Source organism: Panthera pardus, unplaced genomic scaffold (genome assembly GCF_024362965.1).
Source record: "Panthera pardus isolate Hobbes unplaced genomic scaffold, ASM2436296v1 HiC_scaffold_25, whole genome shotgun sequence".
Lineage (NCBI taxonomy): Eukaryota > Metazoa > Chordata > Mammalia > Carnivora > Felidae > Panthera > Panthera pardus.
The window spans coordinates 81939029-82010937 of record NW_026526821.1 but is presented as its reverse complement, the minus strand read 5'-3'; the positions used below and the strand labels follow the sequence as shown (position 1 = coordinate 82010937).

The window sequence follows — 71909 nt, the reverse complement described above, 5'->3', positions numbered from 1 at the left end:
CCACACTGTCAGCGTCGAGCCCGTTGCGGGGCTTGAACCCATGAACCTCAAGATCACGACCTTAGCCAACCAAGAGTTGGATGCTTAACCAACTGAGCCCCCCAGGCCCTGAAATGAACTAATTTAGACAGTTTGTTCCCTAATGGAGTTTTAAAAAAGTTGTAGAGGATGAATATACCACAACAATAATACTGCCCCTGAAGTGAGAAACAAAGGCAAAAGGAAATGGCAGATAGAACTAAATTTCCCTACAACCTGCAGCTCATTGACAAATACTTGAGTAAAACATTTCTCTAGGAACTCCCTACTGTCTTTTTTTTTTTTTTTTTTTTTTTGAGACAGAAAGAGACAGAGCATGAACGGGGGAGGGTCAGAGAGAGGGAGACACAGAATCTGAAACAGGTTCCAGGCTCCGAGCTGTCAGCACAGAGCCCGACGCGGGGCTCAAACTCATGGAGCGTGAGATCATGACCTGAGCCGAAGTCGGCCGCTTAACCGACTGAGCCACTCAGGCGCCCCATCTACTGTCTTGATGTTAATGCTTTGCTAGAGAGAAAAACAATCTTAGCGTGACAGTAGCTAGCCCTCCTGTATCCTGTGAGTCTTCTTTAGCATATGAAAAGCTCACTGGAAACTTTCCCTGGACTTTATCTCCCCCAACTCCATAGTGTAAAACCAGTCTCTCCTCCTGATCCTGGGGCAGCTCTTCCTGCCCACGGGTCCTGTCCCCGTGCTTCAATAAAATCACCTTTTTGCACCAAAGACGTCTTCAAGAATTCTTTCTTGGCCATTGGCTCAGGACCCCATGAACCGAACTATCACCCAAAAACCTCATCACCCTCACCGTCTTTGTGATGAGGGAGCATAAGGCAAGCTGACACCCCACCCCCAGGTGGAACATATGTGATATTCCTCAGGCACAAAGGAAAGGAAGAAAAACAAACAGCTGATAGAGATCACAGTCGTGCAGGACAGGAGTCTCCATCAGTTTACAACTATCTTAGTAAATTACAAGAAAAAGGCAATCTTATCCATAGCCTAATCTCCAAAAACCTGTAGACTCAGTTTCCTGGAGTCCCAATATCACCCTCCCCCCAAAGTGATGTGGGGAACAAAGGCAATAAGGAAACGGCTGGTAAAATTAATTTTCCTTATAACCTGTAGCCCATTGACAAATACTTGAGACAAACACAGAGTATATATTTTCTCCAGGAACCCCCTATTGTTGTAATGGTAATGCCTTACTAGAGGGAAAACAGCCTTAGTTTGACAATGGCAAGGTCCCTGGCATCTTCTGAGTCCTTTTTAGCATATGAAAGTCCTTCTGGGGGTCTCCCTTTTGCCTTTACGGCCCCCAACTCCATAGTATATAACCAGTCGCTCTTCACCACCCCAATGCAGCTCTTTCTGCCCACAGGTTCTGCCCCCGTGCTTTAATAAAATCACCTTTTTTGCACCAAAGACATCTCAAGAATTCTTTCTTGGCCGTCAGCTCCTAACCCCCACCATTCCAAAACCCCATCATTTATTTGTGCATTTAGCTTTTTCTATATACGCGGGATTCTTTTTTGTAGGTAGAGTCACAGAAATAGAATTACTGATTGAAAGGGTATAGATGTTGTTAAGGCTCTTGATACATGTGCCCAAATGTCCTCTGGGGAGGGTTGTACCTCTGCAGATCTAGATTTTAAAACCAGGACCTCTCTTCAGTGGGGTAGTGTGCAGGAAAGACAGGGACCCTGTTAGGAGGCTCTTGCAGTATTTCATATGAGAGATGGGGAAGGGCCAAAGTAAGATGATGGCGGTGGGAAAGAAGAAAGGACAAGTGCCAGTGTCATTTAGGAGGTGGTGTCAGTAAACCATCTTCACATGTGGGTGAAGGAGAGAGAGGAATCAAGAACACCTTACTAATTTCCAGTTTCTAAACCTGAGTAGATGAAAATCCTATCAACCAAGAGGCAGCGTGGCTTGGTGGAAAGAGTCTGTTTGTCAATCCAGGTGCCCTAGTTCAAATCCTACTCCCCCACTCATTAATTGCGTGGCCTTGGGCAAGTTATTGAAAGCCTCTGAGCCCATCTGCCTAGATTTCTTCATTGGTGAAATGGTCATGGTAACATCTGTCAGTCTCTCAGGTTATTGTAGGATTAAATGTGAAAATGTTTTTAAAGAACCTAGCCTATTGTGGCTTTGAAAAAATCAAAGAAAATGCATAATACTGATAGAAGAGGATATAGAGACTTGGAGAATAAAGAATATAGATGGTTTTGATGAGGGACAGAAGCAGAAAAATGTTTACTTTTGACCTAGAAGGCCAGTCTAGAACCTGCGTAGTTCTGACAAGGATCAAATACCTACTGGTTGCTACATTTTTTTTTTTTTTAAGTAGGTTCCACACCCAGTATGAGCCCAACATGGGGCCTGAACTCACAACTCTGAGATCAAGAACTGAGCTGAGATCAAGAGTCAGATGCTTAACCGACAGAGCCACCCAAGTGCCCCCGGTTGCTATGTTCTTAAAGGGTCTCATGACTGCCTGTACATCTCACCGATAGTTAGTATCAGGCTGAATGATAAGCACCAGAGAACTCTTTCGAAAGTAGTTTTACGAGTAGAAGTTTGAAGAAAACATTTATGATCTAATACTCCCTGCACACCCCCTCCTTCTAGAGCACTAAGCATATAACCACCAGCTTCATACAGTAAAAGTGCAGATCTTTTGGCCCACAGGTCCTGTCCCCATGCTACTTAAATGTACTAAGTTGCACCATACAACATCTCAATAAGTCTTTCTTGACTGTTGTGCTCAGTGATTCCACAACAGTTTGAGGCAAATTGTGTTTAAGATGCCTGTATGATATTTACTTTGATATACTTGGGGCTTTTTTTTTTTTTAAGTTTATTTATTTATTCTGAGAGAGAGAGAGAGATTGTGTGTGTGCAGGCAAGTGGGGGAAGGGCAGAGAAAGAAGGAGAGAGAGAATCCCAAGCAGGCTCCATGCTGTCAGCGCAGAGCCTGATGTGGGGCTTGAACTCATAACTATGAGATTATGACTTGAGCCAAAATTAAAAGCTGGATGCTCAACCAACTGAGCCCCAGTATACTTTTCCTGTTTTTAAAAAAATTTTTGACATCACACACTTTGTTCTTTTTAATTTTTTTTTAATGTTTGTTTATTTTTGAGAGACAGGCAGAGCATGAGCAGGGGAGGGGCAGAGACAGAAGAAGACACAGAATCCGAAGCAGGCTCCAGGCTCTGAGCTGACAGCGTAGATGTGGGGCTCAAACCCACAGACCGCGAGATCATGACCTGAGCCAAAGTCAGACACTAAACTGACTGAGCCACCCCGGCGCCCCTGCTTTTCCTTTTTTAAGAGACCTGGAGGTATGAAGTGACTAGGAAAAAGGGGATGGTGATCCTGGTTGCCCTTGGGGGAAACCAGAGGTTAGTGGTGCAGTTCTCAAGTATCACCACAAGGTGGAGTCCATTTTGTCACAAAGAGTTTCACAGACTGTCGACAGAGGAGGCGAGTGCGGTGTTTGTTCAGCAAAACATCAGCAGAGCATCTTCTCTATGCTGGAGTCTGCCTTCTGGAAGCTCCCTGACATGTATGGTGGGAGGGCAGTCGGTTTCTACTTACACCCTTGGCCTGATCAGGAAAATGTTCCTTCCCGGATGGCCACTGCTATGTCTGACCAGGTTCAGAGTCAACTGCAAAACTTAGTTCCCTAAGAGCTAAAAGTACTTTTTATTTCTGAAAATGTACTTAGAAAAAAAGGGAACATTAAACAGAACTCAAGAGATTTCCTGGGGCTTTTTACTAAAGCTCTTCCCTACTCTCCATTAAAAACAAAGAGAACATGGACACATTTGAACAGGGCAAATCTGACTGAAGGCTCACAGCTTTCCTGCAGAGAGTGGTAGAGGACAAACATCTCTGATATCTAGAGAACATAAGATGCCTTACTAACAGGAGTTACACTGTTATCAGCATTACTAATCTGACTGTAAGTTGAAAAAGCTGAATGTATGATGTATAATCCTAACAGCAACTTTATTTTTTTAATGTTTGTGTTTTAAAACATTTTTAATGTTTATTTTTGAGAGAGAGAGACAGAGCATGAGTGGGGGAGAGACAGAGAGAGAGAGAGAGAGAGAGAGAGAGAGAGACAGAATCTGAAGCAGGCTCCAGGCTCTGAGCTGTCAGCACAGAGCCCAATGCGGGGCTCGACCCACGGCCCGTGAGATCATGACCTGAGCTGAAGTTGGACGCTCAACCGACTGAACCACCCAGGTGCCCCTAAATGTTTATTTTTGAGAGAGAGAGACAATGCTGGGGTGGGGCAGAAAGAGAGGGTGACAGAGGATCCAAAGCAGGCTCTGCACAGACAGCAGAGAGCCCGATGTGGGGCTCAGACTCATAAACTGGGAGATCACGACCTGAGCCAAAGTCAGATGCTCTCAACCGACTGAGCTACCCAGGCAACCCCCCCACCAAACAGCAACATTAGAATTAAATCCCATCATCTCTTTGGGGGGCTGGTTAGTAATTCTTCTCCCTCACCTGCATCAAATCCTGCAAGCCTCATTATTTTTCTAGTCACTTTAAGTAAAAAGAGGTTATTGCTTTAAGTCATAAACAGTCTTGGGATACCTGTGTGGCTCAGTCGGTTGAGCATCCAACTCTTGATTTTGGCTCAGGTCGTGATCCCAGGGTCGTGGGATCGAGCCCCACACCAAGTTCTGTGCTAAGCACAGAGCTTGCTTGGGATTCTCTCTCTTTCCTTCTGCCCCCTCCCCTCCTCATGCTCTCACTGTCTCTCACTAAAAGAAAAAAGAAAAATCACAAAGTCCCAGTGTAGCCATTATGATATCAGCCCTAAGTAGTCAGAACTCTCAATCTGATGTGACATCTTCTCCCCTCTCCCTACAAGGGCATGCTATGAGGTGTGGTGGGGGAGGGAGGGGAAGAAGTAATCAGTCTTCACCTGCTCCCAGCTCCAGTCCTCCTTCCTCCACCCCAGCGTTCTAACTCTGTTTTTAGATCCCTCGGATTACAGGAGGTAGGAGCTGGAGGGGGCCAAGTATGTTTGCACCTGGTACTATAGTGGGATGGCTCCCTGTTCTCCCGGCCCGGAGGCATATAAACAGATTTTCTCGTGGGGTCTGCTTTCAGGAACCCTACCACTGCTGGCTTCACCTGAGTCCTCTCAACGTGGGGATGCAGCAGATTCTTTGCTCCCTCCACACGGTCTCTAAGAATCACCTAGACCTTCTCCTTTCAGCTGTGGTCCCATTAGTCCTTCAGGTAGGCCTTTCAGTGGCTGGCTGAGACCACCCCGCTGGTCCATCTCTCTCTCATTCGGCTACGGTCGCGTCCATGAGACACATTCTCATGCTCCATGCCCTGAGAAACTGGGCATGCGGGCCCATCCATTCTCTTTCCAAAGCAGCTCATCAGCCTGTCTCCTGCCTCTAGATTTCGTGAGTGAGGGCGAGACACTCATCCACTTGCCTCCATAGCTGCAGAGGACACACATCCAGCTCTCTAAGGGCTCTGGTTGACGCCCCTCTCACTTAGTCTGGGTGAAGGCAGGCACCCCCCACCTCTTAGGATCCAGTCAAGACACGGAAACCACATAGTTGATTTTAACTGAGAAAAGTTAACATGGAAGTTGTTAACTAAGTAGAACTGAAAGGCAAAAGGACAGTAAGATTTCATGGAGACGGCATCTGCATGAAGCCACTACCACACCGAGGGCTGGGGGCGCAAAGAGAAGCATTTGGAATTATTTAATGTGGAAGCTTGTTGAGGGGCCTGCGGGGCTGAAACTCAGACCTCTGAGGAGGGGGTGCCTGCCGGCTCACGCAGGATGCCCAAGGGGGTGTGATGAGCTACCATCAGAGGGAGGTGGCAAACTAAATTTCAATCAACTGACCCCAGTGGCGTGAACTGTTGCTGCCAAGGTGAAGAAACATTGCTAGGGTGGTGGCGACAGGAACAGTATGCAGGCAGGAAGGAAAAAGCCCTTCTTCCTCCAGTCTTGTGATCTCCTCTGCCGCCCCCTACTGGCAGCGCCTAAAATGAGCGGCTGGCAAGGGAGAGCCCCCACCCAGAATCCCGAAGCCTAGTGCAGAGGGTGGGTTTCAAGCTGAGGAGTCATACTTAGCTCAATGCCTACCAATCCCCTTCTTTATCACTCTAAAGCAATGCTCCAGGAATTCTTCTCTCCTCATGTCCAACCACCAGGACTCTTTGATAGCCTCGATCTGGGTAATTTCTCTAATAGATCTCAGCTCTCTACTTGGAAAATCCTGCAAATTAGGCTAACTCACAAGTCACATTAGTATCCAAAATCTATTGTATGTTGGTGCCTCCATTGAAACTTCTAATTTAATAGCCATTACAATAATTATAGTTAACATTTCATGGGCACTTACTGTGTACCTGGTGCATTTACTAATGTACCAGGCGGTGCTAAGAAATTCACATATTAATACTTCTCATTTAATCTCAGCAAGAGTTTTACTATCAAATACTATTATTGGTATTCATGTGCCTCTTTTATCCTCATTTTATTTTATTTTATTTTATTTTTTCATGAAATTTATTGTCAAATTGGTTTCCATACAACACCCAGTGCTCATCCCAAAAGGTGCCCTCCTCAATACCCATTACCCACCCTCCCCTCCCTCCCACCCCCCATCAACCCTCAGTTTGTTCTCAGTTTTTAACAGTCTCTTATGCTTTGGCTCTCTCCCACTCTAACCTCTTTTTTTTTTTTTTCCTTCCCTTCCCCCATGGGTTTCTGTTACGTTTCTCAGGATCCACATAAGAGTGAAACCATATGGTATCTGTCTTTCTCTGTATGGCTTATTTCACTTAGCATCACACTCTCCAGTTCCATCCACGTTGCTACAAAAGGCCATATTTCATTCTTTCTCATTGCCACGTAGTATTCCATTGTGTATATAAGCCACAATTTCTTTATCCATTCATCAGTTGATGGACATTTAGGCTCTTTCCATAATTTGGCTATTGTTGAGAGTGCTGCTATAAACATTGGGGTACAAGTGCCCCTATGCATCAGTACTCCTGTATCCCTTGGGTAAATTCCCAGCAGTGCTATTGCTGGGTCATAGGGTAGGTCTATTTTTAATTTTCTGAGGAACCTCCACACTGCTTTCCAGAGCGGCTGCACCAATTTGCATTCCCACCAACAGTGCAAGAGGGTTCCCGTTTCTCCACATCCTCTCCAGCATCTATAGTCTCCTGATTTGTTCATTTTGGCCACTCTGACTGGCGTGAGGTGATATCTGAGTGTGGTTTTGATTTGTATTTCCCTGATAAGGAGCGACATTGAACATCTTTTCATGTGCCTGTTGGCCATCCGGATGTCTTCTTTAGAGAAGTGTCTATTCATGTTTTCTGCCCATTTCTTCACTGGGTTATTTGTTTTTCGGGTGTGGAGTTTGGTGAGCTCTTTATAGATTTTGGATACTAGCCCTTTGTCCGATATGTCATTTGCAAATATCTTTTCCCATTCCGTTGGTTGCCTTTTAGTTTTGTTGGTTGTTTCCTTTGCTGTGCAGAAGCTTTTTATCTTCATAAGGTCCCAGTAATTCACTTTTGCTTTTAATTCCCTTGCCTTTGGGGATGTGTCGAGTAAGAGATTGCTACGGCTAAGGTCAGAGAGGTCTTTTCCTGCTTTCTCCTCTAAGGTTTTGATGGTTTCCTGTCTCACATTCAGGTCCTTTATCCATTTTGAGTTTATTTTTGTGAATGGTGTGAGAAAGTGGTCTAGTTTCAACCTTCTGCATGTTGCTGTCCAGTTCTCCCAGCACCATTTGTTAAAGAGACTGTCTTTTTTCCATTGGATGTTCTTTCCTGCTTTGTCAAAGATGAGTTGGCCATACGTTTGTGGGTCTAGTTCTGGGGTTTCTATTCTATTCCATTGGTCTATGTGTCTGTTTTTGTGCCATATCCTCATTTTATACATGAGGAAGCTGAAGTGCATAGAGATTAACTTCCTAAGGCCATACAACTAGTAGGTGATGGAGCTAAAAGTTCAACCAAATAGTCTGGTTCTACAACTAGCATTTTTTTTTCTTGTGATGAGAATATCTTTTAAAATTAAAATTTAAAAAATTTAAAGTAATCTCTATGCCCAAAATGGGGCTAGAGCTCACAACGCTGAGATCAAGAGTTGCATGCTCTACCAACTAAGCCAGCCAGGCACCTCTACAACCTGTATTCTTTTTTTAAATTTTTTTAACGTTTATTTATTTATTTATTTATTTTTAATTTTTTTTTTTAACATTTATTTATTTTTGAGACAGAGAGACACAGAGCATGAATGGGGGAGGGACAGAGAGAGAGAGGGAGACACAGAATCGGAAGCAGGCTCCAGGCTCTGAGCCATCAGCCCAGAGCCCGACGTGGGGCTCGAACTCACGGACCGTGAGATCGTGACCTGAGCTGAAGTCAGACACCCAACCGACTGAGCCACCCAAGCGCCCCACGTTTATTTATTTTTGAGAGACAGAGCATGAGTGGGGGAGGAACAGAGAGAGAGGAGACACAGAATCTGAAGCAGGCTCCAAGCTCTGAGCTGTCACCCAGCTTCCTTGGTGTTAGGAGTAGTTTGAGGAAAGCTGATTTTGCAGTGGTTATTATAGTCAGCTGGGCAACCATTTGGGACCTCCTGGGAGGACACAATAAGTTGGGCTAGCTTGAGCAGGAGAGGTGCTTAGCAGGGACCAGGATCAGATTTTCATGGCAGCCAAGGAGCCCTCAGTATAGCTCTGCAGCTGGGTCCCATTTAGCCTCTTTCTCCTGCTTTGTAGTGACAGATTTTTCGTGCTATCAAGTTATTCACAATTACATGTACCAGCTCTGGTGCCCCTTCCCCAGAACCCCCTGAAAACCATCAAGAAAATAGTAATTATAAGCACAATTCAACTTTTCACGGATCACCATTGCCAATTGCAGGAGCTCCCAGATCCTCAACCTCGAAGTTCTAGGACCTCCATTCTACAGACCCAATTTACCTTTCCTGTATCTTCTCCTAATACTTTTCTACTTGGCCTACTTGGGTAGGCCAGTTAACTGCCTACCCAAATGTGGATCCCTAATCGTGCCCCCCATTTTTCCACCTTTGCCTTGCTTATGCTGTTCCCTATTTCCGGAAAGTTCTTTCTCTATTTCTGCTTATTGAAAGCACAATCACACTTGGAGACTTCTTACATCTATGAGGTTTCTTTATGTTTCATGTAATACTCAAACAATAAAGAGAATCTATTAGCTCATAGAACTGAGAAATACAGAAGCATCTAGCTTCAAGTGATATCTGATCCAGCAACTCAGCACCGCAAGTGATCTGGTTTTGCTGTTTTCCTATTTTACCTTTTGTAGTGTCAGCTTGTCTTCACACCCCCTCCTGCCCCTTTTGGCTCCCTCTCCCCTCTCCTGGCATCAATACCTATGCTTCATATCTTCTTTTTGCCTCTTCATGTCTTTCTATTCTGCATGCTGTTCAGTGACCTTAGAGTCACTTACTGGATTACACTGGTGCCCTCCCTTGCCCTCTGCCTTCCACTTGGGTTTGGCCAGTGTGGCACACTAGAAGGGCTCAGAGGACAGTTGGGGTATTTATTAAACTTCTGTCTTTGTTGGGGCACACAACAGATTACCATCAGCCCTCACCTGTGAGGTGACTGTCTCCATAGAGCTCTTGCTGTCTCTGTATTCCAGTCACCACCCTCTGTAGATCTAGAGTGGTAATAGCCCTAAGATACCTCACTATTCTGGAGTTTTCCCTACACCTTGCTTATAACGGTGAATCGTCCTTATATATATTTATATATATTAATTGCTCCTCAAATTGCCCAGTTTAGCTGTGCCACCTGTTTCCTGCTGGGACCTTGATGGGCTTTCCCCTTGCACAGCAGCAAAATGGTTTGCAGCAGTCCCAAATCATACATCTTCACACCACACTACTCAATGGGAGGGAGAAGTTCTCATTTAGCAATTTAAAAGTTTTAAAGGGCACAGGTGGGGTGGCATGGGGGATACATGGACTAAGACATACCAATCAACTGCAGTGTGGACCTGATATAGATCCTAATTCAAATAAACATTTTAAAAGTTATAACTTGTTTGGGGAGGCAAGTTAATGCTCAGGGACCGAGTATGACTTTGCTAGCAATTTACAGTTAACCCTTGAACAACATGGGGGTTAGGGGCACCAACCTCCCATGTAAGTCGAAAACTCACGTATAAATTTGACTCCCCCCAAACTCAACCACTAATAGCTTACTGTTGACTGAAGCCTTCCTGATAACAAATAATTAATACATTTTTTGTATGTTATATATATACATATATATATGTATATATATATGTTATATACATATATGTGTTCTTAGAATAAGCTAAAGAAAATGTTATTAAGGAAGATAAAATATATTTACAGTACTGTATCCAAAAAAATCTGCGTAGAAGTGGACCTGGGCACTTCAAACCCATGTTGTTCAAGGGTCAGCTGTGTTCAACACAGGTTCACTGTGGGAATTTCACAAGCCAATAGCATACAGGATAATGTCTCAAGCCAGCAAGGAAATAACAATCTCCAAACCAATGATAGATTAATCACATAATTGTCCCGGGCAAGGAAAGACGAAAGGAGCAAAGTCTAAATTTAATTGAGGTATATGATTATACTCAGGAGAGACGGTTTAACTAACCTAGATCTGACGTTCAGCGGCCAGGGCAAAAGTAAAAATCTCCAGTAGCTAGGACACATTGCTGGTGGGCTAGAGGATCTCCTTTACGGCTGCTGCTCAGCTTTCACGACTGGGGGAAAGAGTCATCTTTACTGCAGCCTTTACCAAGGCAGTACCTAATTGCCCCAAGGTCCTCAGAGAGCTATTTAGATCAGCAAAGTACAGGTGTGCTTAAACACTCTCTGATGTCCTCACAAACTCTCGGTATTTATAGTCTAACTGCCCCCTTGCCAGAGTTGTTTCTTACGTCCTTATGTATAAGCCCGGGCAGGGCCCCTCAGCACTGAGCTCTGGAGTGCTTCCACAGAAGAGATGATGGCATCTTGACACAACTTAACCTCAGTCTTATAGCAAAACAACTTCTAAAAACAACTCGGTTTTGTCTTTGTCATAAGCAAGTGGATGAAAACAACTGCACTTAAGTCATAAACAAGTGGATTTATCTTCATAGCAGACTAATACATAATGTAACTTTATGAAGCAAATGGCAATTTGAACTGACCAGAGTTTGAGTACATTAAAGGATTACTGTTAATTTTTTAGATATGATCATGGAATTTTGGGAATTTCTTTAAAGAGTCTTTACCTATTAGGAATATATATTGAAATATTCATGGATAAAATTACATGACGTCTGGGATTTGCTTCAAAATAATGCAGGAGGGGGGCATCCAACTCTTTGGATTAGGTTGTGATCTCATGGTTCGTGGGATCAAGCCCTGCTTTGGACTCTGTGCTGACAGCACAGAGCCTGCTTTGGATTCTCTCTCTTCTCTCTCTCTCCCCCTTCCCTGCTCACTCTCTCTCTCCCAAAATAAATAAACTTAAAGAAAGTAATGCAGGAGGGGGATGTGGGTGGGTATAGATGAAATGAGATTTATCAATGCGTCAACCAGTGGGTCAAATATATGGAGGTTCTTTACGCTATTCTATTAGTTTTATGTGTATTAAAAAACCTTTTATTGTGGGAGATTTTAAAGAAAGGAAAGAACCCAAGGTAACAAGAACAAGTTAGCAATTCTTCCCCATTCCCTGTTCCACACATTCACCTAGCCTGTAGCCCATTAATGTGAAAAGATCCAAACCAGCAGTCTATTTGGCCGGTCAAGATTCAGTTTTCAAACTCTTCCTTAATAGAACTTTCCAGGTACATTTACAATACATTTACACTTAATTAACATCCTATTAATTCTAATGAAAATGAGACAGTCCAAATTTAATTAATCACTTAGGCAACTAGAGAAGACCCCCTTTAAGTTAAATGCTAATTATTTTGGTTAAACGTTTTCTAAAATGTCTGTGTCATTTCCCAATACGAAATTGAGTTGCTAACAATTGTTTTCCTTTTTAATTTTATGACTCGTCATTATTAGGAAAGCTCAGACACTGAGCTGGCTGTACTCTAGCCTAGGGAGCTATTTAATTATCTGGTGTTATTAATAGTGCTAATTCAGAAGATCTGAGACTTCTTTTTTCGTAGGCGGTGGTCTTCCCATGCCCTCCCTCCTCCTTGCAGCAGACAGCTGGTCTGCGCCCCGGTCCCCCATGTGATTGTAATCTGCTCTCTGCTGTCCCTTTTACATTCCTCACTGCAGCCTACCTAATAGGGTGCCCAGTTCACAGTAGGCAGTCAATAACCATTCATTGAATTGGATTAAACCTGGGAAGAATGGAAGGTTGCCAGAAGAAATCAAATAATTAAGCTTATTAAATCATTAACCTTAATTTCAGACACATCACTTAAGCTGCTGAGTAGAGTTTGGGAATTCATACCTGAGTTCCAAATAGTTGAGGTTGCCAAGTATCTGACTCCTAAGTTAAATGGGGGAGGGTATGGCTGGCTCTATTATATATTAAAATGTATGTTTGCAAGCATGCATAATTGCTGCTAATTTGTACCGCAGGAAGCACAAAAGTAGCAAATTGGTAAAGGAATTCTATTTCAACTTCTAATATGAAGAATAGCCCTTGATTACCTTAAGCACAACCTCTGCCTTCATTGCAGATACCAGTGTATGAAAACATGGCCTATGAAATTCCACCAAGTTACTTATCGAAATTAAAACCTATTTTTATGAAAGATGAAATATTTTGACTAAAACAAAGAATTATGTGCAAAGGAAAACAACCCATAATTTTCACTTAATTGGTCCTGCCTACTGAGATATTTGGTCTGTATGCAATACACCTTAAGTATATCTTTAGTAGGCACTTAATTATTTCTCATTAAATATAGTTTTGCTCAGGCATAAAATCTTAGAATCAACTTAGATTTCCCCCCAGTCTCATCTCACATCCAGTTCATCTGTAAATCCTACTGACTCTACCTTCAAAAATCCACCCAGAATCCAGTCATCTCAACACCTCTAGCTGCCACACCCCATCCAAGTCACCCCCCCCCCTCTCCTGAGCTTTGTTCTAGCTTCTTATCTGTTCTGCTTCCACCATGGTCTGCTCTCCATCTGTAGCCGAAGCAATTATTTATTTAATGTGCATGTATTTTATTTTATTTTATTTTATTTTATTTTATTTTCTTATCTTATTTTGTTTTATTTTATTTTATCTTATTTATTTTCATCCAAATTAGTTAGCATATAGTGCAATAATGATTTCAGGAGTAGATTCCAGTGATTCATCCCCTACATACAACACCAAGTGCTCACCCCAACGAGTGTCCTCCTTAATGCTCCTTGCCCATTTAGCCCATCCCTCCACCCACAACCCCCGAAGTGATTATTTATAAGATAGTCTTATATCTTTCCCTGCTTAGTTCCAGGGGCTGCCAGGACACATTAGGCCTTATCATGATCTACTTGTCTACACAACCTGGCCCCCTGTCTGCCTCTCAAAACTCCCTCCCTTCACTCTCCCTCAGCCACTCTGCTCCAATCACATAGACTTTCTTGCCACATACTGGATATAAGTTAAATGAATGAAAGACAACAGTTGCTGAATGAACGAGTGCCACAATAATTATAATCAGTAACCATCAGTACAGTGGCTGTGCTAGCCTAGCCCAGCGAGATGCCCTTTTACCCAGTGGGTCTAAACTGGTGGTTCTCAGACTTTACCTGGTGTCAGAATTACTTGGGGGCTTACTAAAACTCAGATGGCTGGCCCCACCCCTAGTTTCTGATTCAGTGGGTCTGGGGTGGGCCTGAAGATCTGCATTTCTCACAAGTTCCTCAGTGATGCTGATGATGCTGGTCTAGCCACATATGTGGCCTAAATAGTCTATCCTGGAAGACCAATAGAACATTCTGAGCAGAAGCTTAGCAAATATCCTTGTGTTCCTATCTGCTCTTTGAGTGAAAAGATTAATTGCAGAAATGCATGGGGGTCGGGTAGTGGTGGGGAACCCTGGACCTCGTTTTTTGACACTTGGCCACAGGGTGGCCCCCTAGCTCCAGTAAGGACTCTATTGGTCCCCAATGAAAATGGCTTTGGTTATCTGGAGAAATTCCAAACCATTTCTTTTTAAAAAGAAAGAGAAGGAAAAAAAGAAGAAAAAGCAGAAAACTTAGCTGTAGGACCAGTAGTTTGCTGTTCACAAAAGAATGCCTCATGAGCGTGCTGGCGGTTGAGGAACTCTGTGCTCTGTTGGAAGTCCCCAGCATCCCTCAGGTAGAAATGACACAGGGGAAAGTATGTTTGTAAGTGTGAGAAGACGTCAGAGCAGAAGGTGAAAGGAGATTTCATTGTAGCCAACAAGGCCGCGGCATACACGGGACAAGTGTTGAGCTCTGTGTAGTCCATGTGGCCCTGCCCACAATAGACGCTGATCGGCCCTTCACGCCCCTGCAAACCCCTTGCTGCTGTAGTGAGAAGGGCACCTTTCCTTCAACTACCCTTCCCTGATGTCTTCACTTTCAGCCAGATAAGCAGGCCTGGGAGAAAAGGATCGAGGATGGAGGGCCTGGGGACCTCAAGAGGAGAAGCCGGGCTGGCACCTAATGGGTCACGGTGGTGAGGGCCAGCAGGGGGGCAGGACCTGAGTAAGCTCAGTGTAGGAGTCCTCCTTCCCCCTCGCACACCTGTTCTTTTGCTTCCCTTTCTTTGTCGACTGAAACCTGACTGATATATTAATGGAGTCTTAAAAGTGCCTCCACGTGAGAATGTGCAAAAGTTAAAAATAGTCCTCCAAATCGCAAGGGGGTTTCCACTCCCAGAAAGGTAAACAAGGCTGTCAAATTTCTAATGACACTTCGTCCATCAGACATATTCTTCAATAATATAGTTTTAGCACAGGTGTGGTGTGGTGGGCAGTGGCATCGATGGAACTTCTGCTAGAACAGTCCTTCCAGAACTCAGAACTCTTAGCTGCATTGTTCCTGGCTACTAGCAACCCACCTGCTTCCTTACCCTCAGAAATTCTCTATGCTCCCCACGAAAACCATGTAACCAGGGTTTTTTTGCTTTTCGTAACTACAGTGGATTCTGTTGTCTGCAACTTGGAATTCTTACTCATAGATTACTCTATCCAGATCAAAACTATCCAGTCTGGGCTCAAGGAGATGTGTTGTGATATCGTTCTCTTCAAACCCACTGAGGTTGTGACAAGTCTCCTATTACCCTTTCTTCTAGTTACTGTTCACAGTTTCCATCTCTTCCTCTCATGTGTCTGATGTTATCAGTCAGAGGGGTTCAGAACTCCATACCTGACTGCCGATTTTTGTCCTGTTTCTTCATTGGTTCCTTGAAAGTGTTCATTTGGACATCCAGCTGGACGCTCTTCTTTGATACTTTTGTGGCACCTCCAGCAGTCACTTGGATGTGTTTTGATAGCTATTGCGATGAGAACACAAGCACCATGGGGAAGTAAACACATTGGCTTACATGACTCAAAATGAAAAAATAGACACAAGTGCTCATTGATCCAGAGCTGACGATAGGGCCTGCCATGAGGGCGCTTACTGGTTGAGGATGCAGGATAATTTTCCAAATACTGGCTGACATGTATTATGAAATAAGGAAAGAAAGAAAGAAAGAAAGAAAGAAAGAAAGAAAGAAAGAGAAGAAAGAAGGAAGGAAAGAGAAAAAGGGAGAAAGAAAGAAAATCTGTGTTGACTATTCTTCAGTACTGTAATTCCTCATGTGAATGCCACCATCAGCTTTGCATAGAACTAAATGTAGGATACTTTTATTTATTTATTTTATTATTTTTTAATTTTTAAAAACATTTTAAAAGTATTTATTTATTTTTGAGACGGAGCACATGAGCGGGGAAGGAGCAGAGAGAGAGGGAGACAGAGAAACCGAAGCAGATTCCTGCTGTCGGTGCAGAGCCCAATGTGGGGCTCGAACTCTTAAACCATGAGATTGTGACCTGAGCTAAAGTCAGATGCTTAACTGACTGGGTCCCCCAGGAGCCCCAATGTAGTATACTTTTATTCTACAAAAAGGCAGATGGCAGGAATGTTGAATATAGATATTAAAAGTCACCTAGAGATGCATCATGTCAGTAGCACTAACTAGATAGTGAAAGAAGGCACATTTGCTAAGAAAAGACAAAGTGGCTAGCTCTGATTCTGATACCAAATTCCAGAGCGTCTGTGTGTATATGTGTGTGGGGTGGCCCCCAACACCACCCAGCGATTCTACAACACCAGCGAGGTGTCCTACAATTCGACTCATTTCTGACACCATCTACCTGGAGCCAGCATCATGTACCATAGGTTAAGGGTTCGGTTCCACAAGACTGCCTCACTCTCCCCCCTTTTCAGATGCTAGTTGCAAGCCTAGATTGTTACCTGTGCTTCCAACCAACTGACTATAAATCAGAGATTCCCACGATCCCCTCCTTGGGTTTGATGAATTTCCTAAAGCAGGTCACAGAACTCAGGAAAACATTTACTTCCTAGATCACTGGTAACTCAGGAACAGCGCAATGGAAGAGATGCATAGGGCAAGGTGTGGGGGGAGAGCACAGAGGCTCTGTGCCCTCTCCAGGAGTGCCTGCCCCTAGCACCTCCATATGTTCACCAACCTGAAAGCTCTCCAAACATTGCTCTTCTGGGCTTTTCTGCAGGCTTCATTACATAGGCACGGTTGATTAAATCTTTGTCCATTGGGGATCAATTCAACCTCCAGCACTCACCTTCTCTCCTCCTGGGAAATCACAGGGAGGGACTGACAGTTCTAACAGTTTATTCACGATTGCTTCCCCTGGCAGCCAGCCCCCATTCTTCAGCACTTTCTGAAAGTTACCTCATCAGCATGAACTCAGTTGTGTTGGAAAGGGGCTTATTATGAATAACAAGATGCTTGGTTTACCTCTATGGCTCTTAAGTTATTTCAGAAACTGAGGACAAGAGACCAAACATTATGACAAAAGATGCTCCCATTGCTCTTACCATTCAGGAAATTCCAAGGTTTTGGGGAACTGTGAGCCAGTAACTGTGGCCAAAGACCAAATATACATTTCTTATAAATCATAATATTGCACTAACCCAGTGGTTTGTCCCCTTGGCTGCACATTAGAATCACCTGGGACTTAAAAAAAAAATATTTATTTATTTTGAGAGAGACAGAGATAGCCCAAGTGGAGGGAGGCAGAAAGAGAGGGAGAGAAAGAGAGAGAGAGAGAGAGAGAGAGAGAGAGAGAGAGAGAGAATCCCAAGCAGGATCTCCACTGTCACGCAGAGCCCAATAGGGGGCTCGAAACCATGAAACAGTGAGATCATGACCTGAGCTGAAACCAAGAGTCAGATGCTTAACTGACTGAACCACCCAGGCACCCCTCATCTGGGACTTTAAAAAAAAAATGTAAATAATCAGGCCCAAACCTAGACCAATTGAATCAGAATCCCTGTGGGGGTGGGGCTTAGACATTTTTTTTTTAAAGCTCAGGTGATTCTAATAAGCCCTCGAGGTTGAGAACGACTGGGTAAGGCTTTCTACTTCGCCACATTCATCCATGTGAATGTGACTTTTTCTTCTCTCTCCAGAGAGGGAAGGTGTCTGAGGATTTTTAAGACGATGTAATCACATAGGTTTTTCTAGTAAGTAATATTTTTGACCAGGGGCCAGCTTCCTATTCAAAGACTGTCTGTCTTACACAGATCAGACCTATCTGGTGTGGGTAGGACCTAGACAAGGGCTGCAGGACCAGCAGACAGGAATCATTGGGGGCCATCTTAGAGTCTCCCTTAAAAATGCACCTTAGTTTGTCTTCCAGCTAATACAAATTTCAACCAGCCAACAACAAACCTCGGGTTATTGGTCTAGGATTGGGATGGCTGAGCCCTCTTTCCTGGGCTGAACATTACAGCACAGTTTACATGACTTTCTGGTTTCCACTAAATGATACCAGGGACAAATGGGTTAGGAAAGCAGAGAAAATTTTTCTTTTTTCTTTTCTTTTATGGAGGTATTTTATTTCGAGCAAGAGTTGGCAGACTTTTTTTCCTAAAGATCCAGATAGTAAGTTATTTAGGCCTTTTGGGACAAGAGGCAAAATAAAGGATATCATGTAGGTGCTTCTATAGCAGAAGAGAAAACTCCACCCTGCCGTGCCCCATTTGCCTGCCATGGGCCCTCTCCGAGGGTGGATACACTTGATGCCCAGCTGCCAGTAGCCGGAGACATTCTCAGGTCAAAGAGCCATTGGCCTGATGGTAGGGGGTTGGTGGACAGTGGGTTGGGTGACTGCTAGTCAGTACGAGTCTGGTCATCTCAGCTTGGGCCACTGGTCAGAAGGGAGGCAATTTGCCAAGTTGCCAGTGCTTGGACTGGGATTCCACTGCTTGGTCCCTAGCATGTAAGTGGTGGGCAGGGTGGGCCCCGGGCAGGGGTAAGGTGTGGTCACCAACCGGGGAGGCTGGTGCTGGGAGTAGAGGGGGGGAACAGGGGCTAGGGGCGCATATGATTGCTGTGGGTCCCTGGCACTTTAGCCTTCATGGGCCCTTCCTTCATAAAAACATATTAAAGGTTATATTTTATAACTGCATTCATATAAAAAAGACATAATACAGGCTTAGCTTAGGTTCTTTCTTTATGATTTTAAAGTAAATTAAAATAGGCCCCTAAAAGTATTGTGGGCCGTAGGCCCCATGTGAACTGGGCCTAATGGGTAAGTTAGCCCTGACTCTGGCAGAGGGAGCCACTCGAGCTAGGTCTCCATGGCCCACAGTGCTAGCTAGTCTGCTGGAGCAGTGCCTGAGGGCTGTACAAAAACAAGCAGTGGGCTGGGTTTAAGCTGTGGGTCATGGTTAGCTGCCCTTTGCTCTAGATGGCCAAGATGCAGTTGGCTGAGCGAATTTCCAGTGGCCTGTAGGACACCTTAGAAAGGATGTGATCACTCAAAGTGAACTGTAACCACTACAGAGGGTTAAATCTCCTGCCAGGTCCTGTCCCCCTGCCTTTATTATTATTATTATTTTTTTCTTGATGAAGTAGTACTCATTTACAGAAAGGTATGTGAAACATATGTGTACAACTAAAGTTATTGCAAAGCATACACCCATCTGGTCAAGAAATAGAATACTGGCAACACTTTTAGAGGCCCCCTTTCTCCCCTCCCAATCACCACCCCCTCTCTCCACCTGAAAGAGGCTATGAACACATCAATTATACATCAGTTTTGTTGGTATAAATGTAATGATACTATATATGGCATTTTACTCTTTGGCATCTGTCCTTTTTTTGTCCTGGCCATTGTTGTCCTTGTGTTTCTGGAAGGACTGAATGTAGTGGACCACCACTCACAAGCTCCTGGGGCCACCCTTTTGTCTTGAGATTGGTTCTCTTAGAGGGGCTCGGCTGGAGGTAAGTGGGGGCGGGGAGGCGGGCTATGAATAATCCAGCCAGCGGGCCCAGGGTGCTCTGCAGACTAGAGAGACGAAGGTATAGTGATGCTACCAAATGCCTAGCAACAGACCCAGATGCCTTGTGACAGGAACACTAGCCATTGGGAAAACCAACCTGACTGCTAAAGTTGATGAAACAGGTCCCTCTAGACCTCAGGCTTATTGCCTCTGAGATTCATTTGCCGCCACTTATTAAAAAGAAATTTTTTTTTTTAACAGGGCATTCAACAAGCTCTGAGTATAAGATGATAGTTTAACTGCAACTCACCTCCAGAATTCAGAGCTGTCACTTATAACCCTGAAGCCTAACAACTCCAGGGAGCATCGTTTACATGGAATACAAGGGAACTACAGAGTGCAGGGAGCAGAATGTTGGCACAACCAGGTGCCTGAATCCAGACCACATTTTAACTTAGCTTGTGGTCTAGGGCCTTCATCAGTTATACACGTTTGGGGAGAGGTGCTTCAAATTAGTTAAGTGTTCCGGTTAGCCAGATACCCTTTTTTCTTTCTTTTTCTTTCTTTCTTTTTTTTTTTGGACCAACGTGCTAAAATGATTGAGTCTGTAGTTAATCATTAAGAATATCTGACAGGATCTCCTTTGGGTGTGTGCAGGGAGAATGGAGTATAGTGAGAATGTGGGCAGTGATTATGTTTTGAATATCAATTTTCTTTAGCTGGGATGTATCTATGAAAGGAAACATCCCTATCTATAAATACAAAGTGTCCAGAACAGGCAAATCCATAGAGACAGAAAGCAGATTAGTGGATGCCAGAATTCCTAGGTTTCTTTTTGGGGTGATGGAAGTGTCTGGAATTAGAATGTGGTGACGGCTGCACAACTCTGTGAACATACTGAAAACCACTGAATCGTATACTTTAAAAGGGTGAATTTTATGGTGTGTGGACTAAATCTTGACAAAACTATTGTATCTTTTAAAAAGTAAAGAGACACTGAATCTTTACTGAGCTCAGGACACCCCTGAAACTATTTTCGGAGAAGGAACACTTCTGAGCTTTGGGCATGATATTCTTTTTCCCCTAAAGACAGAGCCTGGGGACAGTTGTGCCCTAGAACCGGGGGCAAGTTCACCTGTTAAAAACCACTGGAGGAGTCCCAAAGCTATCACCTTGTGTCTTGCTCCAAATGATCCTACATCTCTTTAAAAATTCAACCCAATACTCTTTTATATATTGTTTCTAAGACAAATAATTCAGGTTTGAGATTCTGATTTGAGAAATTCTAGGATACTCAGTTCCAATTCTCTGAAAAGAACAAAAGCCAATGAGGACTCAGCGTTGTCTTCTTTCGAAAGGGGGAAGTTTTCTTTCAAATAACTTAAGATTCTCCCTCTTGCTGTGTACTCACTCACTCATCAATGGTCCCAAGTAAAGGGGAATGTAGGTCAAAGGCCCTGCGATTGGGAGGCAGACTAGAACCCCCACACCACAGCCTGTCTTTGCCTCCCCTGAGCACGATGAATAGAGGTGGAGCTTGACCAGGAAAGCAAATCTCTGTTGGCAGGGTATTCCCGGGAGCTGGCGGCATCTTGAGTTGCAACTTGGGAGGATGTAGCTTGAGAGAAATCATGAGTGGAGGGCTTCTTTTGTGAATAAGAGACATTTGAATGCATCTGATTTGAGAGCCAACAACTGCCAAAGCACATTCCATGCACAATAGCTTGTGCCAATGGTAAGAATATTATCCCCATTTAGGGGCACCTGGGTGGCTCAGTCGGTTAAGGGTCCGACTTTGGCTCAGGTCACGATCTCACGGTTAGTGAGTTTGACCCCCTCGTTGGGCTCTGTGCTGACAGTTCAGAGCCTGGAGCCTGTTTCAGATTCTGTGTCTCTCTCTCTTTGCCCTTCCCCTGCTTGTGCTCTGTTTCTTTCTCTCTCAAATAAATAATAAAACATTTAAAAAATTAAAAAAAAATTATCCCCATTTTAAAGGAGGCTGAGGCACGGAGGGGTTATTGTGCCTGGGGTCACAGAGAAGGCAGACAGTGCGCACTCCTCCTTGCTGCGTCATATCTTCATTGATGCTGTTGGAAGCAGGCTCAGATGATCCAACAGATCAGCATAATTTCTGGTCCCCTGGGAAGAGGCAGCTTATGGAATTTCTCCTCTTCATTTGGCTGTCTTGAAAAGCAGAAGCACTGAGTACTGATCTCAACCTTCAAACACTCTTCAAAACCAAGAAGCAAGACAGCTTCACTCCAAGGTGGGAATCCAAATTGTCCTTAGTGGCAGGCCCCATCAGGCCCTTGGTCTGTGTAAACTCTGTTCTCATCCCTTTGGGCCTTGCCCAGAAATTAAAACTGGTGTCCGTATGATACGGAGAGCTGGAAATGTCCAAGGTCAGAACGGGACCTGTTTCTTCAGAGGCCCCAGGGTCCGGAAACTAAGGCTTCCAGTGTGAACTTGTAGGATAATCTTTTATAAGAGGCTTCTAAGTTCCCTAATTGTGCTGGAATGTGGTATCATTGAACATGAGATTATATAAAAGAATGGGCTGGGTGTGGTGTGGATGATGGTGGAGGCCTGGGCCAGTGCCTCATGGAGGGACTATCTCAGTAATTCTATGGACGGGGGCATTCTTCCAGTGTAGCTCATGGCTTACAGATGCTTAGTTAAGGCCTGTTGACCCAGTTGTTCCGACAAGACTTAATTTTATGGAGGTATGTGGCAAAACCACTCACTTTTTCACGAGCCCTGCTAGTGTTGAACAGGAAGCAGCCAGGAGCAGCTGGACGTTCACCTCCTGCAAGCCGCATCAGTGACCGTCCTGCAGGGTTCTGCCCCCCCTGAGTCAGCCTACCCTGCCTCAGGGGGTCAGGCTGGTTAAGAGCTGCTAGAACCAAAATCAATTCAGTCACCCTCAGGCGATGCCCTAGCAGAGCTCCACTGGTAAATGCCACTTCAAACATAAGAAAGGAATAAAGGAGCGTGCAGATCCTAGTAGAAATACTGTATTCATTTTGAGGACTGCTATGTTTTAAGGCAAATGTCACACATATAAAACAGTCAGAGATTAACAGTATCTGAACAGTATTTATGACAACATGTTAGAATAGCAGGGGAGACAGCTTCAGACAACGAGAAAGTGGGATTTTCCCCAGCTGGGTCACTCCTGCTCTGATTCCTCTTGTGGACTGAAACACGGGGAGAAACACGGCACCTTCTTCCTCCCAGGAGAAGTGGGGCGATCATCAGGATTTCATAGAGAAGCACCCTTCTCCAGGCCACAGCATGCTACCTACTGCATTGCCAGTTTCGGGACAGAGCGTGTGCAGTCACTGGATGTACGGCTTTGATGTTTATATTTTGTGAAAGAATTCACTTTTAGAAACAGGAGAATCAGTTTGCAGAAGCCCTAAAACTTAGGGTTAGATCACCTCTATCCAAACTCAAACTTGCTTGGATTGGAGCTAAAACAATGTCTCTAACACACATACACATGTGCATTCGTGTGCATATGCAGCCATGGATATATGTGGGAGAAGGAAAGATAAGATCTCTAGAAGGCAGAAAAATCGTGAATGTTCACTTGCGATTTGGGATCAGTGTGATTGTCTCTCTTTTAAAAACAGAAGGGGATCAACAACCAGCCAGAGTGTAAAGGTTTCCAGGCACTTCTCAGCTTGGTTCCTGGTCACTCCTGGCTTCACAGGGGACAGGAGAGACTTAGCTGGTTTAAAGAGATTTGGAGGGACTTGGGCCTCCCCACCAGCCAGACTGGCTCTGTGTAGCAGGGCTCTTCCCCACTCCTTCCACTCAGGAACACAACCCCGGTTTTAAAACGGAGAAGTCTCACGGTTTCCGTCCTGCCCGCCCATTCTCAGTACAATGGGACACACATCCTAACGTGTGTGTGTGTGTGTGTGTGTGTGTGTGTGTGTGTGTTTCGCTTCTGCAGGGCCTGGGTGACAGCAATGCCACGGCAACAGGGAAAATAAGAAAACGAAGGATGCCGACAGTCTGGGAGCCGTTGTGGCCTGTTGTGAGTGGCAGAGCTGCTGCCGGGTCTTGGAGTCACACGGAAGTCAGGGACCCAGAAATGTGGTGGAAGGTGGGGGTGGCTGATTCAGGAACACTTGAACGACATCAGGAGGTTGCACTTGATGCTATCAAATAACTACAAAGAGAACGAGGGGCGTGATAGAAGTGGTTAATGCACACGGAGCACAAAGCCCTGATCGTAAGGGATATTTTTACCAGCAGGATGAGGCCTCTGTGGAGAAAGGTATCACTTAGGTAAAAACTAAGAGCATTGGGGTGTCAGCATTTGATATCCAAGAGCTGAAATGGTTGTTTTCACGGATTCACTAACTTTGCCTCACCAAATCCCTCTGAGGTAGGTAAGAGGCAGGTGACATCAGCCCCATTTTACAAATGGGGTAAAGTGAGGCCCAGGACTTGCTGCAGGTCACACCAAGGATACACACCACAGCCACAGTGAAATAGCATTCTTGTGCCTTTCAGTCCTCCCTGTCCCTGGCAACACCGGTCTTCTTTATGAAGCCTCCTTGCCTACATTCAAACCCAGTCAGTAGGCATCTGGAGGAAGCGGACATGTGGCTTATAATTTAAATCTTGACGTACTGGCAGGAAAAGAAACTAAGCCCACAGAAATCAGCCAAAGCTGGGGGGTTTGGGGACCTTGGAACGGGGGCATCCCACCCTAATTAGTGAATGGGTTTGTGGTTTTCTTTTTGTCTTTGTTTTGCTGTAGTGCAGCATTTTAGGGGTCTGGTTGAATTATAATAATAGGCTGATTAAACCAACAAGGGTTCTGAATGTGATGACCATGGAGGAAGAGGCCCCTCTCTGCCTATTGCCAGATCAGAGTGGATGGGGATAAAGCTACAGTGTGGTCAGAGGCCAGGTCACAGAAGCAGCAAATTTCCCCAGGGGCTGGGACGACAATAAGGATGACTGTGTGTGTGTGTGTGTGTGTGCCCATCCTGATAGGGTGCATCCCTTCCCCTGCAGGCTGCATGCCCCCTCCTTTCTCTGACCTCAGAATTTAAACTGTTTACTTAGTGCCCCTGACCAGAGACCCCCGCAGTGCTAACACCATCTAGAGTATTTCTAACTTGACAACATGCAGTGCCTCCAAGCCCCCAAGCAACCAGTGAATCAGAAGCCAGCCACACCTCGCAACAGTATAAAATCTAGACACCTCGAGTCCCAGCTCAGTGAATTCCAGCCAAGGGTAAGAATTTAGGAATTTTTCCAATTACTCCGGCTCATGAGGCAATGCAACAGATGACTGTAAACCCCCTGGGTTTGCCCAGAGAGCACCCAGTGCAGAGCTGACTGGGCGCAATGAGGAGTACATGTTCCACACTCTGACTGCCAGGACCTGTGAGCGTGCTACGCACCCAGCCTGGCAGCTGAAGGGCGTGTTTCCAAACAGAGCACACGCGGTTGCACCTGGACACGGATGAAGCCGAATATCAGAGTGCCCTGGTCTTCAGTAACCAGTTCCCACTGGGAAGCCCAATGCCTGTGCCGAGAGGTAATCCTCAAACTGGTGACTGGGCCAAAGCATTGCTTGGAGGCTAAAAGTCAGAGAGCGAGCGCGGTGTCTGGCATTCGGCAGCTGCACTAACAGGCCGGGCACCGCCGCTGCAGGCAAGCCCAAAGCGAGCCCTGTCACAGAACCGACTCCTTGGATTCCAGTTCCGGGGCGCTGGCCGCAGGGCCGGCGGGGTTCTGGTGTGTTACCAGGGGCGACGTCTCCTCCTCCGATTTGCAGTTGGGGATGGCCTCCACCTTCACCTCGCTCAGTTCCTGCTCCTCTTTCTTCATCGCCTTCCGATTCAGGTGGTGGAGAATGCCCGCACCCAGGGCGTCCCCTTCCACGTTCACCACGGTGGTGGTGCGGTCCCTGCAGGAAAAGACAAGGCAGGCCTCACACCGGTGCTGCGGTGACAGCAGCCTGCAGGCCCTGCTGTTTTCTGGACAGCAGGCTACTAAGGGCACAGGCCTCACTTTACTCTAAACTGATTTTCTTTCAATATTTCTTATTTCGTGAAACTAATAACCTGATTGTGGAAAACCTGGAAGAAAGAGAAATATAAAGAAGAAAACAAAAGTCAGCCATCCATACCTCACAACTCTGAGAGAATCTAGTAACATTTGATCTGTTTCCTTCCAGTCATCTTCCTGTGTATGTATTTTTGGTAGAATAGACATCATCATATGAAAATCACATATAACTAGGATGGATAGTGTAGACGTGGTTTTGTATCCAGCTTCTCTCCCACTCTCAGTACACCGTGGGAACACCCCTTCTTTTTCTCACCTCAACACTGCGTCTCTGCTGAATGTTAATCTTCGTATGTATTCCATGGTGGTTGGCAAACACCATCTCACAGCACTGTCCTTTCCAGAAGCTTGTCTTCCCATAGATTAGCCCAATAACCTTCCTCTCTCCTGGGGCTCAGAACAAGTACAGTGCCCACTTTGAGCAGAGGGGAAAAGGTGTGAACTTGCCTGACTGCCCCAGAGAAGCTGAGGGCTGTGGAAGCAGAGGCCACAGGGTGGTGGAGGGCTCACCTCCTGAAGTAGAGACTTTAGGTCTCTACTGTGTGGCCCACCTGGGGCCCTATTTCCCTGTTCCTGACTAAGTGCCTCTTAAAGGCCTGCCTTCCCCATGCAGAGGCAACTGAGTAAGAAAGCAGACGGGGCCTCTGATGCTCCACTCTGGTCCTGTCCCACTCACCAGCTCAGGGACTGAGTTCCATCTGATGAGCTGTCCGGATGATGCGGGTTTCTGCTGCACATTTCAACCTCATTGTGCTGAGGAGCCATAAGGATTCTGAGAGGCTCCTTCAAATTTCCAGGGCTTACACAAAGGGCTGGAGACCACCATTCCCAGCCACAATGGGCAGAGCCGCAAGCCCAGTGCCAGGTTCCAGTTTAGGTTATATGCCATGCCTGGCTCTGGCTAGCCAGGAGTGTCTTTCTTCACTAAGGTACTTGTTTACCACCATCCTGGAACTCTTCTTTTCACTGTGGAGGTGCTAGCTCATTTAATCTTCAACACAGCTCTGATGTAGGTTGTGCAATTATTCCCACTTGACACGTGAGCACATTAAAACACAGAACAGTTCCAATTACACAACTAATAAATGGCAAAGCTGCGATGTAAACCCAGGTACCTGGGCTCCACGGCTCATTTTCTTATCCATATGTTGCTACTGTCCAACATTAGTAACTCAGGTGAACTTCCCTATAAAATAAGTATTGTTTATACTCAAACAAGGTATCACATGACTCAAGGAATCAGAACTCAGAATCAACACTCACTGTTCCGTGCCGTTACAGGAGCGCTGGTGATGGTGGTGCGAATCACACCTCCTTCCTCACTCCATTTCCTCTGCAGTCAAATGCTCTACCACTGAGCTATACCCCCTAAGTCCGCTTCCTCTGAGCCCAAGCCACTCACATCAGCTGGGTTCATCTTCACTTCCCTCTCAGAAATCACTCCTTGGATGTTCCAGGCCAAGGACAATCATTCCCAAAGGCTCCTTGCAGCCAACAATCTCCATTAGACCCTGTGCCGCCTCGGCCTGCACAGGGGGCCCAGCCTGGGCCTTGGACCCCTGCTTTCCTGGATGCTCTGACCAAGTTCTCAGTAATGACATTTCATGATCATTCATGGGCCTTTGTCCCTCATATTGTTTAATTTTTTCTAGCTCTAAATTTTGTCTTGCCAGCTCAACTGCAGGCTCCCTTCACAAAGCAGGGAGCATGTGTGAAGTTTCTCTGCATGCCCCAGGCCCTGCAGGGCACCGAGCTCCCAGGGAAGTCAGCACAGACTTTCTTTTATTTAGTGCCCTTAGGACTTGCTACTTACACAATCCAGTCCACAGCCAGGATCAGAGAAAGGTCATGAGTGGGCAGCCCAATGGCCTCCAGGATAATGGCGATGGTGAGGACCCCTCCAGCGGGCACGCCAGCTGCTCCAACGCTGGAGGCTGTGGCCGTCACTCTAGGGGGTGGCACAGAAGATTAGCCGTTAACACAGAACATGGTGTGGGCACAGAGAAATATGCAAAATATGGCAGCTATGGCTTAGAAACTGAAAACCACACAACCCTAGATTCTGCCGGCTGTGCCCTTGAGAGATGATTCACTCTCTTCAAGTAATGAATTCACGCTGTCATTTTCCTAATGAGACATCCCCAAGTCATGGTGAGACTGGTATTCATGAGGTTTTCCGAAGGAAATCACACATGTGCAAAACCCCTCGAGTTTTGACCCAGGCCTAGAGGTGAAGAAAAGAATAGTGCGCTTACAGAATCGTGAAAATCTGTCCTGCTTTCAGCTCGATGTTGTTGAGCTGGGCGATGAACACCGTGGCCACACACTGGAAGATGGCCGCTCCGTCCATGTTCACGGTGGCCCCGATGGGGAGGATGAACCTGCTGATCCTCTTGTCCACACCGTTGTTCTCCTCAATGCACTTCATCATGGAGGGAAGTGTTGCTGAGCTGGAAATGGAAGAACAACCCACCGTGAGAACAGTCCTTCCCAGCCAGGCTAATATATCACTCAGCTCAGATCCAGGAACAGAGCAATTAGCATCGTCCTCACTTTTGGCCCCCGCACTCCGAAATCGGAGAAGAATCGGAATTGTTTCAAAGTTTCTGTCATGATGTGGGGTTTTGTCAATTCCCAAAGTATTCAAGATCTGACTCCCTAGATTTACATGTTATTTACCTGCATACACCTGTTCAAAATATTTCAAGAAACTACACACTACCTCATGGTGCAAACTGTTCTCAAGAGAACAAAGAACTATTTATTCATATGCACATCTCCTATGTTGAATTTTTCCCCCAAAAAAGTAAAAGGCAAGCTATGATTTTTTTTCCTTTTTAGGGCAAGAAGTAGCAGTGGCTGTGAGTCTGGAGAGTAACTGTGTTCCTAGATAACTCGAAGGTCACGCCCTACTCTCTCCAGCCCGCTCTGCAGGCTCCACAGAGGGTAGCTGGCACAGCTGAGAAGTAGATTTGTTTCTGTCTAAGCCAGAGAATTTACCTACCTAATTCTTTTTACCACTCCTACTGTGTCATATAAATAGCCAGTCAGGATGGGAGGAAACATGCAGTAGAGAGGCAAAAACCAAATGTATAAACGCAATGGGCCACCAGCCTTTGGAAGTTTTTTTTAACATATTTGGAAAGCCCAACTGTTCTGAAGGATTTCCAATAATGATAAGGTGCATCTTTTGTACTAAATTAAATAATCCCACAATACCGTGGATGACGCATCCCTCACCATGATGCCTTGGTCTTATTTTCTAATTCATGTATCCAGAGGTAGAATTGGGGAGGTGTCATTCTGGAACTTCCCTGTGGTGCATTTTGAGTTAAGTGGTTGCCTTCTTTTACTCAGGCAAAGGTCTTACTAATTAGGGTGAGGACCCACAACTGGGTTAAATAATGATTCGACCTCTAAGGAGCAAGAAGGAGGAGGGAATGAGGCAATCCCTCTTTTTGGCAACCCCAGAAACCCACTTCCATAAAACTGTGGGACTGGTAATTTGAAAAAACCAGACAAGACCAATTGAGAGTTTTCAAGAAATTAAAATATGTCGAGATGTTGGTTGTGCATCACCGACTGGGCTCTGGTCCCACAGTAATATGGCTCCGAGCAGCCAAGGCCGCTTGAAACCGACTCACCTGGAGCACGTGGCAAATGCTGTTGCAAACGGTGTGAGGAGGCCCAGGAGGAACCTGAATGGGTTTTTTCGTGTGAACACAAAATAAATAAGTGGCAGAACAATTCCTCCATGAATAAAATGGCCCAATATGGATGTGAAGATATATTTTCCAAGGCTGGTCACCAGCACAATGATGTCTTTCATTTCCAAAATCTTGCTTCCAACCAGGAACATGATGCCCACAGGCACATACCTAGGGCATGAGCATAGGGTACTTGTCAGTAAGAGTGACATGATGATGGGGCTGGGAGATGCAGACCCTTCCTGAAACACAACACAGGGACTTCCAACTAAGTGGTCTTCATTTCTCCTTAGGATAAGCCTAGGGGCTCCTGACTGGCTCAGTGGGTAGAGCATGCAACTCTAGATCTCAGGGTAGTGAGTTCATGCCCCACCTTGAGTGTGGGACTTGCTTAAAAAAAAAAAAAAGAAAAAAATGAAGCTCTCCCTAGTATGATTCTGAGGAATAGAAAAGGATGGGCCCATTTTATAGGCTGTGAAACTAAGTAAAATTAACATGATAAATCACCAGGGATAAGAGAGTCAGGACCAGAACCCAGACTTCTTTCCCCTTGGGTATATTATGTTCTTAACAGAGGGATGCTACCAACCACCTGGGCTCATTAGTGGAAAGCCAAGGAACTCCTCAAGATCAAAGCCTCTCGGACTGAGAACTTGACTTTCAGCCTTGGTCAGGCTTGTTCTGAGAACTTAGAAAAACAAAAGACTAACACCTATTTTGCAGAATTGCTGTGATACAGAACTGAGCCAAAGCTGGGACTTTTGTTAAGTTTTAAAATCCTTGTGGTTTGCAAAACATGATTCCGTGGGAAAAAGTCATTAACAATGACCCTCAGGGAACACTCCTCGAACGTGAAGAATTTTTTAATGGCAAGATGGGAGGAAAAAAAGGTAAGAAATGAACTCTGGGAGCTACAGAAAACAAAAGTCAGCTGTTTTGAAGTTAATATAAATTTAGGAAGAATTTTATAACCATTGACTTTGTAAGTTTCAATTACATAAATATAATGTCACATAGTTCAAATGTGAAAGTGTTCCAAAGGATGAATAAAGTCTCCCTCCCACTTCTCCCTGCAAGTACTCAGTTTCCTTCCCTGGAGATAGCCAATGTCACTGGTTTCTTGAATTTTCTTTACGGATATTCTAAGCAGTATTATTAATTTTAAATTCCATAGCAACTCATGAATGCACTGTCCTTTCAAAAAATTAGAACACAGATTAGGCCAAAATCCTCTTTAGGCACCACCCTCATGCCAGACTCCTCCTCAGAGAACTACTTTGCTTACTATGCATTTAGATACATAGGTATGTATTTAAGACTTTTAAAAGTTTTATTTATTTATTTATTTATTTATTTATTTATTTATTTATTTAGAGAAGGGGGAGGGGCAGACAGAGGGAGAGAGAATCCCAAACTGGCTCTGCACTGTCAGCACAGAGCCTGACGTGGGACTCGAACTCACGAACCGTGAGATCATGACCTGAGCCAAAATCAAGAGTTGGATGCTTAACTGACTGAGCCACCCGGGCGCCCCCAGGTAAGGCGTTTTAAACCCTAATTCTGGTGAGATGCACTTACTGGGCAACAGATCGCCACTCCAGTCAGACACACGGCAGGCTCTGCCTCTGTGACTAGTACCTTGAATTGAAGGAATGACTATAAATTGGTTTCCAGATTGAAAGTGTCTTAACCCAAGAACATCACTTTCTTGAATAATCTCCTATAATCTAAATTTTTGAGAAGATTTTAGACTAAAAATATAAGCCAGGAAAAGAACCTGACATGTGATGAAAATACTTTTTCCTTTCTGAAAATATTTTTCTCCCCAGAACAACAACAGTCATATGAAGGGTCATATTTGCAAGGATAGAGTCAGATTCTGGAATTTTTGGTTGGGGAAGATAAACACCACCAGTGGGGGCTCTGAACTTGACCTCCCATTAATGATAAACTTCACTACCAAATTCCAGGCTTCTGTCCTAAAATCTGCCACCCTGATGCTATCTGATAGAAGTTCTGGGATATTTAAGGGTTTACAATAAGGAAAATGCTTTGTGTATGAATGGATAAACTAAGTTTTTTGACAATGTATGTGGAGAAGTTAAAACCCATAGAAGTTTGACTTGAGTGAAACAGCAAGATAAAGCTTATAAGGGATAGGTGCTGGAATTGGTAGGATTTCTAAGAAATCATTTTGAGAGATCTGGTCCAATTTTTACTTGTTAGCCAGAATCAATCAAATGGTTTTTATTAAACAATTGCCCTTTTATTGATGCACATAAAGAAACATTTATGTAAAAAGAGACCATTCCAAGTTTATATATGCGTGGGATGAAAATGAATTTGTCCTCCATGCTGTGAAATATTATAGTAAGGGGCCCCTTTGAAGCCTGAGGTGTATGGTTTTAAGATAAATAAGCCTTATTTTACATAGCAGATAGCAGATTTATGGAGCTGATTGACCCACAAGATGGTATGGGCATCCTATATGATATGGATAATGGTAGAAACCCATAAATAAATCACCAGTGACAGAACCATAAGGGGTCACCGTGGGTGGTGAAGAAGGCACAGGTAGCTATGGCACATTCCTGATTCTCTGAGACTGGGGACGTGAGGAGAAACCTCTCCACCTCCACCACCCCCTCTATCAAGTCTGGCCTAAGGCGCATCAACCACAGATGGAGTTCTGAGCCAGGTTGGCCCCACAGGGGTGACCTCGGACAGTAGACTGGGATTCTTTTCTGGATGGCAGGAGAAATGAGAGGGAGACTAATGCACAGGCCAAACTTACCACATGATCCATGACACCAGCACCATCGTTGCCTCATTGAAGGCATTGAAGAAACGGATGAGCTCTTCTCCTTCGGAGCCGAGTTTCTTTAGGGCCACTCCTAACACCAGGGCAAAGAGGACCAGTCCTAAAATGTTCATCCCTTCGATCTCGGTGCCAATGGGGATCTGTGGGATCAGAAGGGACAGAGGATCTAAGTTTATAATCTATGAGTGAGAATTCAAGTAGAGGTCAGACGATCACTTCAAAGGGTTGCTTTTAGGAGACCTGGTTAATATAACATTGTATATCAACTACACTTTGATGATAAATATAAAAAAATAAATTTAAAAAAATAAAAGAGCTGGTTGGTGAAAAGTTTCTTCAGATCGAGAGTCAATGATTGTAATCGTGCCTCCCAAATGTCCACATATTCTTTGTTGCTAGACTGTTGTGGTGGCCCTCCTAGCTGACAAATTTCACAAAAGATTTTCAAGATCAACATGGATATTTTTAGGATATTCTTTCCTAAGTCACTGACTTAAAATATATAGACATACTGTATTCCTTTTTTTTCCCCATAATGCTCAATCGCACTACTACAAGCATATACTGGAGTAATGTTTATTCCATCAAAACACAGCATGAAATTCTGAACAGGAAACATATGTCAGCACGGCAGAAATAGAAACAGCATTTTTACCACAGATCTGAGTTCTAGTCCCAGCTCTGATATTAAATGACTTCTCAGACTTTCAGCTTCTTCAACTGTCAGATGAAATGAACTGGACTAATTAGTAGTTTTCAACTTTTTTTTTTTAAGTAGAACTTTTCCTCAATCAAAGAAAGACTGGGATAACTCAGAGCCCCTCAGCCCTCAGAAGCTGTATGTGTGGGGGTGGGGAAAGGGTAAAGTACCGGCGTCTTCCCATGACAGCTCTGGAGAAGCACTGAATAATCCTCAAGGTCCCCTGTCCCTTCCAGCTCTACCATGAAGGCTGGGACCTCACCCAGTGTCTGGCCAATAATAGCTGCTCCAAGAACATGTGTGAATGAATGATGGCAATAGTGAGTGAAGGCCCCAAGATAAGTTCTATGTGTAGAGGTAGTTATATTTTATTAGTTATATTTCAGGATGGCAGAAGGGGTGTTATAATATATATATATATACACATATATATATATATGTATATATATATGTGTATATATATATAATATAAATATATAAAATATATTTAATATATTTTAATATATTTACATATAAAATATATTTAAAAATAGATAAAATATATTGAAGAAAGGGGATATTAGTTCCGATTCAATGAAATGGATCTACTAAAGATTCCAATACTACAGATGCTGGCCTTTGGCCATGTTGGTAAATAACCTAAGGAACAAACCTAATGTATGTTCTTCGGACAGTTCATTCAAACACCAGAGTTTTCAACCCTGCTGAGGAAAAGATGCATCACATAAGCTCCTGCAATTAAAAGCATTATTTGCTTTATAAGTCATTTGCCACAAGTGATCTTATAAAGAGTTTTACCTTTTCATGGGTTACGTTTCCAGAGCTCGTGTTGTGGGTCATCTCTCTATAATCAGTTGCATACTGGGAACAAGAGAAAGAAAAACCCGCTCGCTGTTAGTTCACAGGTGAAGACCAATCAGAGGAAGGGAGACGACTGTGGGGCCTCTTGTTATTCCTCACTATTCACTCCGAGTGTTCTCAGAATTCCTCACTCGGTTGGCCTGACAAGGGCCTATGAGAACTGTACAAAAGTTACTTAAGGCCAAGGCAGCATACACCCCAAGAAGCCTCTGCATTACTCAGGGACCCACAGCGTTAGGGACAATGGTTTGGAGGAGGAGGTCTGCACAATTTCATCCTGATAGTTTGATATTTCAAACAGCTGACACTTTATGTTATTTGGAGAACATTAATTTCATAATGCTGAAGTTTACTTTTCAATGTCTTATTTTATTTTTTTTAATTGATATTTTTAAATGTTTACTTATTTATTTTTTTATAGAGAGCACAATGGAGAGGTAGAGAGAGAGGGAGACAGAGGATCCGAAGCAGGCTCTGCACTGACAACAGTGAGCCTGATGCGGGGCTCAAACTCACAAACCGCAGAATCATGACCTGAGCCAAAGTCGGAAGCTCAACTGACTGAGTCACCCAGGCGCCCCTATTTTCATTCATACATTTATGCTCCACTTTGTTCCAGAACTTGTTTGAGCTTGACTGCTTTTTCAACATCTACTTCTAATTTGCCTTGGCCTCTACTCTCCAAAGCAAAGGATGTGAGGCAAGATGGCATTTTCTGGCTAAGTCATCTGGGAGACTCACTTATAAGTACAATGACTCTCCAAACTCTGGTCCTACAGTTGACTTCACATACTTCTGCCTGATGCACACAGCTGTCTCCCTGTGGCGGTATGCACAATTGAATGGAATCCGTTATAAAACACCTTTCCTGACCTCTTCTAAGGACATCTGGCTCTGAACTGTCCCGAGGAGCCCTTTAGGGTATACTGCTTTGTGCCTACTGTTGATGAGGTCTGGTTTCTTTCAGCTTTGATTTATCAAGCTTTCAGACAGACAGAGGTGTTCAGCTGTCCTGTGATTAAGGGTGACAGGGGAAACAAAACCCACCCTACACCTTCTGCGACAAGCACTGAAAACTCCATAAACCTTTTACTTTTTTCCTATATCACAGTATAAATACAAGCCACAGCTGTGTTTACATGCAGTTCTTAAAAAGAGGCGGGGGGCACCTGGGTGGCTCAGTCGGTTAAGCAACTGACTCCTGATTTTGGCTCAGGTTATTTTGATCTCATGATTCGTGATCATCATTTTGATCTCATGATTCGTGAGATCAAGCCCCTCATTGGGCTGTGCATTAACAGTGCGGAGCCTGCTTGGGATTCTCTCCCTCTCTCTCTGTCCCTCCCCAATTCACGTGCAAGCTGTCTCTCCCTCTCAAAAATAAACAAATACACCTTTAAAGTAAATAAAATAAAAATAAGAGAGAGGGAGAGAGGGCTGTAAGTAGAAACAGAAACGTTTGCTTGGAAAAGGTAATGAGATTAGCCTATCTAATCTAGACCTTTATATTCCTTCTCCTCACAAAGCAGGACTATAGGGACGTTACTTGCAGTCTTGCAAACATTAGAGAAAAACAGAAACATCTATCAATACGGGACTGACAGAAAGAAATTATGATATGCTCATACAGTGGAATACGGCCATTAACATTATGCAGAAGGATATTTACTGACATGAAAAATGTTTATCATATGCTGCCTTAAAGCAGAGATTAAAAACAATATGTGTAGTATGTGTACATACTATTAAAATGTGTAGTATAATTATTTTTATTTTCAAAATGTGTGTGTGTGTGCACATGCAGAGAAAAAACATATCTGAAGGATGCATACCAAAATGTTAATGGATATCTCTAGGTAGTGGTTATGGTGATTTTTAGTTTCTTCCATATTTTTCATATTTTGCACTTTATTTTTTTTTGCATGAGCATATATGACTTTTATAATCAGAAAAAAAGATAAAAGTATATATATCTTTCCCAGGTGATACGAAAAGATGATGGAACAAGGGGGATATTTCAGGAAACCTTTCTGTTTTTTGTGGTTTGGTTTGTTTTTACTCCAGGGTCCCCTCTATAAGCCAGCGTACCAAGTTTTGTTAACAATACTACCCGGCCTGTCCCGCCTTACCTAACTCTACAGCCGAATTTATACACCACCCCAATCAAAGTTTCCCGTTCTTAACAAAGCATCAAGCCTTACCGTGCGGAAAGTGGCAACCACAAGATTTGAGGGAAACAGGTTTCTGTTGGAAAAGAAAGCACTTTGTCAGTGTTCTTAAGATTCAGCATTCAAAGCGTCTGCTCTAAGATGCCCATTCCTGACAGCTCAACACACAATGTTCCCTCTCTCTCCACCTCCAGAAGTTACTGTGGCCCCTGCTTGACCCAGGCACCCTACTATGCCTTGGCTGCTGGGCCACAATAGATGCTCTGAGAGCACAGAGTCTTATGCTCATCTCCCTCGTGGTACTCCAGGAAAACCATAGCACTCTCTTTTCCCCAAGAAGTTAAGCCCTATTGCGGAGGTTTTCAGCAAGAGTGGTACAGCCCACTGGTGAAATCCAAGGGAGTGTTTTCATTGTCAAAATAATTGGGGGGCATTCCTGCAGTTGGGGGAGTGTGTATAGCGGAAGGTGCCAGGTCCCAGCTATTCATTCTACTGAGGCCCTCACGTGGCCCTCACGCTGTCCAAATGTCCTATATACCTGTAGATGAAAGCCTTATTTATAATTACCTCAGCCTAAACCAACTCCAAAACAAGGTTGGCTTTTGGGTTTTTTGCACAATTTGAACTTACACTGAATTTTCCAGAAATGCAACTACTGTGTAAAATGTGGGAGAATTTTTTGCTTTATTCAGAATCTTGCAAAAAATTGTTCATCTTTCTGGAAAATCGCATCACGAATGGCAAATTGTAGGATCTGAGTCCTTAATTACCCACACAAGTATCAAGTACCAGCCTGCATTTACAGCTGTCTCATTCACAGTGAATGTAAATTGAGAAGCAAGCACCTAACCACTTTGTTTTAGGATACTTATGTATTAAAACATATTATTTTTTATTATACATTACTCTCCTTTTATCTTTTTATATTACTGTTGAGTCATGTTGATGCTTTGAGATTATGTGTGTAGGTAAATTCTATTTATGGATTTCATTTCAGGATGAAGAGTTTTATAAAATATTTGTCATAAAAGGAGGGCAATAGAACTGATCAAATTAAGCTAGATTTTGAAACCAAAATCTATTCATGCAAACAGTTTTTACTGAGAGCCTCCTTTGGATCAGGCTCTATGCAAGATGCTGGTCTTAATACATAACAAAATTCCAGTGACATTTCCCTGTCCATTGGTTGTACCACTTCCTTTAAGAATAAGTCTAGAAGAGGGGTGCCTGGGTGGCTCAGTTGGTTGACTGTCCAACTTTGGCTCAGGTCACGATCTCACAGTTTGTGGGTTCAAGCCCTGCATCAGGCTCTGTGCTGACAGCTCAGAGCCTGAAGCCTGCTTCAGATTCTGTGTCTCCCCCTCTCTCTTCCCCTCCCATGCTCATGCTCTGTTTCTCTATGTCTCTCAATAATAAATAACCGTTAAAAAAAAAAAAAAAAGAATAAGTCTAAAAGAGTGAACCACTCCAAATCATCCTTTACAATTTATGTCAAACTTATCCAGTAATTCTGACTTCTGTGGTTGAATTGTCTCCCTAGCACTGGAATCTCTATGCAACTATTCGCAATGCATTTGGCTTCAGAGGTAGGCAGCTCTGACTGCAACCCGGCTTGGCAAGCGGTCTAAGATAGGCTCCTGGTAGTCACATCTTGTGCAATGCCCTTCCCTTCAGTGTGGGCTAGAAGGACCTCCTTCTAGCCAGTAGAATACAGCAAAGGTGATGGGGTGTCATTTTCAAGATTCAGTTACATAAAATCGTGGCTTCCTTCTTGCTAGAAGACTTTCTTTATTGCAATTCATTCTTTATTAAAACTCATTGAACTGTACACCTAAAATGGGTGCATTTTATTGTACCTAAATCACATCTCAAAATTGCTTAAAAAAATAAAAAGATACAGTGCTAACTGCAAAGAAGATTTTACAACCATAAAAATGCATACTTTCAATGGGATGACTGAACTTTCTATAGCTCAGCTCTCAGATGTGAATCCCTGGGAAGGCACCACCTGGGGGCAGTGAGATGGAGCTCATGCATCCACAAAATCATTCTCCTCTCCCTTGGTCCCTCTGGTCACCACAGAACATGCGCAGTCCCTCTTGCCCACACCAAGGGCAAGGAGCTGAGATTGTGGCAGTAAAGCAAAACATTTCTCTGAGCTCTTGACAGATTGTGCCTTTGGTGTTGTAGGTGGTGGGGGAGTGGGGGGGTTGGTATATAGATACAGGTGCCATAATTTAAAAGTGTCAAGTCCATACTAAATTCAGAGAGCCAAGTCAGACCAAATGAGGAGACAGTGAACGGACAAGCCTTTCCAGTGCTATAGGAGTCTTTGGGTACACTACTTAAACAGAAAAACCGGTGTGGGCTGAGGCTGAACTGCCGGAAGGAGAACTTCTGCCAGCGGTAGCATGTGCTCCCGCAGCTCACACAGTGAAACACTTCAAAGATGTTTCTTCTTTATACATTGGGTACCGTTTGCTCTTCTGATCCTATTTGTCAAGGGTGGTCTGCATTTCCCTGTCCTATATGAAAAGAATGGAAAACAATTTACTTTTGCTTAGGTATATTTTTTGTTCCAGAAATATTTCCTTTTATTTAAGTTCAAAAATTCTTTACCAAATTTATGAAAATTTCAAAGACTCTTCAGAACAGGATATGGCACGGTATGTGCGCCTGCTATATATTTATTATCCTTAGTGTTTATTGTTAGAGTCCGTTAACAGGGACATGCCCCTTCAGATCTTGCTACCCCCTACAAGGCTGGGAGCAGAGGAAGAGCTGGGGGTCCTGGGCTTGCACTATGGTGACAGTAGGGGGCAGGGGGAGTAATCTACCCTCTTCCTAAGGCCCATATCCATTTTTAGATTCCAGCTAGTAAGGTTACTGCTGGGCCCCCGGGGTGGGGGACTTTTGGGGAAATGAGGCTAAGAACAGCACTAATTCTCTGTAGCAAGTAGCCTGAGGGCTGTCCTTGAGGGGCTGGGACACTTGAGAATATTAGCAAGACACTCCAATATTCACTCATTTAATACTCATAACAAGTGTAAGTAGTAGATATTATTATTAGCCTCATTTTACAGATAAGTAAACTGAAGCACAGAGAGGCTAGCTGACTTGTCCACACAGTTAGTAAGTGGCAGAGCTGGATTCAAACCCAAGTCTGTTTTTATTTGTTTGTTTGTTTATAAGGTTCATTCTTGACAGAGAGAGAGAGAAAAAAAATGGGAAACAGAGCACGAGCAGGGGAGAGGCAGAGAGAAAGAGAGAGGGAGGCACAGAATCCCAAACAGGCTCCAGGCTCCAAGCTGGCAGCACAGAGCCTGATACGGGGCTCAAATTCACCAATCGCAAGATCATGACCTGAGCCAAAGTTAGACATTTAACTGACTGAGCCACCCAGGAGCCCCCTTCAGTGTCTGCTTTTAATCACCACCCATGTGGCCTCTCCGGGGGCTCTTTTCAGTCTCTCAATTATTCAGGTAGCCTCCTGGGTGGCAGAAGGAAAGATGTCGGGTTAAAACCTTTTAGTGTTTGTTTTTTTAAAACAACAAAGTGTCACCTTTTCCCTTTAGTGACTACTTAGGCTGAGAACCCTCGGTTAATTTGGATCCTTGTTAGATTTGCTAAGAGTCTTCATCTTGCCTATAGAAGAGAGACATAGGGCATGGGTCAAACAACCTGCTGTGGCCCAACAGCTAAAAGAAATTATTCACTATTCACTGTCTTGACTGTGATCTTGGGGCTAATAATAGAGCTCAGTCTGATAGGTTTCTTTGCAGCTATTAAAGAAATGTGTTTTTTGCAGAAAGGCATCCTATTCACACCAGTCCTTGAAAGGAAAAGGAAGTCCCTTATGTCTCCCTCTGCGAAGGGAAAGGCTTGTAGCACTATCCACTGTTGAGAAAATGAGCACGAGAAAAAAAAAAAAAAGCCTAGAAAACTGAGCAACAGGCAAAATCTCATTTGTGTTTACCATGCACACGGCTGCACCCTGCTACGCTTTTGCAAAAAACAGTGGCCCAGGTCCATTTTTCTGGTTGCCAGTGCAGACGGAGCCCTGAGCCCAAGAGCTGTTCCTACCTGCTACCTTTGCAGATAAGCCTCTGGCTTTCCATTTGGAAACTACAAATTTTAGCACCCAAAGGAATGTTAGGAGCCAGTTGTCTCAGTCCTTCCCACTTATAGCTGAAGAAAATTGAGGTCAACTTTGGAGATCACAAACATATAATGCAGGGAGGAACAAAACTGGAATGTCAGGGAGGATATGTGAAGATTTCTGCTCCCTTTTAGAATGGAAGGCTCTTGTGTTTAGTTTTCACTTTTCCACATTTTCCAAATTTCCCGTAGTGCTGATTCTATCAGTCCAAAATATAGTAACTGTTCACTTCTTTTTCTCCAAGCTCGTGTGGTTCCCAACACACTTAAAGACTACATTAGCTTCAAGTCCTCCTCGGCTGTCCCCGTCTGTTTACTCTCACTTCTTTCAGACTACGGAAAGAGGGCCATCCCCATAGAGTCACGTGAAACAAACAAAAATCCCAATCGCTCTTAATACTGCTCCATTTATAACAAGAGCAAGCATATATTGGGCGAGCCCTGTTCTAAGAGCTTTACAGACATAACTCATTTAACCCTCAGAACAATCTTCTGAAGTAGTACTTTCATGATGGCCGTTACAAAGATGAGGAAGCTATGACACAGAGGTTAGGGACATGCTCTAGCACTCATGATCAGGAAGTATTGTTAGGGACCAAGAAGTTCCATAATTTTTTTTAAATTTATTTTATTATTTTTTAATATAATTTATTGTCAAATTGGTTTCCATGCAACACCCGTGCTCATCCCAACAGGTGCCCTCCTCAATGCCTGTCACCCACTTTCCCCTCTCTCCCAGCCCTCATCAACCCTCAGTTTGTTCTCAGTATTTAAGTCTCTTATGGTTTGCCAAGAAGTTCCATAATGACTGAGTTCCTGATAACCTGTTTCTGTCTCTTTGGTGCCAAAACCATTTCGTTTGGGATGGAAAGTCACAGCTCAATCACTTGGGTCACATCCAGTTCTGAGAGTCCTGTACGGTTCCGGGGCCTGGGCACAGGGCTCTGGGCTGCTCAGGAGGAGACTGGGACTTTCCCACCTGCCAGTTGCCATCCACCAACTCTATCCCTTCTCAACTCTCAAAGGGCCTGCTTCTAGCAGTGTCTCACACCCACTTCCCAGCCCGTTATTTCTAATCCACTGTGCGTTGGAAAATCAAACCACTCAGTAATGGCATTCTGAAAACCTTCTAAAAGTTACAATGAATATCTGTTAGCTTCATTTCTTTCTGGCTTGTAGCTCCATCTTGAGAAAAATTCAAAATCTAGGCAGAGAGACCCTGTGGGAGTTGTGAGGCCCTCACCACCAGGAAAGCTCATGGGCTTTAGCAAAGCCTTGGCAGCAGCTGCACGAAGTCATCAGAGACTTCTCTCTGGTATTTAAGTTCTGGGCCCTTACCCGCTGAGGGCCTGCTGGATAACTGAGGTGTTTTTGCTGGCAGTCTCATTTCATTCACTGCCCACAGGCAGACAGGACCACACCCTGCCTTTGCCAAGAAACACGCCCAGAATCACATAAAATCAGCATCTGTGGGGTTTCTTTGAAGGAAGCAAATTTAAAACTTCTACCCAGAGAGTGAGGAAGCATTTAGACATGGCTCAGAACTCAGTTTCCTCTCATAAGCTGCTCAACGTCAAAGCCAAATCTGAGCAGCAGTAAATAGGCTTTTCTTTGCTGAAGAGGCTCAGATCCTCTGTTTAGAGGAAGTGGGCATTGGCCCTGACCCAAATTATATTCTTACCTGATTCCCATTTGGCCCAGAGCAAATATTTCTGAGATGGTCAGACTAGACCAGCAGCATGGCATCATTACTATGGCATTTTGACTGGGGGAAGGGGAGAGTGGGAGAAATAGAGCCCTGGTACACAAGACCCGTAGTTTTTTTTTTTCTTTCTTTCTTTCTTTTTTAAATATTTTTTTTTTTTTTTAAGTGATCTCTATACCCAACATGGGGCTTGAACTCACAACCCTGAGATCCAGAGTCGCATGCTTCACTGAGTGAGCTAGCCTGGCGCCCTGACCCATAGTTTTTCTAATCCCTCTTTTGGTAAACCACCCTGTGACCTTGAGCAAATCACTTAATCTCTCTAGTCTCAGTTTCCTCAGTTGTAAAATAGGATCATACCACCTGCCCTACCTTTATCCGAGAGCTGCTGGATTAAAGGAGGTTGGCTGTTGGAAGCATTATGAAATGCAACCTATTCCCAACAAGCCACAACAAAGGTTCTCTTAGTCCTTTCCTGCAGTCCAGTCACTGAAAAGTCTGCACCAAGACTGGTCAATAAGCCATGATGCTGGGCCACCATTCACTTCAGAAGCAGCTGCTGTAGGGGCTTGGATCTAAAACTAGAAAACCATGATCAGGAAATAAGATGTCCCTTCTGGGAAGGGTGGTAATAAAGTAACCCCTCACCTTAACTTGCCCCATTTTTTGGCCACTGTCCCTCTTTTGGAGAGAAAAGAATGCTACTGAGCCTCCTTATGGGATACCGCCAGCAGGTAAGGGCTGGGCATCCACATTCCCTTCCCTGGGCTACTGATCCCTGCAAAAGAGAATCCTTTACCCCCGCCCCCCCCCCCCCCGCACACCCCCCAACCACCTTCCCTCCCAGGGAAAGCTGACTGATATAGTACTGAATGTAATGAGCCAAAGGCAGTCTCAACCTCAGCAGACTTTGTTTTCAGTGCCCTATTTAAAAGTTCCAAAACTTTAAGGATCTCTAAAGACTCCAAATATTAAGCTGCCAGATACCAGAGACTGCGATCATATCAAAGTCCTAATGGGCCACCTCCACCTGCCCTTTTGGTAAGAATTTTTTGGTCCCTCTCATCAGACGTCTTTTTTTTTTTTTTTCCAAATACAAGTCTTGGACTTCCTGTTGTTATAGTTTCAAATGAACACATTCTCTCTTAAGTGGCAGACAGTCATCACATTTTCCAGAGGGAGCAAAGGAAGTAGCAGGAAGTCAAATCACTTTGCCCAGGGTTTGCTGTTTTTCACGGCCTCAGCAACGTGGAGCTTTGCTTCGTGACTCAAGACAAAACACACCTCCAAGGCTCTGAATCTAGAATTATCGGAAACCTGGAGAGGGAGCCAGCTGAGCTCCTCACTCAGCTGAACCTGGCCAGGCCAGAAGATGCCTCCAGGGTGCAGTTTTCCCATCTGTGAATTCTAGGCTAACAGAGAAACCAAGGGATGCTGAGGCTTTGGATAATCCAAAACAACAGAAACAACACTGCATCTCAAGGGATAAAATGCAACTTCTAAGGGTCACAAAAAGCAGGCAAAACTTCCTCCCATCTAGAACTCACTCTTCCAGAAATAAAGCTCCTTGAAACTCACAATACTCTACAGTGGTCTTGACTATGGGGTGAACAGTAACCTGTCCCAAGCCACCAGAAGAGTCAGGTTTCTGGGCTATGGGCCTCATACAGCTAACCCCACCCTTGCTATCCTTGGGACCACTGACAACTCTTCAAAAATTGCCACCATCCGTGTGCGTTGGTGGTATAGTGGTGAGCACAGCTGCCTTCCAAAAATGGCCACCTTACTCTCAGCCAAAGGGCTGAAACAGGGACGGCCAGAGATTACAGGTGAGGATGACCCAACAAGTACAATTTAACCAATGCTCCCAGAAGTTTTCAGGCACTGTGCAGATAAAATGGGGTGAAGATATCCGGCCTGATTGGAACGTTTTTAATGGTGAGGGTGGCCAGAGAGCTTAAGGAGTACAGTACAGGTGAGACAGCTGCCTCTTCCCTCACACACACTCGTACCTAACGGTGGGGCTGGTTCTTGGCTATAACATGCAGACGGCATTTTCATATTAAAAAAAAAAATGTTAAAGTCCACCAGCAGCCAATTAAGAATGAACTCTTAGCAGTATATGAGGGTGATGTGTGTGTGTGTGTGTGTGTGTGTGTGTGTGTGTGCGCGCGCAGCGCGCGCGCACTGGAGTGTATTTGAGAGCTGGCATTCTTCACTGTGCACTTGGCGAGGTGGGAGAGCGTTACCTGGCCAGGTCGAGGAAAGAGTCCACTGTCTCTTTGGGGACCGGAGGGGACCCCGACTCTTCCAGTCCCAGGTCGCTGGACTGAAGGGTCTGCGCGCCAGACCCAGGCTTGATGATGAACGCCAAAGCGACGGCGAGCGCCGAGGCGCCAAGCGTGGTGAGGCCGAAGTAGGCGATGGCGATGCCGCCCAGGCGCCCGAGAGAGCTGGCGTCGAGGGAGGCGGCGCCCGACACTAGGCTGCAGACTACCAACGGCAGGATGATCATGCGCAGCATGCGGAGCAGCATTTCGCCGGGGAAGGCCAGGTAGGCTACCTGCGTGCGGCTGAGGCCGAGCCCGCGCAGCGCCGCGCCCAGGCCGGCGCCCGCCACCACTCCGGACACGGTGAACAGCACGAGCGCGTGCCGCCGTAGTAAGCCCGCGCAGCGCCGCGCGAGTCCCCCCGCGGACCCCGGCGCGCCAGGCCCTGCCGCAGGCCCCGCCTGGGTGCCGTCCAGGTAGCCGTTGGTCTCGCTGCTCTTCTCCATGGCGGTGCCCGCGGCCCCGAGCTGTTGGAGGCGGGGGACTTTGCTCTGGGATAAGACGAGGCTCTCAATGAACGGATCAGGCGGAGCTGGCGACGTCCGCCAGCTGTGTCCCGCGGGTTTTGGGAGGCGGCCCGCGGAGAGCTCCAGACCTGGGCGCAGAAGCAGGTGTGGAAAGGGCCAGGAGAGGCGCGGGAGAGAGGGCTGGAGCACCGGCCTGAGTGTGTCGCGCCGCGCCCAACCTTCCCACAGCGGTCGCGGGCTGGAGATGATGCAACGCGGGAGCCGCGAGAACGGACGCAGATGGGAAGAACCGAGGGAGCTGGGAGCGGCCCGAGCCCGCCCCTTCACACCCGCCGCCCCGCCCCCCCCCGACTTCGGCCAATCAGCGTCCGGGAGCCGCCCCCGCGCGCCCCTCGCCCTGGCTGCCCGCGCGGGGGGAGGGGCGGCCGGGCGGGGGGCGCTGCTGAGGCCGCTGCTGAGGCCGCTGGGGCGCCTGCTGAGCGGGCCAATCCGGGCGCCGGCTGCCGCCTCCCGGCCCCGCTAACTGGGGCCGGCTTCGGATGACCTCCGCGGGGCGCGGCCTGAGGGACGGCCGGCGCTCGTTGGCACCTGCCGGGGCCGCTCGGGTCGGCCGGGGTCTGGGCCCTCAGGGTCAGAGGGCCGGGGAGAATGTGGAACCCAGCGGCGTTCACTGTCCTGGGGATTGGGGGAGGGGAGGGGTTCCCGCTGGGGTTGGTGCTTTCGCCCCCGCGCGGCCCCGCGGTCTGCGGGAGAATCTGACAACCTTTCTTGCAAAGGGGCTGCGCGCTGTAAGGGGGCCACGGACTCCAGGAGTCCTGTACCATAAAGCACGCCGGGGTGTCCATCTTCTGTCCCTGAGACAGGAGATGGATGGCTGGATGAATTAGAAAAACCTTATCCCAAGTTCATTAAAGGCTCTAACAAAGATTCACCTGTAAGTGAAACGGAGCTCTGGGTGGCACCAAACCCAGCGCACGGGTGTGCCACTGCGCGCGCTAGCGCGCTCCGAGGCGTGGGGCTTAAAGCCTCCGGTATAGGCCCAGGGTTACCCGGCAGCTGTCTGCAGTATGTGGGCTGAAGACGGAAAACTCTTCCAGGATCCACAGCTCTCTCGCCATGACTTCCAGTTGCGTTTCTACCACGTAGAAGGCACTAGGTTTTACCCTTTTTCATCTCTTGGCTTCCAGCAGTGTCAGGAAACCAGTACATACAGTGGTTTAGCCAGCCTGCAAAGATGGTTTCTTAATGTTAACATCCGATTCGTTTCCTTTTTATTTTAACTTTTATTTAATAGCTGCTCTGGTCATGGCAGATTATCAGAGACCTCTGCAGGGTCGTTTTACTCTGTCACATGTATTAGTTTTTTGTATTTTCTCATTCTGCTTTTAAAAAATTGTTCTTTTAAGACCAGTGGAAAGGAAGTCTTGCATGTGGCTAACCTGAGTTAAGGAGGAAAGCAGTTTGCTATAATAATCTCTTGCTGAAAAGGAATCATCTTAAAACGTCCACACAGATATTTGTGCAAATCAAAATGCCTTCCTAAGGAACTTTAAGGAGCTGTCCAAATTTTGAGACACTGAGGATTCCCTTGCTTGAAGCCAGCCAGCCAAGCCATTGACTGGACTTTGTAGGTTTTTTGTTTGTTTTTTTTTTTTGACGAAGGGAGGGAAGTATGTGTCAGGTGACCAGCATATTTTTATGTTTTCAGAACAGTTTATTTCTCTTGTGTGCACTGAAGGAAGGATTTTCTGTAGACACACTGTTTTGGCACCCAGCCCTTGCCTTTGTTTGGACTACCACATTGATGCAAAGGACTCTCAAATCATGCTCCAGAAATGAATTTTCTCCTCTCTTTTTAAAAAATGTTTTTTATTTTGAGGGAGAGAGTGCACACAGGAGGAAGCAGAGAGAGAGAGAGAACCCTGAGTCCGTTGTGGGGCTCCATCTCACGAACCAGGAGATCATGGCCTGAGTGGAAATCAAGGGTCAGACCCTTAACCGACTGAGCCACCCAGGTGCCCCAGAAATGAATTTTCAATTAACCTGCTTTATATCTCCACCTGAATATCCTGCAGGCATACCGACACAACATGTCCAAAACCAAACTCATGGCTGCATTCCTCAAGGCTAATCCCCTTCTGAATCCCCTACTTCTGTTACCAACATTACTGTCCATCCAGTCACCTCTGTTTGAAGCCTCAGAATGACCTTTGGTTCTTCCTTCTCTAGTGTCTCCTCTCATCTGATCAATTGCCAACTCCCACAGACACTCCTTTCGCAATATTTATCACATCCACCCCCCTCCCCAACCCATCCATTCCCACCGCTACCATTCTGGCTCGGTTCTTATTTCCTCACTTCCTATCTTGACTATTAAAATGTTCTCCTAATTAGTCTTTCCGCCTCCAATGCTCTTCTTGTTCCAGCCATCCTATATTTTGCCTTACCCCAGACCAATCCTCCTAATGAATAACATACATGTTAGGATTAGGTTCAGCTTCCATCCAGCAAGAAAAAAAGGAGAAATGTCCTCTCCCTTTAAGAACATTTCCTAAAAGTTGTTCACACTATGTGCTTTACATTTCCTTAACCAGAATTTAGTACATGACCTCACCTAGCTGCAAGAGAAGTTAAGAAATGTAATATTTATTTTGCACAGGCATATCCCCAGCTAAAAAATGGTGCTCCTAATGAACAAACCACAAGGGTGAAAGGTATAGCATAGGGAATATAGAATGGTATGGTAATAGGTTGTACGATGACAAATGGTAGTGGCATTTGTGGGGAGCACAGCACAAGGTATAGCCTTGTCAAATCCCTGTGTTGTGCACTTGAAGCTAATGGAACACTGTGCATCAACTATACTTCCATAAATACATTTCTTTTAGGAATTAGTGCTTCTGTGACAAGAAAGAATGGTATTCCAGGAGAGCTCCTTCATGCCACTTCTTGTTCAACAGCTTGCAGCGGTGCCCATTGAATTAAGAATACGCTAGGGGCGCCTGGGTGGCTCAGTCGGTTAAGCATCCGACTTCGGCTCAGGTCATGATCTCACGATCAGTGAGTTCGAGCCCCGCGTCGGGCTCTGTGCTGACAGCTCAGAGCCTGGAGCCCGTTTCAGATTCTGTGTCTCCCTCTCTCTCTGCCCCTCCCCTGTTCATGCACTGTCTCTCTCTGTCTCAAAAATAAATAAACATTAAAAAAAAATTAAGAATACGCTCTTCATCCTGGCATTCAAGACCTACCACCATCTGGCCTTGGCTTACTCACCATCTATGCATGCTACAAAAACAGGACTGTGTGCTTCTTCCACATTTTCTTGCCTCTCCACGCAGTCCCAGTTAACCTCTCTCCCAAAGCCTTTCGTAATCCCCCTCGCTCCAGCTGTGCTTGCTGCACACAGCTGTGTGTACCCCAGAGGTGTGTTAATAGTTAACCCTCAGTTGGGAGTGAGGAACTCCCTGCCCTGCTGGCACTTTCATTGGACATAAGTGTGGTGGGGTGTTGGCGGTGCCTTATGCCATGCCTAATGTCTGAACTAGCAAAACCTCTCTTTAAGTAGGAGCTGGTGTCTCGGGGGCTTCTTCCAGGCACTGGCTGCTCCATAGCTGCTCTGCCTACATGTGAGGCAAACCAAGAAATGGGATATCTGCTCTCAGCCTCCCCAACAGTTGGTATAGGGTTTAACTTTCTGTTTTCTTTTTCTCTCCTTTCTTCCCCCTTAATTCTTCTTCTTCCATTCTACCATTACATTTCTTCCATCTTTTCATAATTTTATGTGCCTCCTCCTTGTCAGTGTGTAGTACGAAAAATTATTGACTCCTGTATTTAGACACCTTCCCCTACAAAACTTAATGTGTTTTCTCTGGATTCTGGATATGTAAGTATCAAATTACAAAATACCTTAAAAGTGGTCCAGTGTGATACCACCATCACCACCACCACCATCATCTGATGTTTGAAACTCTCAATAGGTTGGAGTATTGTTCAGCAAGAATTTCCTCCCTTCTTCCTCCCACTTGGATGGGAGTATATTTACTCAGCTTTTAGATTTTGACCTTGACCATGTGACCTACTTGGCCAATGAAATAAGTGGATGCGACTCAAGCAGAGGCAGCAAAATGTTTTACGGAGTTGCACTTGGACTCCTGCTTACGTGTGACTAGGCATGCCCCAGGTAGATATTGTCCTGTTGGCCTGGTATCAGAACAAAGATGAGAAATGTGTCTGAATCCGGCCTGCAGCTGCAAACCCATCTGCCTTGCTGCCTAAAGAAGACATCCCAGGCAACCCACGGACCTATAAATTCTGTTTATTGAAACTTACTGAGTTTCAGAAAAATAAATTCTGTTGTTGAAACTTACTGAGTCTTGGAGTCACGTGTTATGCTTTATCATTGTGGCAATAGTTGAATAATATAAACCCTCTCTTCTACATCTGTTCCGGTTATCTATTTTTATGTAACAAACCACTCCAAAACATAGTGGCATAAAATTACAACCATTTTCTTATGCTCATGATTTTGTAGGCCAGAAATTCAGACTAGATCTTTGGCTGGGGTGGCCTAATGACTGGAGATGGCTGGAATAGCTCAACCAAGGCCATATTGCTGTGGCCTCACTTCTGGCTATCTGCTGGGATCCTTGCTTCTTTTCCACATTACATCTACTGAGGCTGGAATGTCTAAGATAGATCTTTCAGTCACGCCACTGGTGCCTGTGCTAGCGTGGCTGGAATAACTGGGGCTGGCTGAGCATCTGTCTCTCTGTCTCTCGGTGTGGCTAGCTTGGGCTTCCTTACAACATAGTGATCTCAGTGTAGTCAGACTTCTCGTAGTGGTTGACTTCCCTCAGAGGGAGTGTTCTAAGAAATCTAGGTTAGAAGCTGCAAGACTTCTTCTGACCTAGCCTCAAAAGTTCCACAATATCACTTCTTTCACACGTTGGTGGCCAAGAAAGTCACTAAGGCCAGTCCTGATTCAAGGGAGGAGAGTTAGGCTCCACCTCTAAAAGGGGGAGAAGCAAAAAATTTGCTGCCATCTTTGATCCACAGTAACGTCCTTAAAGCTCAAATGTGGGGGCGCCTGGGTGGCTCAGTCGGTTAAGCGGCTGACTTCGGCTCAGGTTATGATCTCACGGTCTGTGAGTTCGAGCCCCACGTCGGGCTCTGTGCTGACAGCTTGGAGCCTGGAGCCTGCTTCAGATTCTGTGTGTCTCTCTCTCTCTGCACCTCTCCTGCTCACTCTCATGCTCTGTCTCTGTCTCTCTCTCTCTCTCAAAAATAAATAAACATTAAAAACATTTAAAAAAAAAAAGCTCAAATGTGCATGCATTCTAGAACAGTGCTGCACACATATGTCACTATTCCCAAAAATGCCTTCACTCTGATGTCTCTTTGGACACCTCTGTTAGAAAGTTTTTGGGATCATTTAGTCATGTTCTTAAAACCATGACTCCATCGTTCATCATCCATCGTGAAGAATTTGTTTCCCTCACGAAAGCAATGCTATGGATTTTTTACTTATGAAGTGCTAAGAATGGTGTTTTTCCTACATTGTCAAAGTGACTGTTTTTCACTTCCAATATACTTATGCATTGGTTGATGGTTTGTATTATACACACTTGCAGGCTTCTGCTAGTAAAGAGATAATCTCAGTTCGAATTTCACATCTGATGCCAGTTCAGTATTTCCACATTATTTCACTTGAATGATCATGGCATCACTGGAATCACACAGCGGGAATTATTTTCTGCCACAAATGGACTGAAAAAGGAAAATGGTATCCCTCACAGGCAAATTTGGATTCTAGAGTACTTCTGTACCTTTACTGAGAGATACTAGATAGTTTAGCAATTAGAGCTAATAATTATATTTAAAAAGTTAAACTAGTCTAATTCTTTCCATGTCAGCAAAACACAGCTTTGTAGAAAATGCAATGTGATTTTTTTAAAAAAAGAATATTTGCCTTTCAAGTAGATTAGATTACTGAACAAACAAACCAAGCAAGGTGAAAATCCAAAATAATGAATAAGGTACTTTCCTTCCGTGGTGGACACCTTAGTGTGCCATAGCATTGTGGAGTCAAAGTACTGGTGACTTTGTAATCTGTAGTCCTTCCTCAAGGCTCCCCTCAATATCATCTCTACCCACAAAAAAGAAGGAAAAGAAAAAAGGGGGTCGTAAAAATGCCCCTAGAACCAAAAGTTCAGGTTCAGACTCAGATAAACACAGTGAGTCAACACTAAAAGGGAATTTGGTCAGAGTGGGAGTAAAAGGTAGGATGAAACAGAAATAATGTTTCTATGGTTTTAGAGAATAACTAAAGCTATGTTAACTCACATGTTCTTCTTAAACAGAACAGTGAAATAAAAGCATCAGAAGAAATGAGTTACAAGATGGGAATATAAATTAGTTGGGTGTCTGTGTTTTGTGGACAAAGGTTCTAAGGGTAGAGATTTAAAAAAAATTTTTTTAATGTTTATTTATTTTTTATTTTTGAGAGAGAGACAGAGCACGAGCAGGGGAGGGACAGAGAGAGAGGGAGATACAGAATCCAAAGCAGGCTCCAGGCTCTGAGCTGTCAGCACAGAGCCTGATGCAGGGCTTGAACTCACAAACCGTGAGGTCATGACCTGAGCTGAAGTCGGCTGCTTAACCAACTGAGCTACCCAGGCGCCCCTCTAAGGGTAGAGATTTAATTCAATAATACCACTGGATGTTTACTGAGTGGCTTACTGAATATAAATCACTCTGTAAGGTCCATAGAGTGAAATACAAAAAAAAAAAGGAGTGTAGGTTACTTGGGGACCTGATCAAAATGCATATTCCTGAGCCTGGAGGATGGCCTAGGAACCTACATTTCAACAAGCCACTCCTCTTCTCCTGCATTACCCCACCCCACTATTCAATAAAAAAGTATTTACGAAGTATTGAATTAACAGAGTTTAGAATGAAAGAGAAATTCAATAAAAAGTCTAGGGCTAGGCTTTCGAAGCCTATAAACCAAGTCCTTCTTACTGAGTAGGGATCTTCCTTGACTTACAGGGTTACATCCCCAAATTGAAAATATCGTAAGCTGAAAATGCATTTAAAATACCAAAATTATAGCCCATCATAACTTAGCTTAGCCTACCTTAAGTGTACTCAGAACATTTGCATTAACCTACAGCTGAGCAAAATCACCTATCCATGTCATTGATTGAATACTGTACTGGCACACAAAATAGAATGATTGCATAGGTGCAGAATGGTTGTTAAGTGTATTGGCTGTTGACCCTCTTGATTGTGTGGTTGACTGGGAGCTGGGGCTGCCACTGCCCCAGCGTCGTGAGAGAGGATCTTACTGCATATCGCTAGCCCAGGAAAAGATCCAAATTTAAAATTTGAAGTACTATTTCAACTGAGTGCATATCAATTTCACATTATGGTAAAGTAAAAAAATAATAAGTTGAACTATCATAAGCCACACCACCTGTCCAATGCTAAGAGAAGCAGGTGGGATTAGAGGGTAGGGTAGGAAATGGATATTAATTAGAATGGGTTATGGTTCTCCCAAGAACTTATTAAGCCAGGCCCTATAATTCTCTGCGGTCTGTTTGGGAAACAGTGGTGGACTTTTGAAAAGATAACTAACTGTACAAGTAGAACTCAATGGTGCCCAAACTTGACTCTCATCAGAATCATCTTGAAACAGTTTAGAAAGGATAGATTCCAGGGCTCCAACCCTGAAAATTTTATTTTTGTAGCACTGGGGTAGGACGAATGCATCTATATATGTTCTTATTCCTCCAGTTAACAGATTAATCTGATATAACAACCAAATCCAATGGAATCTGAAATCAAAGCAAAGCAAAGCATACTTTTGAGACCATTGGGGAAATTTCATGTATGTTAAACCTAATGCTGGGTTTCTTAAATGTGGCAACAATGTTCTGGATAGTAGGACGATGGCCTCATTCTTGGGAGAGTGAGGAGAAGTATTTAGGGATGGTGTCATGGTGTCTGCACACCCCTCTCGGGTGGCTCGGCAAAGAGCGAGTGTGTATACATATACAGAGAGCAAAGCAGTGAGGGAGGCAAGCCGTTAATGGCTGATAAAACTAGGTGAGGAGTGTATGGATGTTAACTGTTTTGCCCTTGAGACCTTATCTTCAGGCTAAAAGGTTTTCAAGATCATAAAACATTAATTATTTTTATAAGAGGGCATAAATGATGGGGGACGGGAAGTGCATGGGGTAGGAGAGCTCCATTCTTGATTTTGTTGCACAAGGGATTTGAGTACCATTACTGGAAGGTATGGGCTACAAAAGCTTGAAGCAGTGAGAGAGAGGTCACTGTGGGATACAGCTGAGGTCCTCCACTCATTTCCTTCTAGGACACACATGACAAATGATGCTTCTACTCAGTGCCCACGGCTAGGGGTGAACCTAGGCTTAGATGTAATTCCTGGCTACTGACCTGTCACACGACAGATTTTCCTCCTACTTAAGAAAGAATGTTGGCCTGCAAGTAAGTGATGTTATCATATGGATAACCTTGAGTTCTTTCAAATTTATTTTTTTATTTTTTTATAAAGTTATGTGTTTATTTTGAGAGAGAGAACACGTGCACGAGAGCAGGAGAGGAGCAGAGAGAGAAAATCCCAGGCAGGCTCCACGCTGTCAGCACAGAGCCCAACACGGGCTCAAACTCACAAACTGTGAGATCATGACCTCAGCCGAAATCAAGAGTCAGAGGCTCAACCAACTGAGCCACCCAGGCACCCCTCATTCAAATGTATTTTAAAAATAATAATGCCCAGACTTCTCTATTTTTGTGTGGAAGGGGTTTGAAAATTCAACCAGTCACTATAATGCACAAAGAAAATGTAGATTATTTGCTGTCTGTAGCTGATCTAATCTTTGTCATGGGCAGTCACAGCACTAGGTCACCAAGGGGAGGAGAAGATGACTTTAACTTGACAGTGAATGTAATGGAAGTTTTTCTCCAGTTTAAATAGCTTCCTGTGGATTACTCAGAGTCTGTTGGTAAGTAGTCAGCATTTCAGACTTCCTCTCTATCAAGTTACTCTGCAATGATGTGGTTATAGAAAATTGTAAGAGAGGTTACACTTTTTTATAAACTGAGAAAGAGTGGTATTTTACTAATAGGGAACATGCATGGACATGGTGGTAGATTATGAAAATAGCCCCATTCTTCACCTCTTCCTGTATCCTGACTTTTTGTTATCTTACTTTTCAGGGTCCTCTAACTCAGTCTGGGCTCAGCTGTATGGTTTTCTTTAGCCAATTGGTATAGCTGACCCAAGGCAAGCAGAGGTTTGAAATAGGCTTACACATGAGGCTTTCCTCTTGTGCCTGTGTGAGCACTATCACATGCCTACTGGGAGATATGAGACACGTGGAGCACAGCTGAGTCCTCAGTCATCATGGCAGAGGTCATCCTAGATCAACTACCAGACAGACTTCTCCAGCCAGTCAGCTGAGCTGTCTAGTCATCTGACCCCCGCCACTCAGAAATGAGAGCGATAAACACCACTGTTGTGTGCCATGGAGGTTTTGTGGTTCAGTGTTAGTCCAGATCCTCTAAGAAGCAGATGCCAAGGTGGAATAAAATGTACAAGGATTTTATTCAGGAAATACCAATGGGAGAGAAAATAGAGAGGCAACCGTGAGCTAGGACAGCTGTCAGAAGGCCACGCAAGTCTGACCCACATGAAGGAAAGAGGGAAGGAAAGTTGGGTAGAAATGTCTGCCATGCAGTCTAAAGAAAGTTCAACAAGGCTATGGGGAAGCTCAGTCAAAGTCAACTGTCAGAGGAGTCTCGAGCCTCCCAGGAACAGGTCTGCCTTAGTATCCCCACTACATGCAGCCATTGGCTGGGAGAAACCCATGGGAAGCACGGCCTTGGCACAAAATTGGCAGTGGGTTTCAGAGCACACTAATTGGCCAACTAGGCTCATAAGTCTGCAAGGTGTTTTTTTCATGGCTGCCAAAGCTACATAGCATTATCGTGGTGAGATTTAACAGAGGCATCAAGAATCTACTTACTTGTAGAAGAGCAGCTCTTAACATGGCTGATATTGCTTCCTGGGGGGAATTTTGGAAACGAATGGGGGCATTTTTTGGCTGTCATCATGATTGAGGCAGTGCTACTGGCATTTAGTGGGCACTGGCCAAAGATGCTTGATGTCCTGTAAATCCCTGGACCATTCTGCACAAGAAACCATCCTGTGTGCTTCATGAAGTTTCAATGTCCTGTTTGATATCCACAAAGGGAATAATCTGTTTAAAATGATCTGAGCCAAGAACCTAACTCTGTTTTAGACAGAAGCATCAAAAATTTTTTTTTTTGCCCAACACAAATATGCACTGTGTCTATGATTACCGTTATTGTGGACCTTGAAGAATGATTGCTCCGTTTCAAACGTTACTAAATGTATGTGACCCATATTAGGAAATCATGCCACCAAGCAACAGTACTTGCAGTATTTGAATTGCCAAAATGATGTCCCGAGACAGTCTACATTGATGTGCAATGTGCAAACATTTAGTTATTTCATTACATAACCTGTGAGATCATTCCCAGGCATGTATTTACAATAAAATATATATTATTCCATTACGTTGATTTTCCTGAAATTATGTGATAGGTAAGCTATATTATTTTTAAACTTCATTTTTGGATGAATGAAAGTGCTACGTCTGACAGGGTTAAGAACCACTCCTGTAGAATGGGGGGTCAAAAAGCCATATATGGATTACAAAAGTAAAGGGAAATGTACACCCGTGGTCATAGCAGTGTTATTCACAACAGCCAAAAAGGTAGAAGCAACCCAAGTATCTGTTGACAGATGAATGAATAAACAAAATGTGGAGTATGTACACATATACATAACAGAATATTAAAAGGCCTCCAGGGGTGCCTGGCTGGCTCAGTTGGAAGAGCATGTGACGCTTGACCTCTGGGTCATGAGTTTGAGCCCCACAATGGGTGTAGAGATAACTTAAAAATAAAATCTTTAAAAAAAAGGGGAAGGAAATTCTGACGCATGCTACAACACAGAGGAAGCTTGAAGATATTATGCTAAGTGAAATAAGCCCAGTCACAAAAGGACAAATATTGCACGACTCTACCAATACCAGTTACCTAGAGTAAGCAAATTCATAGACAGGAAGTAGAATGGTGGTTGCCGTTGGCTGAGGAGAAGGGGAAAAAGGGGGATTGTGCGTTATTGTTTAATGGATACAGAGCTTAAGTTTTGCAAGATGAAAAGAGTTCTGGAGATGAGTTGCACTACAATATGAATATATGCTTAACACTACTAAACTTAACAACGATTAAGATGGTAAATTTTATATTATGTCTATTTTACCGCAACGAAAGAGAGAGAAAGGGAATGTAATTCCAGCCCAGGTCAGACTCTGAGAAAAATAGAAATGGATACTAGTGTGTAATAGTGGCCATTGATGTTCGATGGATATTTAAATACAGTGTCATACAAATGCGTATACGTATATATTTGATGTCATATTACAATTGATGAGAGATATGACACGTGGAGAACTGGTAAGTCAAAAAATATTTTACCCCAGGACAAGATTTAAAAAAATAATAACTGGAAGAAGCGGGAGTTTAATTGGAAAGTCCTGGCGACCTCACGCCCCTTCGTGCTGTTTATCCGGCTATTGCCACCCACTCCCGGCTCACCCTTCCCTGCTCCGGGATGTTGGGGCTGAGCCACAGTTCCCACATTTCCCACATTCCCTTGCCAGCCAGCTTCCTGCGGTTCCGGGAGGCACTGGTGGGGCAGAAGAAGGGGGAGGAGGGCTTCTTCCCTGCTCCTACCTCCTGTTGGGAGATGACTGACAGCAGCAGACAGCTCCAGCTTCTAGCTTCTTTCCGCAGCCCCACCTGCGCTCCCCAGGCTCGCACAGCCCCTCCGAGGGGCAGCGCCTGGCAGCTACGTCTTCCCCAGACACGAAGCTCCCACGGAGCCGCGCCCCTCCTGGAGGACCAAGCGAGCACCTGCAGAGAGAGGTCCAGGCGTCAGCTCTGCGGAGCCCTGCTCTGAAGCCTTGGTTTCTAGAAATACCACCTCTTCCCATTTGCTCCCCAGCCCGGTGGTAGCTGCTAGGTTATTAATCTCCGGTTTACCTCAGCATTCTTGTTTTCCCTTTCACTACCGGCCCCCAACCACCCGCCCCCAGCCTCCTAACACCTTTGTAATCAACTACCTATATTATATTTCATCTGATGGAAATTCCTCGTGTGATTTCCTTTAAAAAAAATTAATATTTATTTATTTTGAGAGAGAGAGAGCGCGTGAGCACAAGTGGGGGAGGGGGAGAGAAAGAGTCCCAAGCAGGCTGGGTGCTGCCAGTGTGGAGCCCCACGCGGGGCTCGAACCCACGAACCTTGAGATCATGACCTGAGCTGAAATAGATTTGGACCCAGGCATCCCTCCCCCTCCCCCTCCCCTTCCTCTCCCTCCTCCTCCTTTTCCTCCTCCTCCCCCTCCTCCTCCTTTTCCTCCTCCCCCTCCTCCTCCTTTTCCCCCTCCCCCCCTCCTCCTTTTCCCCTTCCCCCCCTCCTCCTCCTTTTCCCCCTCCCCCCCTCCTCCTCTTCTTCTGACGTTTTATTTATTTCTGAGACAGAGCACAAGCATGAGTGAGGGAGGGGCAGAGAAAGAGGGAGACAGTATCTGAAGCAGGCTCTGCGCTGACAGCAGAGAGCCCAATGCGGGGCTCGAACTCACAAACTGTGAGATCGTGACCTGAGCCGATGTCATACGCTTAACCGACGGAGCCACCCGGGCGCCCCTCTGTAGTGTGATTTCTGTTTTTCTGCCTGGATCCTGCTTGATGGAAACTTTGAAAGATATACCACATCTATCTGTCAGTAAAGTGATCTGATAGTGATGCTGCCTCCCCTTGTGTTCCTAGGAACAATCTGGTGTGGATCCCTATAGCAGCAAGATTTTGGTCTCTAGTATTTTCTACTGAAAGGAACCAGGTTCATTGGAGAGTAGCTGACAGAGAGTAGGCCTCTGTTTGGAACAGAAAGCAGAAATGGGTTAGAAAGTCTCACTGTTGTGAAGAAGCAAAAATGCTTGCAGAGATTTCTGGGACTCCCATTGGCCAAATTGTAACAACTTGAGCACTGGGGAAAAAAATCTGTGCAAAACAAGAGTACATAATGATACTCAAAGGAAAAAAGTGAAATATAGTACATTCAAGGACAAAGCAATTAAGAGTTTCAAATAGTGTTTGCAGAAAATGCTCTGTATGCTAATGCAAACCATACACACATCAGAGTCCGATTTAGTTAGCACCTAGGCACCACCAGTAAAATCCAGGAAGTAGCAATTCAGCTTAGTCCAAAACAATACTTGCTTGGGACAAGATCACCCTGGAAAGAGAACTTTGACCCTGTGTTTCAGTCCCAGATCATAATTCATGTATTTTATAATTCAACCAATTATTTCAGTATTTATCAAGTGGCTATTACTGTAGGCACTATTCTAGGCATCTGGGATGTGGCCGTGAAGGAAAAAAACAAAACCAAACCAAACCAAACCAAACAATACAAAAACATGTGTCCTCACGAAGGTTACATTTTAGCTAGGAGAGATCAGTACACAATAAGCCTAATAAAGAAAGAGGCTAGGGGCCCCTGGGTGGCTCAGCCAGTTAAGCATCCGACTTCGGCTCAGGTCATGATCTCACAGTTTGTGAGTTCAAGCCCCACATTGGGCTCTGTGCTGACAGCTCAGAGCCTGGAGCCTGCTTCGGATTCTGTGTCTCCCTCTCTCTTTGCCCCTCCCCTGCTCGAGCTTTGTCTCTGTCTCTCTCTCTCTCTCAAAAATAATAAATACACATTTAAAAAATTAAAAATAAATAAATGAAATAAAGAAGGAGACTATACACGTAGGTTAGAGGGTAGTAAACATTGTGGAACAGGGTGAAAAGATCAGGAGATCCAGAGGTGGGCAGTACGCAGTTTGAAATTGGAAGGCCTCATTGCAAACATGAGATTTGAGCAAAAACTGGAGGAGATGAGGAAGTTAACCAAGTGGGTATCTGGAAAGAACATTCTATATGGAGAAGAGCACGACAGGAGCCCTAACTCGGGAATGTACCGGTGTGTTCAAGGAACAGCAAGGAGGCCAGTGTGATTGGAGTGAAATGAAAAAGGGAAAGAGTGACAGGAGCTGTGGTCGGAGAGGTGTTGAGAGAACTGCCCAAACAGGGCCTTGTAGGGCATCACACTGACTTTGGCTTTTGCTGTGAGTGAGAGGGAGAGCTGCTGCAGGGCTTTGGGGCATGATTCCGCTGGTTTAAAATATCTGCTGTGTTAAGAATAAGACTGTCCGGGTATCTAGAATAGAAGCAGCGGGCCTTGCTGGGAGACTATTGTAATTATCCTAGCATGAGGCGATGGTGGCTTATAGGTCAGGGCAAGTGGCACAGAAGCTGGTGAGAAATGGTTCAAGTCTGAATGTATTTTGAAGGAAGGGCCACTCTTATTTGCTAATGGATTGCACATAGGATGTGAGAGAAAGGGAAGAGACAGGGATGACTCTGAGTTTCTGGCCTAAGCAATGAGATGGATGGAACTGACATCCACCTGAGGTGGGAAGGTTGAGAACAGCAGGGTTTTTAGGGAGGAAGATAAGAAATTCAGTTGTAGGGCGCCTGGATGGCTCAGTCAGTTAAGCATCCGACTTTGGCTCAGGTCATGATCTCGAGGTTTGTGAGTTCCCACCCTGCCTCCGGCTCTGTGCTGACAGCTTGGAGCCTGGAGCCTGCTTTGGATTCTGTCTTCCTCTCTCTCTGCCCCTCCCCTGCTCGCACTCTGTCTCAAAAATAAATAAATATTTAAAAAATAATAATAAAAATAAAAGAAATTCAGTTGTGGTCCTGTTAGGTTTGAAATATCTATCTAGACATCCTCGTGAAGCTATTGACTTAGTATCTACAGTTCAGGAGAGAGATGTAGACCGATAAATACTAGTCAGGACGGGCAAGGCAAGGCTGCAGTGACAAACAATCGCACTCTTACTAGATTCACACTGGATTTCTTATGCGAAGGGCTCTGCTCCTTGTCACTTTCACCGTGGAATGCAGACTGATAGAGGCTCCCCCACCTGGACTATTGCTGTGGGCAGAGGGAAAAAAAGAGCCGGAGAGCCTCACACCCGCAATGAAATGCTTCCACCTTGGAGTGGCCCATGACTCCTACTCACATTTCCTTGGCCAAGATAAGTCCCGTGGCCACAGTTCACCCCAAAGGGGTGAGAAAGTACAATTGTCTTGTGTTCCTGGCAAAAGAAGCACCAGGAATACGGGTGAGCAACATTAATGCCTACTGGAGCCGAAGGTGCACAATAGGGAGTCACGGGCACATACATGGCATTTGAAGGCATAGGACTAGATGAGATGGCCAGGAAGTGAGTGCAGATACAGAAAACGAGAAGTCCAAGGGCTGAGCCCTGGGGGGTCACCAGTCCAGAGCCCATTGACTCCAGTCAATATAATAAGACTTTGGTTTCATAGTAATGTGTTACTACAGATGAAGTAACGAATCAACAACACTGATAACTTAGTGTAAATTGTGCTTAAGTAAGTACAACGCCAAGGTTTTAAATTTCTGTGCTGCTCGTCTATGGTTTGTTTGTTTAGATGCCTTAAAATGATTAAAGTCAATCTGGTTATTTATTAAATTCATAAATCTGCTTCAATTTGTGAGTTACTTGAGTAATCAGGAAGGTATTTTTTAGATTTATCATCTGCTGTTTGGTGCTTGAAGTTCTTGGGAGAATCAGATATGTTATATTTCTGACTACGGTTTGAAATCTCTAAAGGAATTTAAGGAATCAAGTTTGTAAATGTGTCTGACATTTAGGGAAAAATGAATCTTTCAAATGTATCAACTGAGAACAAATCAAAGATAAATGGCAAGTGAGTGTTTTTCATTTTAACACAAAAATTGCTGGATTTATAAATAAATAAAATCTGCATGTTGGGCTAGTAGGCTAAAATAGATTTATAGGTTTATTAGCTAATACAATATTAATGAAAACACAAGTAACATTTAGTGTTTTTTCCAGCACACAATAACACCTGTGGATGCGGAAAATCCAGCCAACCCTCCTCCTGCTTCTGGTGCCCCTCATGATGGCATAGAGGCCACGTAGATGATCCTGTGGTGATACAGGGGCTTCTTGGGTATGTACCCCTCCATCTCTGCGAGTTGTCTGGGGGCTAATTCCAACCCCTCCTACCTATTCCTAGCTGCCACTATTTAGATTGGCCTATCCTCCATCTTGATGGGTGTATGTCTTTTCTAATGGTTTGAACTGACTATTCAACATTTTGAATATTGTTTATTATTTTGGATCATGGTCAAATTCCATGCCATTTCCTTTGGTCTCAAAATCACCACAGGCTGAAGTTCTTTATCCTGACCTAGGTCTCCTTTAGATAGCCAACTCTCCCAGCACCCCTGAATCTGCTCATGGGCATGTGGGGACTTCTGGATCCCCTGCACTCTCGGGGAAAAGTGGACCAACAGTGAGACCTTTATGGCCAGGACTCTGCTTTATGTATCCACCTATTCCCAGCAAGTTGCTCAGAGCCTTGTAGGCGCTACTGTATGGTATGGGGACATGCTGTGCAGGGTAGCAACACGGAGTGGTGGTTTGTTGATGAGTAGCTATGTGGTGGTTTGTTGAGCAGTGTAGAAGTCTGGAGTTCTGGTTTGTTAAGTGGTATAGCATATGGTGTGAGGAGTCAGACTGTGTTTCTGTCTTTCCTGGCTACTTACTAGCTATGTGATCTTGGGCGAGTTAGTTAACCTTCTTGTGCCACGTATAATCATCTAGAAATTAGAGCTAACAACTGCAAAATGTTCCTGAGAATTACATGACATATATATATATATATATATATATATATATATATATATATATATGTATATGAAATAATTAGCAAAGCTCCTGATACATTGCAAAATGCTTAAACATATTGCCTAAAATAACAATTATATAACACAATTTTATTACTGTTTTGTGTGGTCTAGTCAGTTATAACACAATTTTATTACTGTTTTGTGTGGTCTAGTCAGTTTCTTGAACTAAATAACATATCAGAATAAAGAGGAGGGGAAAACAACATTCCAACTCCTAATTCCATCCAAGGAAAACGAATTTGAATTCTTGTCTGATTATTGCAAGAAAGAATCCAGCAAAACCTTGCAGTGTAACAGAAGGGCAGGATAGACATCTTCTAGTGAACCTGTCAAATCTAATTCCTGTTTTCTTTTTTCCTTTCCTTGTATTCTGGACTAGCTTTCCTGGACTCCTATTGCCTCTGAGAGTGCTGGGGAGTGAGTCACCCTCAGGAAGGCACTGCAGAAGAGAGGATGTTGAAAATCCAAGCTGTACCAGGAAAGGTCATCCCCAGTGAACAGGAAGAGGCCTGGGCACTTGGCCCTGCTTGGCAGCTGACCTTTGCCCTTGACTAGCCTCCCTCATGGGTTTGGCACACTATAGGAGTGGGCAGGTCATCCTGACTCCTCTCCACCCTGTATCTCCTCCCGTGCTCAGGGCCAGTGTGAAGGTCACACATCTCTCTTTTGAATCATCTCTGTGTTTAGGCTGCCCAAGTCCAAGCTAACTGGGGACACTGACTGTTATGAGCTGGAACCAGATCTTCACCTTGATGTGAAAGGCACAAGGTTCCATTTAGCAGTATATGAGGAATGGTTAAATTTGCATAGGAGTCAAGGTCAACAGCAACAGTGGTACGTCATATTGGTAATACATACCTTTGATGTGATGTGATGAAGATGGCTCTTTACTTCTATGGTTTTCCTTCCTGAAACCCATAACCCTGTCTAATCACATGAAGAACATCAGACAAATCCCTAAAGAGGGGCATCCTACAAAATACATGACCAATACTCACATCTGCCAGGGTCATCAAAAACAGTGAAAGTCTGAGACATTGTCACAGCCAAGAGGAGCTTAAAGAGACCTGGTGACTAAATGTAGTATGGCCTCCTGGAGGGGATGTTGAACGGAAAGGGACATTCGGTAAAGACTAAGGAAATCTGAATGCAGTGTCAGGACTGATTTATTAATTGTGACAAATGTACCATACTAAAGGAAGATGTTAAAAACAGGGGAAGGTGGGTGTGGGTATATGAGAACTCTTTTCCATACATCTTTTCTGTACATCTAAAACTATTCTAAATTAAAAGTTTATTTGTTAAAATTCTGCATAAGAGAGGCCTGTAATGCAACACCTTAGCCTGTTAGCCATGGAAGGGGCGTGCTGCCACTTTGAAGCCCTACTGTGTGTAGATAAAATGGTTCTGGCCAACCCTTGCAGACTGTACAGTCCAGCAGGTAAGGCCTTTGTATACTTTTGCATTGTTGGAATTTCTCGCAATGAACATGACCTACTTGCATAATCTGATTATTTTATAAATAAAAAAATGCAATAGAAAGCTGAATCAAAGTGACAACTAGTAGGTTCTCCTTGTGCATGTTAACCTGGATTTCCTAGACCACACCAACTCCTATTCTTGGACTATGTTGTTTTTTTTTTTTAAGTTTATTTTTTTTAGTAATCTCTACACTTAATGTGGGGGGTCGAACTCATAACTCCAAAATCAAGAGTTGCATGCTCTTCTGACTGAGCCAGCCAGGTGTCCCTTGGACTATGATTTTTAAACTTTTCTTAGGTTAAACTAGAGATCTTATCAGTTTAGGATAGAGTTTCCCAAACTTACTTAACCTTGACCATGGAATACATTAAGAATGATAATGTATCAATAGAACACCAGCGGACATGGGTCTGTTGTAATGTAAGCTGGTTTTAAAGAAGGCAGCGGTAAAGGTCTCACAGAGGAATTTCCATAAGGAAAAAAAAATTCAAGCAAAACATGTCTTTATTTTTCATGTTCCTATAAAACTTTTAAACATTTTCATTATTATTATTTTTTGCTTTAGAGAAAGAGAGAATGCGCACAAGCAGGGGAGAAGGGCAGAGGGAGACAATCCCAAGTAGGCTCCACGCCCAGCACGGGGCTTAATTCCATGACCCTGAAATCATGACCCAAGCTGAAATCAAGAGTCAGATGCTCAACTGACTGAATCACCCAGGTACCCCTTATAAAACTTTTTAAATAGTTTTAATATATGTTGCGTCTTATCTATTTGTGTTTTAAATTTTTGTATATTTTGTGTCTTTTATGTATTTGTGTTTTAAATATTGTATGTCTTTTAAAAGTCACCTCTTTCTTTTGGAAACAGCCTTGCTGTGGCTGAGAGGTCTATCAGATGCAGCTCTGGCCTGTGCTTGAAGTGCTGCGTGCTGTGAATAGTCCCACCTTGACCAGGTACATTGGAGCAAAGTTGGAAAGGATGTGAAGCTATATGTTGTGTGATATCTGTGTCCTCTTAAATTAGGCTACTCTAAATAGTGTTCATTGTTTCATCTGGGGTGACAAACACCTAGATTTTTTTTTCTTTTAGAAAGTTAAAGCTCAGTTTGCTTATCTTCACTTTAAAGTGGTCTAAATTTGTGTTTGGTTCAGATACCATTTAGAACCTCAAGATCCTTCTTTGTATTTAAAGCTTTCTTATTTTGGTCATAGATCAAAGTTACACATGCTAGTGTTGTATAATTGTTTAATATTGAATAAGCGTTGCTTACTATCATGAACATAAGCTGAAATTATGTGATCAGGTATGTGACATTTGTAGTAATCAATCAATGATGTACATGGGCAGGCATACAAAAGGATTGCATTTGCCTGCATGTAACAGGAATCTGACAATGGTTTAACTAAATATATTTTTCCCCCACAATAAGAAATCTGGAGGTGAGCAGACCAGAATAGGTACAGTGACTCTATGATGTCATGAAGGACCCCAACATTGTCTAGTTCCTTGGGTCACCATCCTTAGCATGTGACTTTTGTCCTCATGGTCACAAGTGAGCTGCTGCAGCTCCAGATGTCAAGTCTATCTGTGCCTCAGGCAGGAGAAAGGACAAGGACAAAAGGCAAAAGTCTCAAAGCAACTGAGTCTTTTCCTTCCATCAGGAAAACATCTTTCTGGAAGCCCATTCAGTAGATATACCTTTATATCTCACTGCCCCAAACCCTGCTACATGACTGCTACTAACTGTGAAGGAGCTCAGAAAAATCAAGTCTTATGACCTGGGCACCCTGGACAAAACCAGGGTTCTACTGGTAAGGGAAGTGGGTAGAGTGCATGTTGTAGAGGCAATTTCAGGGTATGCAACCATGAGCTCACAAGTCATTTGGTAAATGCTACCCCTGCCTCAAAGCACAGAACAAATGTCCTCCAGGGAATGGCTTCATTTTTAAGTATACAAATAATACCTGTTATGAAAATAATACACACTCGTTGTAAAAAACAACAACAACAACAACACCCATTTATGTCTTAGCTAACAAAAGCTCCCTCTCCTAGATAACTGTTAACACCGTTTCCCCTCCTCTCCCTCGGTCTTCATCTCAGAAGTGACAATCTGGTAGGTGGCTCTAAGAGAAAGACCTGGGCACACTGGCCCCAGCCCCTTCCTCTTTTAGGATGGGCCTGTATTCTGGTTGACATCCCTGCTGTGCATTTTAAAGCGTTCATCCAACTGGGCCCCAGACCGGGGAATGTGTCTAATTCAGAGGTTAAGCCTTCATAAACCCACTGGCCACAGACTTTAGTCATGTTATCTTAACAGCTCTATAATAACAAGAATGATATTTTCATTTCCATCAGACAGACTCCTATGTCTGTGTCTCAAATAGTTCAAAACTCAGGAGGGAGGAAAAAAAGGATATTATTTCTTTGACTTCCTAAAACACTAACAATCTTTATCTATGTGTCAGAATTTTTCCCATCCTTTAAGGCCCAGACCAAATGCCAGCCCTAGTACCCTTCCTCCTGAAAGCAGACATAATCTGTCCTTGGTTCAGTCTTTCTATGGCCTTCCTTGCCTTGCTTTTGGTCACTTGCCAAATTTGGCTTGAGACTTACTACATACTTACACCTCACTGCTACTTAGCGTAGGTTGTTCTCCACGTTAATGGCTGGGGTTTAAGACAACCTAAACTTCCTTTTTACCCTCTAACTGACTCTCCTAAACTGAGGGCTGTATGCCAAATTCGGACACTCGTGCATCAGCTAAGAAAAATGAACATTTCCAGCTCTCACACAGTGGAGTCACTTGCCAGCCAACGGCTCTGTTCTGGAGTTTTATTATTTTTTTTTCAATGTCACAGTTTGGGGATGATTATTTAAATATTTAATTATATTTGCAGTGGTTATTTTACTTTTTTTTTTTAATTTTTTTTTAACGTTTATTTATTTTTCAGACAGAGAGAGACACAGCATGAACAGGGGAGGGGCAGAGAGAGAGGGAAACACAGAATTGGAAGCAGGCTCCAGGCTCTGAGCCATCAGCCCAGAGCCCGACGCGGGGCTCGAACCCGCGGACCGCCAGATTGTGACCTGAGCCGAAGTCGGACGCTTAACCGACTGAGCCACCCAGGCGCCCCGCAGTGGTTATTTTATAAAACAAATGTAAAGTGGAAAATGAAAATGCTCACCCTGGCGATCAAAAATGAAGAGCTCAGACTTCGTTCAGTTAAGGCAAACCTAGAAATTGTTAGGCATGCTGAATAGTTGACCTCAATTTGGAGATTTGTTTTATTTACAGTAGTTGACTCTTGTATTGAACTGTGAAGGAACAGAGTAAAATGAAAACAAAAAGCAAAAACCAAAAAACCACGTATGCCATGCTGCATCATTCAGGGTTCCCCAGAGAAAATTGGCATGTTTGTACCACCCCTGGATTGATTGGACCAGGGGAGGCCACCTGACCAGGAGATGCCAATCAGCTTCCCTTTCTTCGGAATATGGAGCTGGGAGTGAGAGACTGCAAGTTTCTTAATGTGGGAGGATAAGCATGAGGAGTGAACTCGGGAGCCGTGGAGAGAGGAAGGCAGTGAGCATATTCCATTCAGCGGGCCAGAGAGACAGAGAAACCAAGCTGTAGAGAGCATGTGGGTGAAATAGAATCACTGACAAATGCTGAGACAAAGAAGAGTCTCCATGGCCCGTCAGTTCCCGATTCTATTCCTCCCCGAGACCTCTTAGCATTCCTGCCCTTGGGTTCTGCAATGTACCCCTGCTTCCTTACAATTTTCCTTTTCTGCAACCAAAGAGTCTTTTAAAAAAATTTTTTTTTCTTAATGTTTTTTATTTATTTTTGAGGCAGAGAGAGACAGAGCATGAGCAGGGAAGGGGCAGAGAGACAGGGAGACACAGAATCCGCAGCAGGCTCCAGGCTCTGAGCCGTCAGCACAGAGCCTGATGCGGGGCTCGAACTCACAGACCGTGAGATCATGACCTGAGCCGAAGTTGGACGCTCAACCGACTGAGCCACCCAGGCGCCCCCAAAGAGTCTTAACTAAACACCTGGAATAATGCCTACAAAACCAAGAAAGTCAATGACTCGCCATATTCTTTTTTTGTTGTGGTAAAATATACATAACATAAAGTTGGCCATTTGAGCCATTTTTAAGTGTACAATTCGGTGGCATTAAGTATATTCACACTGTTCTGCGACTGCCATCCATCTCCAGATCGTCTTGCCATTTTCCTAATCAGGGTCCTTCATGATGCAAGGACTGATCGTTGTAGTTTATGAGCATGAGCTGAGGTGCTATACTCCAGCACTGTGAGATGGCTTTTGGCTTCATTCATTTTGGTTATAGTCCTAATTTGAATTTATTGTCAGGGGACTTGCTTCTTCCTCATAATTTTAGAGTTTAGAAAAATCTAATAGTTACTTGAGGGTTCCAGTTAACCAAAATTTTGGCTGTTTGGGGCACCTGGCTGGCTCAGTCTGGTAAGTGTCCGACTCTTGATTTCAGCTCAGGTCATGATCTCACAGTTGTGAGATCAAGCCCCGCATGAGGATCCATGCCTAGAGAGCTTGAGATTCTCTCTCTCCCTCTCCCTCTGCCCCTCCCCTGCTCTCTCTCTCTCTCTCTCTTAACAAATTTTTTTGGCGGTTTGATAAAATTCGCTGACAATTGCTTTGATTTCATATCCTTTTGCTAAACATCAGAAATAGCTTTACACCTAGACCTACATTCATATGATCCCCATTTTTGCATCACAACTTCCCTCGAGGAGTTTATAGGCAGTCCCTTAATGTAATATAAATATTGAAATTATTCGTTAAAGATCCAAAATTAATGCACTGAGTGCACAGAAATAAATTGTACACATGTTAGATGGGATATGTGCATGGCTACATTTATGCCTGTCATGTTTTCACCTCTTGCAAATATACTTTATCACTTCTCAACTTTTCTTCTTCTAAGTTATGGGGATTTTTAGGTCTTTTAAGCTAGCTACTTAATTCACAGGCTTTTCAACTTCCTTACAAAACATGTTCACAATATGTACGAACAACTACTAAGAGCTGAGATGTGTCTATAGCACAGCCCCTATCCGGGATTCCAGAAACTTCAACGTTGTTGAAGGAGCCACAACAATTCTCTGATGGGATGATGTTGGATTCACATAGTGAATTTTGAGTAAAAATGTTGCCTTGTTTTTGCAGCAAACATTTGGAGAGTGAGAGTTCAGATGGTTCTGGGTATCTAATGATGGAGAGAAACAAGGGTCTCCCTCTTTGAGGAAAACTTCTCTATTGGACTGATGGATGCTGGCCTCAATTCTGGACCTGCCATGTACAGTGGGCTCTTTTTAGGGGCCAACTAACTCTTACTCCCTGGAAGGATTATGGACACTCTCAACCCCTTTGTTCACAGAATTCTGGGAGTTAGGCCACACTGATCTCATTTCAGATGCAAACATCACAAGTGCGTCCTCCCACAGGTCCACAGGGACATGTTGGGCAAGGATTTTTTGTTGTTGTTGTTTATTATTTTTGAGAGAGAGAGATAGAGAGCAAGCAGGGAGGGGCAGAGAGAGGGAGACACAGAATCCAAAGCAGGCTCCAGGCTCTGAGCTGTCAGCACAGAGCCCAACGCGGGGCTCAAAATCACAGACCGCAAGATCATGACCTGAGCTGTAGTGGGCTGCCCAACTGACTGAGTCACCCAGGCGCCCCTATCAGGCAAGGATTTTATCTTTAATCTTCACTTGGGTGCTTCAATAAAGAAAAGGGAGCAGAAAGAAGTTAATTCACTAAATCATTACAGAGGCCATTAGTGTCTGAGTGTGGGAGGACAGAGATGATTAAGACTTGGGACACTGACCACTGAGGGCTTACAGTTTAGAGGAGTCATAATAGAAATTCTGAAAAACTCAAGTCTTTTGTCTCCTGGGAAGGCTGACCTCACCACATAATGTCTCTCCTGTATTATGTGTTAAACCATAACTGTAATTTTATGCATAATCACTATAAATAATCATTATAGAGAATGTGTTGCATTCTTTACAAAAACAAAACAAAACAAAAACTCTTGTGCTCACTGCTTCCCATAAGAAGCTGCATAGTGAGGGAGTCCTTACCCTGACACTGCTGCTTCAGGTGACCTCTGCAGGTAAGGGACTCTGTGTGTGTGTTAAGGGAGGGTGGACAGGGTCTGCCCATTCCAAATATGTAGTCTGGGATCTGGGTGGAGGCCTTCCTCTCCTTTCTGGGGTGGAAAAACTGTGAGGTGCTGTGCAAACTGGTGGCTTTAGCAGCTTCTCCTGATGAAGAAATCAGTGGTGTCTTTTAAGGCTCACTGAGGGATAAATGATACCCGCGTACCTATATTTCCACCTGCCTCCCCACCCCCATAGGTATGTCCTGGAAGTAGCAACTTCTCTTGCCTCATGGGGCAATCAATAGGCTTTTGTCTTCTAAAGCTCAGGCACATAAAACTCCTGGAATAAAACATATGGAGTAAGCTCCTTGACATCGGTCTTGGTGATGATTTTCTGGATCTGACTCCAAAAGCAAGGGAAACAGAAGCAAAAATAAACAAATGGGACGACATCAAACTAAAAAGCTTCTGCACAGTGAAGGAAACAGTGAACAGAACACAAAGGCAACCTACTGAATGAAGAAGATTTGCAAATGACATATCTGATAAGGGGTTAATACCCAAAGTAGATAAAGAACTTATACAATTCAATAATAAAACAAACAAACAAACAAACAATCTGATTAAAAAATGGGCAGAGGATCTGAATAGACATTTTCCCAAAGAACATATATAGACCACCAACAGGCACATTAAAAGATGCTCAACATCCCTAATCATCCAGGAAAGGCACATCCAAACCACAATGAGCTATCACCTTACACTTGTGACAATGGCTACACTCAAAAAGACAAGAAATAACGAGTGTTGGTGAGAATGTGAAAAAAAGGGAGCCCTCCCACACTGTTGGTGGGAATGCAAATTGATGCAGCTATTATGGAAAACAGTATGGAGTTCCCTCAAAAAATTAAAAACAGAAACACCATATGACCCAGTAGTTCCATTACTGGGTATTTATCCAAAGAAAATGAAAACATTACTTAGGAAAGATGTATGCTCCCCTATGTTCACTGTGGAATTATTTACAATAGCTAAGATGTGGAGACAACATAAACACTAAATGCCCATCGATGGAAGAATGAGTAAAGAAGATGTGGCATGCACACACACACACACACACACACACACACACAACAATGGAATACTACTCCGTCATAAAAAAAGAATGAAATCTTGCCATTTGTGACAACATGGATGAATCTTGAGGGTATTAGGACCGAAATAAGTCTGACAAAGAAAGACAAATATCACCTGATTTCCCATGCGTATGAAATCGAAAATACGAAACAAACAAGACAAAACAAAACAAAACCCAGACACATGTATCCAGAGAACAGATTGGTGGTTGTCAGAGGGGAGTGGTGTTGGGGGAAAAAATGTGTGAAAGGGATCAAGATGTGCAAACTTCCAGTTATAAAATAAATAAGTCGTGGGATTGTAATGTCCAGAACAGTGAATATAGTCAATCATCTTGTATGAACTTTGTAAGGTGCAGTTGGTAATTAAACTTATTGTGGTGACTGGCTTACAACGTTTACAAAGGTTAACACTGTTGTACACCTGAATGTAATAGTTGAATTATACCTCAACAAAATTTTTTTAATAAAATTTAAACACGAACAAAAACCCCAAAGGTACCCACCAATGTGTTCATTAAATGTTAAATAGGTAATTGTTCAATGCTTTGTATCAGTGGTTCCTAGGCCTTAGCATGCATCTAAATCTCCTGGAGGTCTTGCTAAAGCTCAGACAGCTGGACTCTATCCCAGAGTTTCTGACTTCGTAGGTTTAGTTTGGGGTCTGAACATTTGCATTTTTAAGTTTCCACAGGATGCTGATGCTTGCTGGTCTGCAACCACACTTTTAGGAACCACTGATCTATATTATTTAGAGCTCCTTAGTGGATTGTTTATAAGTGTTTGAGTGTTTTAGTGATTGAGAGGCTATTGGTTGGGGTTTTTGGTTAGGTTGGGAACGCATTATTATTTTTCCCATTTTAATTAATGCACTATAGATACTCGATATCCTAAAATCTCCAGCACACTTTTTGGGCAGATTAGATTCAGATAACCTGTTCTGCTCATGCTGCCAACTTGAGAACACCTGGGGAGTTGTTGGGAGCCACCTTCTGGCCTGGCGGGCCCACATTCAGGGCTGGATGCCTTCTGATGGGTGGGCCCTGCTGGGAGAGAAGAGCAGCCTGAAAGGGACTTCACAGCCCTGTGAGGAAAGGAGACAAAAGCCCCTGCATTCTGCTGCAAGGCTAAAAAGCCCTTTCATTGCTAATGAAAACAATTCGGAGAACTTGGCTGGGAGCCTGGAGCTGGGGGAACCAGAGCCATGGGTAAGTTATTAAGTGCCCTGTAAAAGCCCCACTGGGCAATTTAGGGAGTGCCAGGCTCAGCTATTGGATGGCATCAATGGAAGGGACTCAATGGCCACCAAGCTCTCTGTGGGCCCGGAGGAGGTGTCAGTATCCCAGCCTGGATAAGAGCTGTAGGTCGGTGTGGTTTGGGATGCCAAAGGGGGATGTGAACATTTTGGAGAAACGGAGCAAGACAAGCAGTGTTTATTTGCCCAAGGAGTCAGGAAGCCTCACTTGTCTTACTGTAGTATCATCTTTCTAGATTCACCACTGCTCCTTCAGTCATGTCTGGAAACTCAGCTTTCTTATTGGTATTAAATCAGAAGATCCAGGGGCACCTGGGTGGCTCAGTCGGTTGGGTGTCCGACTTCAG

The 71909-nt window shown here is 44.3% G+C and overlaps 1 protein-coding gene and 1 long non-coding RNA gene across 2 annotated transcripts in view; one reads left to right on the top strand and one right to left on the bottom strand.

The window, feature by feature from the left end:
• Positions 1-22547: 22547 nt before the first annotated feature.
• Positions 22548-44883, bottom strand: SLC1A4 (solute carrier family 1 member 4). Its single transcript, XM_019437575.2, has 8 exons — positions 44018-44883; positions 35939-35981; positions 33675-33737; positions 32150-32316; positions 29293-29526; positions 27904-28098; positions 27462-27596; positions 22548-25487 (listed from the first exon to the last, which is right to left on the bottom strand). Exons 1-8 carry the CDS (start codon positions 44542-44544, stop codon positions 25253-25255), a joined length of 1599 nt encoding a protein of 532 aa, XP_019293120.2. The 5' UTR covers positions 44545-44883; the 3' UTR covers positions 22548-25252.
• An 18730-nt stretch (positions 44884-63613) lies between these two features.
• Positions 63614-71909, top strand: part of LOC109259705 (uncharacterized) — a 10866-nt gene continuing 2570 nt past the window's right edge. The window contains exons 1-2 of the long non-coding RNA XR_002076745.2: positions 63614-63736; positions 63887-63972. This is a non-coding gene — a long non-coding RNA (uncharacterized LOC109259705). The remainder of the gene's footprint in view (positions 63737-63886; positions 63973-71909) is intronic.

Bases quoted from the DNA above. Each gene is read 5' to 3' on its own strand.
- SLC1A4 (XM_019437575.2), bottom strand. From the start codon at position 44,544: ATGGAGAAGAGCAGCGAGACCAACGGCTACCTGGACGGCACCCAGGCG. The intron at 33,738-35,938 runs GTAAGGCTTGAT...TCTTGTTCCCAG, and splicing joins TGGTTGCCACTTTCCGCACG to TATGCAACTGATTATAGAGA. The intron at 29,527-32,149 runs GTAAGTTTGGCC...CTCATGCCCTAG, and splicing joins CTGGTGTCATGGATCATGTG to GTATGTGCCTGTGGGCATCA.